The 66,907-nt window shown below is 61.5% G+C and overlaps 2 protein-coding genes across 2 annotated transcripts; both read right to left on the bottom strand.

The window, feature by feature from the left end:
- Window positions 1-12,529: 12,529 nt before the first annotated feature.
- On the bottom strand, window positions 12,530-48,597 carry CAPN5 (calpain 5). Its single transcript, XM_062196754.1, has 12 exons — window positions 48,398-48,597; window positions 40,755-40,886; window positions 24,482-24,690; window positions 21,708-21,900; window positions 20,799-20,992; window positions 20,261-20,338; window positions 19,878-20,073; window positions 19,187-19,309; window positions 17,916-18,112; window positions 16,511-16,626; window positions 15,874-16,010; window positions 12,530-14,543 (listed from the first exon to the last, which is right to left on the bottom strand). Exons 1-12 carry the CDS (start codon window positions 48,560-48,562, stop codon window positions 14,361-14,363), a joined length of 1,923 nt encoding a protein of 640 aa, XP_062052738.1. The 5' UTR covers window positions 48,563-48,597; the 3' UTR covers window positions 12,530-14,360.
- Window positions 34,301-34,792, bottom strand: OMP (olfactory marker protein). Its single transcript, XM_062198268.1, has one exon. The coding sequence runs from the start codon at window positions 34,790-34,792 to the stop codon at window positions 34,301-34,303; it is 492 nt and encodes a 163-aa protein (XP_062054252.1).
- Window positions 48,598-66,907: the final 18,310 nt, after the last annotated feature.

The raw sequence follows: 66,907 nt of genomic DNA, 5'->3' as shown, positions 1-66,907 counted from the left end.
TAACAAAATAAACCTTAAGGAAAAAAGAACCACTGAAAACAAAAGAGGTCTGGGTTCTTGCCCCAGAGCTGTCACTAACGCTGTGTGACTTTAGGTGAGTTATTCAGCCTCTCTGGGTAGCAGTTTTCTCCAGACTTAAAGGAGAGGAGTGCGTGTACAGCCAATAGTCCCTTGCAAATGCCAGCTGTCCTTGCTCTCCGTGTCTGTCTCCCAGCACCAGCCTGGCCCTGCCTGCCTCTTCCCTCCTCTGGGACCTTAGCTCCACTCTGTGCAATGAGAAGGAGCCTGTCTCTGGATGGCGCCCTCATTTCTCTCCATTGTCACCACGGGACACTGGTTTTTATTTTCCCAGGTGGGAAGCGTAAGCCAAATGTCCACCAGACAGGCCTATGTGTGGGGAGCGGTGCACAGGAGCTGGCTGGCCTCTCAGGCCTGCCTGCGCGCCTCTAGGCGCTCCCTGCCGGGGGGGACCCCAGCACCAGACCCTCCCACCTGCGGAGGGGTGGCCAAAGCCGAGGTCGCTCTGCAGGTGGGAGAGCCCATGCAGCATCTTGGGACCTCTTTTGCGCGGGCCCTCCTGTGCGATTCCTGATAGGCAAGGAAACTGAGGCCCCCTGGGGAAGGTCCGGAGAGCACCCTCCCCCATTCGGGCCCGGGCCTCACCGGCAGGACCGCAAAAGTCTTGAAGGCCTGGTTCAGGCTGCGCACGAGCGCCCATTTGCCGGACTGCGGAGCGCGCTCCTCGGCGGGGTCGGGGTCGGCAGGCCCAGCGGGGGACTCCATGGCCCGGAGGGTCCGGCGGAGGCTCAAGGCTCCGGCTCCCTAATTCACCTAATCCGTGCGCGCGGCGCCCGCCGGGGAACCCTAAACCGGGCCATCTGCCGCGGGCCCATGGCAACGGCGGCTTAGGTGACGCCTGGCACGCAGATCGGGGAGGGGGCGCCAGCGGCGGGACCCCAGGCAGCCGCCGGACTCCAGGGCCCAGGGAGAACGTGGCACCTGCACTTGACTCTGCCTGCAGCTTGGAAGAAAACCAGCGCTTTCTATGGAAGGAAACTACACAGCCTGGAAATTTTTAAGACGAAAGAGAAGGTGGGCCAAAGAGCTTTCTGGTTCTGTGGCCGCCGGCGGCTAAAACCTTTCTTCTAGGGGTAAGCCCTGGGTAGCCCGTCCTCCTCACCCAGCCCAAGGTCACCCGTGCAGGGGGTGTCTGGTGGGCAGGAGAGGCCACTGAGGCTTGGCAGGTGTCTCTTGGATCCCCCAGGGCAGCAAGCCTGAGGACTGCTCAGAGCTCACCCTGCAGTGGGCAGTGCCGGGCTCCCGTGGCCTGGCACCTGTGCAGGGCGGGCAACTGGCTCCCGTGCATGCTGGGCTGGGAGCCAGAGGCTACCCAGCAGTCTAGAGGGCCTGGCCGGTGCAGGCCTTGGCACTCTCCTCCCACGGTCTGGTGCTTCCTTCTCCTTGCTTATCTGAGTCCACCTCCCCTCCTTCCTCCTTCCCCCTCTTATCTCCTCAAGGCCCCTGACAGCATTGTCTGGAATCCTGAAAGCCACCCCCTGCCCAAACCCCAGCAAATAAACAGTGTCTGTGGGGTGGGGGATGGGGTGCTGAGGACAGAGACGGCACAGAGCTGCCCAGGCTGCACCAGCCTTAGGGACATCAGGGCGTGACCCCAGCACAGGGCGAGCTGGCTGCAGCGACTCCCGCCCACTTCCTCTACTCTCCTGGGGACTTTGCTGTCAGGAGAGGTCCTTTCCCCGGTCAAGGCCAGAACCACAGCACCTGCTCACTGGAATCCCCTGGACTAGGAACCAGACCCTGGAACCCAGGAGGCACTGGTGGACTTCCGGGCATTCTTCCTCGAAGCCCCCAGCCCAGGGAGGGCAGACCCAGAGGCAGATAAGGGAGGAAGCCCCAGATAGTGGACAGCACGGCATGGCTGCTGGGCGCCTGAACTCTGGAGCCAGATGGCTTAGGTTTGATCCCTGCTCAGCTTCTCACAAGCCGGGTCACCGCCCTGTGCCTTTGTGGCGTCGTCTGTGTGAGTGTGAAACAGCTGGAGGGACTTGGCTACAGGAGCTAAGTACTGGGGAAGACCCAGAGAAGGCAACCCTGGGCAGGGGACAAAGGGTGCAGGCACTGTGGAAGACAGGATGGCAGTTCCCAAAAAATGAAAAATAGCGTCACCACGTGAGCCAGCAATTCCTTCAGGGCAAATGTTCAGAAGGGTCGAAAGCAGGGTTTCGGGGAGACAGCTGCACACCCCTGTTCACGGCGGACATGTGCAAGCAGCCGCAGCGTCCCCAGACACATGAATGGCCGAGGGGCGGAGCATGCCTGGAACAGTGTCCTGCCAGTCACAAAAGCCCAGATTGCAGGTGACTGGGCTTCCAGGAGGTGCGGGCGGGAGGGAGGGCGCCAGGGCCTGGGGCTGCAGGGTTACTGTTTAGTGGATCAGGGTCTGGCTTTCCGAGATGAGAAGAGTTACGGAGATGCGCGATGGCGGCGGTTGTGCGAGTGTAGGAGTGTGCATTATGCCACTGGCCTGTGCACTCAACAGTGGTCCATTCTGTTGTGCGTAGTTTATAACAGAATATTAGAAAAATAAGTGGAAGCTCGAACTACTCAGGGAAGAAGAGCAACACTGACAAAAGTAACTGCGTAGGTGAGTGCACAAGCCAGCGTGCTGAGGTCGTGGCGTTTGCTAACTCGTCTTTCCCTCCCTGTGAGATTTAAAGATGAGCACTTACAATGACAGATCAAGCTAGCTGAGTCACACGCGATGTATAAAGATGTGATTTGTGACAACATAAAGGGAGAGGGATGGGGCAGCCAGCACAATCTTTAAATACTGTTGAAGCTAACTTTGTCTTAAACGACACTGCTGCAAATTTAAGATAATTATAAACTTAAAGAAACCATTAAGGAAAAATATATACAGAAGAGGAAATCAAACCAGAACATCAGAAAAAAAAAAAAAAAAGAAACACCAAAAAAGCCAGCTGTGGAGAAATTGAGGGGGAAATTTATCTACAAGACACCTAGAAAACAAATAGCAAAATAGTATTTTTTCTCTTATCAATGATTACCTTAAAAAGTAAATATATTGAGAGTCCAGTGTTGTGGCACAGGTTAAACCACCACCTGTGACGACAACATCCCAAAAGAGCACTGGTTCAAGCCCTGGCTGCTCCACTTCTGGTCCAGTTCCCTGCTAATACACCTGGGAAAGCAGCCGAATATGGTCCAATTACTCAGGCCCCTGTATCCACAAAGGAGACCCGGAAGAAGCTCCTGGCTTCATCTTGGCCCAGCCCCTGCTGTTGCAGCCATTTGAGGAGTGAACCAGTAAATGGAAGATTTCCTTTCCCTCTCTCTCTCTGTTTTTCACATAAGTAGAATAAATACTTTTTTAAAAAAAATTAAGATCAATAGGGGCCAGCATTGTGGCATAGCAGGTAAAGCTGTCACCCATATGGGTGCCAGTTCAAGTCCTCAAGGCAGCCCCCATTCTGATCCAGGTCACTGTTAATGGCCTGGGAAAAGCAGCAGAAGATGGCCCAAGTGCTTGTGCCCCTGCCACCTGGGAGACCTGGAAGGAGTTCTGGCTACAGCCTGGCTCAGTCCCCGCCATTGTAGCCATCTAGGGAGTGAACCAGTGAGTAGAAGTGTGCTTCTCCCCCCCCCCCCCGCCCCTCTGTGTAACTCTGACTTTCAAATAAATAAATAAATCTTTTTTTAAGGGAAGTAGAGTGGACCTCTAATCAAAAGACAAATTGGCAAAATTGACTTACAAAACAAATTTTTTTAAAAAAACAGCTATATGTTGCCTGCAAGAAATCCATTTTGGATCCAAATGGGGTCAGGGCAGAAGGATTTTATGCAAATGGCATTCCATGCAAACAATACGCAAAGGAGAGCCAGGCTGTCTATACCAGAGTCAGGCAAAGCAGACGTTGAGTCAGAAACTGTTCCAAGAGACAACAAAGGGCATCTATTTTAGTGAAAGTGTCAACCCCAATGTCACCATCACACACAGATTTATCTTCCAACCTCCCCCTGCCCACAAATCAGGGTCAAGTATAGGCAGTCCCCACGCTGGCCCCGCCTCAGAGATGGAAATCAGGTCAGACTGAAAGATGGGGTCATGTCACCAGCAAGCCCTGGGTTCTTGTTCCTACCCTGGCCCTGCTGGCCTCGCATCCCTAGGCAAGGCCGTCTCCCAGAGACCCCACCCCCTTCCAGGCTCCCACCCTCCTGGATGCCCTCTCCCAGGCAGGGCAGAAGCCTGCCCATTCCCAGGCTCCCCCGGGGCCCCCTTGCCGGGTCTCTGGTGGTCTCCGCAGTGGAGTTCCTCCGGGGCAGGAACAGTCCCTTTCCCTCTGCATGCTTTGTGTTCAGCCTGGCAGAGGAGGGGCCCGGGGCCCTTTGCCGGGGGGTGAGAATGTGGCTGGAGGACACACCTGGCATCCCCAGGCACCCCCAGCCCACTCCCAGGACTGTCAGCACGGTGGGTCTGCTCAGACCGCCAAGGGATCCCTAAGAAAGAGCCCATGTTCTGCACTTGCCACCCTGCACTGGCCATCTGACCCTCCTTCCCCAAGCACTGTGCCCTACACAGCAGCCCCCAACTCCTCCTTTTCCTGACAGCCGGCTCCCTTCCCCATCAGGTCAGGGTCAGAGCTGCTTATGGTATCTGGACCTGCCCCAGGCTACATTCCAATTAGCCTCCCTGAGCCACAGTCCCTACCTCATAGCCCTGTGGGATAAAATGAGACCATGCATAGACTGCCTAGCAAACAGGAGGATCACCATGGAGGCTGTGAATAATAAGATTCTTTCTCATGAGTGAAGAGATTTGTGCTCTTAGGCCATCTTTCTGAAGCTATCTGCTGTGTCTGGCATTCTGTGGGGCTTAGAAGGGCTAGGAGGATGGATGGATGGATAGAAGAATTGGTGGGTACATGGGTGGTTGGATAGATTGGTAGATGGATGGATAGATGGATGGATGGATGGTTGATGGGTAGAGGGATCAGTGGGTGCATGGATGCATAATGGATGGATGGATGGATTGGTGGGTGCAAGGGTGGTTGGATAAATGGGTGGATGGACAGATGGGTGGGTGGGTGGCTGGGTAGAAGATGGCTGAATGGATAGACGGATGGGTAGACGGATGATTGATGGTGGATGGACAAAGGACAGAGGAATGAATCTTTGTCACTGATTTGTTCCACATAAGGACCTCTCCCATCTTAGTCTTTGAGCTCTCAAACTTTGTTTTAATCACAACAAAAGTGAAAGACGGTTATGGGTAGGGGAATGCCACATACAGGAACACTGTTGTATCCCTTCTTCACCAGTAGTCATGGCAGCTCACATCTGCTGGGCACTGCATCAAGCAGAAGCTTGCATTTGCTATTTGAATCTCAGACGTTCCTATGGGGCAGGCACCACTGTTAGCCCTTACTTAGCGATAAGGCAAATGGGTAATTTGTTTACAGCCACATAACTAGAAAGTGATGGAGCCGGGGTTCATAACCAGTCCATCAGACCAGATGAGTGAGTGATCCAATGCAGTCATTCAGCTCCAAGCTCCATGTCTGAGGGGCAGGGCCTGCAGCTGAGTAGACAGTGGCACGTGGATGAAGCCTGCCCATCGCTTCCAGAACTGACTGGGAGACCCCAGGGAGGAAGGGAAAGAGGTAGACCGTGTGTGACCCAGATGGTGTGAGCCAATCAGGGAAGGCTCCCTGAACGAAGGGGCTGAACTGAGGCCTGGGTAGACGAGCGAGAAGGGGAGGCTAAGCCTTGCATGGGGCAAGGGAGGGCTGGGGCCGGGGGTGGGGGGAGCAGAAGTACTGTCTCAAGCAGCAGCCCCGGGAGTAGCGGCTCATCCTCCTGTCACAGAGAGAAACTGAGGCTCGGGGGGCGGAGTCACAGGCCCAGAGCCTCCCACTCATCAGTAGCAAGGCCCACGTGGAGCCTGGATGCCTGGGCTCTGCCCTGCGGGACTATAGAGCTGGTTGACACCCACCTCAGAGCTATGACACTTCTGGGGACAAAAGTAACAGAAAAGTACTTTCTGTTGGAGGGCTGGGCAGAGCTGGGCGCACCTGCTAACACCTGCTCCCAGTAGCAGCCGCCCGCACGATGGGGTGGGCCGGCATTCACAGGAGGCAGGAGGGGCAGGGGCTGGAGGTGGTCCAGTGAGCCAGAGACCCTCCTCACAATCCCGAGGGCCAGACCGGGCCCAGGCCCTCCCTCCTGGGGGCTGTCCTCACCCACACAGCAAACTCGGTGCTGGTGCCTTTCTTTGTAACATAGACCCCAGCCATCTGTAACCAGCCCTTGAACGGGTCGCATGCCAAGGGACTCTAGAAGGGGTCCCTCCAGTCCCCAGGACAAGAGGTGGTCCTCATCCTGCCCTGGAGCCTGCCTGCCCCCCAACACAGCCCCCCCCACACACACACACACAGCACGCTGGCCCCTGGTGGCCCAGTGGCTGCAGGACAGGCTGCTACGTTAGTCTCTGGTGGGCCTGGAGGCTGGGCCGCTCCTGAAGGAGCCCTCACGGTGCCTGCCCCCACCAGCTCGCAGGCCCCAGGCCAGGCCCACCTGGCTCAGTGCCCACATTCCGTGCTTGCACTCTGGGACCAGGAGCTCATTAGGATTCAGGCTGATCACGGGGAAGGCCTGAGGGTCAGAGGCTGCTGTAGCCCTGGGCAGGAAGACTCAGCTAGGGGCGGGGGTGGGGGGCCTCTGGTGCTTCCCATGAACCCCTGGGGGGTTGCACTCAGGCCACGGGGACCCCCTCACCATGCCCCCAGGTCCTCAGGGTCAGCTGGGCTCAGGTCTGCAGTAGCCCTGTCACCTACCCTTTCCCCTTCTCCAGGGACTTCCCACATTTGTGTCTTTGCACCTGCTGTCCCACTGCCTTGGATGCCCAGATTCAGAGACGTGGAGAAAGCAGGCATTTCTGCCCAGCAGGGTGGGTTGGCTGGAGAAGGAAGCCGTGCAGACACACAGCAGGTGCGACCAGCCCAGGCCTCGCAGCCGGCTTCTGCGGACCAAGTAGGGGTTTTCCGAGAGAAAGGACTGGGGTGATGTTCACGGTCAAGTGGGCAGATGAGAGGATACGGCCCAGGGACCCGATGAGCCCCTCAGCAACTGGCCCTGGCTCCGAGGGCACAGATGGGGGCGGTGGGAGTAGGAGTGGGCGGCACTCACCCGCTGAAGGATCACCATGGTCCTGCGTCAGATGCCCCGGCTGTCCGGCCGGCCAGGTGCAGTTCTGCAGGGAGAGACCATGTCAAGCCTGGGAGCAGGCAGCTGGCCCTCGCGGCCTTCTGGCTGGGGTCAGCTGGGCTCCTCCCCAAGCCCCAGCCCCTCCCCCCGGAGGGAACCCTCGCTGGCTTTTCTCCCTCTGGCCACAGCCCAGCCCGCGTGACCTGAGCCTCAGCCGCCGTTGCCAGCTCTGCTGCCCAGGGCAGCTGAGCTCTTCTCTCGGCCACTGTCATTCAGAAATTCCCAAAGGGCTCCTAGAAAGTCACAAGTCTAGCCCCACCCCGAACATATGGGCCAGAGGGCCCAGAGAGGGAGCAACACTTGCCCAGTGTCACACAGCACGGCAGGGCAAGTGCAGGTCTAGGACTGGGCATCCAACCTCCTAGCTCAGAGCTGCCCAGGAGTATGGGTGATGGCAGCCTGGCCTGCAGGGAGCCCAGGGCGGAGCGTGACCTGCTCACAGCACTGCTGGACTGCAGCCCCTCCAGACCACCCACTTCCTGCAGGATGGAGGGGCGACACCCCCAGCCTGGCTTTTCCAGCCCAGCAGGAGCGTACGTACCCCTGCTGACGTGCCAGCCTGTTCTCTCCCTGTCCCCATCTTGCTCGGACCATTCTCTGGTCTCACTACTCCAGCTCTTTACCTATGCTGACCCCCATCTGAAATTGTGCCTGGCTAACTCCAGCCACGAGCCGTGGCTCTGTTCAGACAGCATCGGGCCTCTGCTTCCCTCTATTCTGACCCGACAACTACACTGACCACGTGTGTGCTGTTTTCTGGGTCAATGGTCAGTCTTTATAGCCGGGGAGTTGATCCAGGGCAGGGCACGGCCACAGGGAAGGGACTCACCGTCTCCTTGTTTTCAGCCTTGCCTAGCCTGGGGCCAGGCCCAGACATGGCTCAGCAAGGCCTTGTGGGGCTGAGCATGGCTATTGAGTCCCCTCCACCCCGCCCCTGCCAAGCCAACGGGCCTGGCACCAGGCTCCTCGGGCCCCCAACCTGTCCCCAGGGTAAACATCAATTTTTCACAAGGGCCCATTCACAGGCACTGGGGCATTTGATCCTCTGCCTGTGACACTGCCCGACACCCGAGCCTTGACCCTGGCCCTGAAGCCCTGGGACACAGCGGGCTCACGGCGCCCCTGAGACCCGCACCAGCCTGGCTGCCTGGTGGGGAGGTGGACTCTACAAGGCCACCAGGCAGCTGCTTTGGGGTGCTCTGGACGCCCAGCTGCTGGGCTGGCCTCCTACACACCGGCGTGAGCTGCGAGAGCTGGGGACAGAACAGGGATCCACAAAGAATTTGGGATTCGGGGGGTGGAGGAGAGTAGTGAGGGCTTAGGACCTGAGGGCCAAACGTCAGGAGAAACTCAGATACACATTTTTACTCCTAAAAATAAAACCAGGCCATGTGCAAGTTCGTCGCTTTTCCAATTGGCAGCAGGGACTATAGACTCTCGCTAGGTTATTAACCCACGTCCGATTTTCCCTTGCCGCTACTACAACAACCTGGAGTTGAGGCTCCATATGCCCATTTCACAGCTGGGAAATTTGAGGCACAGAAGAAAGAAATAGCGGATCTAAGGAGAGAGACGGAGTCAGATAAAGTATAGAGGAAACCAAGCAACAGGGAAAGAGGTGTCTCTCTGTCGCTGTCTCCCTCCCACCCCACACGACTGCCCCCAGCCCAGGATGTCCGGCCCCAGCCTCAGCTCAGAAACAGCTCCATGAGCTCCATGCCGCGGGCTCTCCCCTCTGCAGGGCACAAGCTTCCGTCTTTCCAGGCTCGGGACAGTTTTGTTCAATGGCTGCCAGGGCTGAGCCCCGACAGGTGCCAGGAAGCCCAGGCCCAGCATCAAGCCATGCCATGGCTCCCCCCAGTGCAACGACCCTCTTCCACGCCCAGGACACCCAGCGGCCCATCCATACCTGGGACACAGCGACCCAGCAGTGGGGGCAGCTGCCTATGCAGAGGGCTCCGGAAGCTGAGGTCACAGGTCCGTGTGTGCAGACCCGCTGCCCGCTGCCCCCCGCCCTCTTCCTGAGTCGTGCCCCGCGGCTCACTCTGGGTGTCTCTCTGTCTTCTCCTGCCCAGGGCGGCTGTCCAGCTGACACTGTCACCCTCCCCTCCCTACTCCAGAGCCTTCTCCCAGGAGGCGGAGCTGCAGGGGGCCTCCAAGGTCTGGTGTGGTGACATCAGCGCGGGGGGCGGGCTGTCAGGGCTGGGACTAATGTCCAGACACAGCCCCGGGCTCTGTGTGCTGCAGCAAGGGCACTGGGTCTCTGGCTGCGCTGCGGATCCGCGTCAGGGCAGAGGCCTGGGCCTCCCGCCCTGCCATCGGCAGTGCTGCTACCTGCTGCCTTGGTACCTGGGCAGGGAAACTGAGCTCGATCCTATAGCCCCAGCACCTGTGCGCCCCCACAGCTGTTGTCTCTTCCCTGGTGGTTGCTGCCGACTGGGAGAGAAGCAGGCGGGTGCAGCAGCCCGTATGCTGGCAGCTCCCCCCTCAGCTGCATCAACTCAGCACTGCCCTCCACAGCTTGTTCTGGGGGTTGGGGGTGTGATTGTTCTAGAATCAGCAGGAAACTTCGCCAAACCGGCTGGCTAGGAGCAGTCCCATAGGTGACAGGCACACACACTCACAGAGGGAAGTGAAATATGCCATTCAAAGGACAGGAGATGGACAAGAAACACCTGGCAAGACGGGACAGCTTCCCCTGGCCTGGGCACCTTCCCACCCTTTGCCTTCAGCGGCACCCACAGCTGTCCCCTTGGTGCACTCTCCAGGGGCAGTGCTAGCCCTGCAGAGGGAGAGGCACTTTGAGATTCCCCAGCTCTGGAACTGGGGTGTGTCTGCAGGAATCCCGCCCAGAAGACAGAGTGAGGGGCCAGGAATGTGGAGGAAGGGAGGGGTGACCAAGGGGGAACCCATGACCCAGCAGCGCCACCTGCTGGCAGCACAGGCTCCACCGCCCACTGCTGGCGTGGCACCAGGGAGGCAGCCTCTGCTGGGTTAGGGCTCCCACAGACAGAGCCCCCCGAATGCTGCAGCACACCTCCACCCCGTGGCCCTGCCTCGAGCTGCTCCGGGAGTGGACATTCGCAGCGGTTACGATGCTGCAGCCCCTCCAGGAGCCCCTGCGTCGGAGTCCTGGCTCTGCTCTCCATTCGGGCTGCCTGTTAATGTGCATCTTGAGAAATAGCTGATGATGGTTGGAGCACTTGGGTGCCTACCACCCACGTGGGAGACCCGGATGGAGTTCCCTGCTCCTGGCTTCAGTCTGGCCCAGCCTCGGCTGTTGCGGGCATTTGGGGCGGGAACCAGCAGAGGGGAGATCTTTCTCTGTGAAATAAATTTTTAATTTGAAGGGCAGGGGGAGAGGGAGATAGGGTAAGGAAAGAAGGAGAGAGGGGGAGAGAGAGAAAAGGGGAGAAGGGGGAAAGGGGAGAGGGAGTGGGGAAAGAGGGGGAGAGAGAATCTTCCACCTGGTTCACTTGCCAAATGGCTGCAACAGCCAGGGCTGGGCCAGGACAAAGGCAGGAGCCTGGAATTCCATCCACATCTCCCACATGATTGGTGGGGGTCCGAGCACTTGGGCCATCTTCTGCTACCTTCCCTGGGGCATTAACAAGGAGCTGGATTGGAAGTAGAGCAGCCAAGACTTGAACCAGCACTCATATGGGATGCTGGCCTCACAAGAAATGGCTTAACCCGCTGTGGCACAATGCCAGTACCCCCAATGTTTTAAAAATATATTTACTTGAAAGTTAGTGTTACACAGAGAGAAAAGGAGAAACAGAGAGAAAGAGAGAGAGAGAGAGACACTTCCATCCGCTGGTTTACTCACCAATTGGCCACAACGGCCAGAGCTGCGCCGATCCAAAGCCAGGAGCCAGGAGCTTCTTCCTGGTCTCCCACATGGGTACAGGGGCCCAAGGACTTGGGCCATCTTCTACTGCTATCCCAGGCCATAGCAGAGAGCTGGATCGGAAGTGGAGCAGCCAAGGCTCAAACCGGCGCCCACATGGGATGCCAGCTCTGCAGGTGGCGGCTTAACCCGCGATACCACAGTGCTGGCCCTGCCCCCGTTTTTTTTTAAAGGGTTTGCTCTGGAACACTGCACTCACACCTGCTGCCAATACTCAGCACCTAATGCTCTACAAACTGCCCCTCCTGGCCTCCCAGGCTGGGCTGGACACGTGGGCTCAGCCCTGCACAGCTGGGCGGGTGAGGCCCAGGTGGGAGCACGAGGGCACCAAGGCCCCCTTGCTGGCAGCTGGGGCAGAACACAGGTGTGAGCTGTTAAGGACTGGGGGTTGCAGGGCCTGCATGTGGAGCCTCCAGGCCTGGCCTGGCCGCGCCATGGCCGCGCTCATGCCCCACAGGGGTGACATGGTCTCCTACGCCACAGTAACCACGACATTCCCCTACACCCACTGCAAACCAGGCGCTTTGCTAAGCAGGTGACATAATGGGTGTCTCGGTGTGATTTGTCTCCCTGTAACAAAACACCTAAGATGGGGTATTTTACAGGAAAAAGACCTATTTTACTCACAGTTCTGGGGGCTGCTCTCTGGGCTTTTATCCCATGACTGCCTGGCTCTCACCAGAGCCCACCTCTTAAAGGGCCACCACCTCTAGCCCTGCCTACTGGGAGAACTTCTAGCACATGAAACTTTAGGGGACAAACATCCAAACCATAGCAGAGTTGGTCTTGGTTAGCCTTGATCTCACACTGCACTTACCCACGCCCCCTCCAAAAGGACCTTTCAAATGCAACCCCCCACCCCCCGCTTCCTTGCTGGGGCTGCCAGCACCTCCCACTTAAACGCCCTGCTCTGGCTGCCCCACACCCTCCCGTGCCCCCCTCCCGAGCTCATCTTTCTCGGGTCCTTCAAGGTATCAGCCTTCTAGAATCTGCCAGGTTAACAAGCCCTAGAGGGGCCCCGCATTTGTCCTGACCAGCATCTGTAACTGGCCATCCCCACCAGCTGGGAGGCTACTCAGGGCGGGGACCAGCCAGCCCGTCGGGCCCACCTCATGCAGGTGTGATGGTCAGCGGCAGGTCCGACAGAGCGACTCCGGGAATCTCGGTTCAGACTCGAGGCATGGCAGCTGGGGCCAGCCTCGGTTGCGACTGCCAAGTCCTTCTGACCAGAGGCCAGATCCTCAGGCTGGGGAGATGGTCTTCCACTGCCCCTCCCCCAGAGAGGCGGGCGGACACAAGCAGGCCTTTCTGAGACTGTGGTACCATTTATTGTTAGATCAGATCAGACCCCTCTCCCCCATCCCATGTGGGCCTTCAGGGCTGAAGCCTGGGCCTGCGTGGCGAAGGCTGCAGGCAACACCCATTTGCACGTGGGGACCCCGAGTGCATGAAGCAATTCTCTCCCCACCCACTCTCGACCCTCACCTTCCGGGTCCCCAGGTCCCTGCACAGCCAGGAGCCAGCCTGGCCCACCTCGAGGGGCCGGAAGTGAGAGCAGGGCTGCAGTACCAGTTCTTTTCTGCTGGGGTGTGAGGCAGCAGCCAGCCCCCGGGCTGAAGCCCATCTGCTACTTGGTCCTGGCATCCCCCCACTGCCTGCACGTACCAGGGGGCGTGGCTGAGCAAGGCAGCACGTGTTGGCTGATCTGGCCCAGGCTGGCCAAGCAGCGTTTACCAGCCCCCGCCTAATTTCAGACATCGGGAAGTGGGGGTTCCACGGGTGTGCAGGGAGCATGGAGGGCGCTGCACTGCTCTTGTCCGGCACTCGGCGACAGCAGGGCTGACAGCGCAGGCGTCGGGGACGCAGGCACGGGAGGTTTCAGTGATTCGCTCCTGGTCACGTGCACAGTCCTGGCCCCAGGCCCAGGTCCTCGGGCCGGGGGGTGGGGGGTCGCAGCTTTGGGAAGGGATCCTCTCGTCCTCCTCCTGTTTCTGTCCCTGGCCTCTGCTGTGGCTGAGGGAGCCAGGGTCCAGGCGGCTGTGGGTGAGGAGGCAGAGTGAACACGCCGTGGAATCTGGAGCTGGAGACTCAGGTGCCCAGAGGAATTCCCGTTCTTGAAGCCGCCACACTCGTTCTGTGGCTACACCTGGCCTGGAGGCCCAAGCAGGGCCCCGCGGAGGCAGGGAGGGCGTCCCGGCACCGAAGCTCAGCCAGAGGCTTCTAGAACACGGTGGGTGCCGGCTACCAGAGCGCCTGCTGCAAACCTCGCCCCCTCGCCAGGGCCACGGCCCCTCTGGGAAGGGCCCACTTCTCCAGCCCTCCCCACATGCAGCCAAAATCGTGCCAGGAGAAGAGCAGAGGGCTCCTGGCTCGCAGCTTGCCTCTGAGAAGCCCTGGGTGAGAGGGAGACTTTCTCCCACAGGAAACAACAGAAAGCTTGAGGACTAAAACACTTTGGCCCGGGCAGCAGGGAGGGCACCGTGCCCTTCTCGGCTGCGTTCTGGGGGAATGTTGGTGCAGGGGTCCCTGGCCAGGTGACGGCTACCCATCTCCTGCCACAGCCAAGGGTGGTCTGACCCCGCATGGCCTGCACCGGCCACCCCAGGCTACCTTCATTTGGCAAATCTCTGTTTGAGTGAACAAGTGGATGATGGCCACGGGGCCAAGGCCAGAGAATCAGCAAAGGCCACCTGCACATCTCCCAGAGCCCCGCCTGAGCAGGAGCCCAGCAGGAGCCGGGAGAGAAGGGGGTGAGGGAGACAGGGTAGGCCCAGGCCCAGCGAGGCGAGGACGGGCTTGGGAATGTGGCAGTTGGTGTGTAAACAAGTGACATCTTGGCGCTCCTCGGCGGACTGCAGGCCCTAGGAAAATGTCTTCAACGGTAAGCGCTGTCCCGTAGCAGTGGTGGCAGGTGGGCTGGGAAGGGCTGATTTAAATCTCGGGCAAGACTCCCATGTGAGAAGGGAGTGCTTTGGGGCCCTTGGGACATGAGGCTCAGAGACAGGCAGAGACGTCCCAAGGGCACACAGCAGGCCAGTGCAACAGTGGGCAAAGGACCCCAGTGTCTGGCTCCCAGGTGGTCTCGGCCTGGCAGGGACATGCAGGTGGTGGTGAGAGCTGCTGGGGCCGGGCAGGTGGGCAGGCATCAGACAGCCGTGAGGGAGGCACTGCTGAGGACGCGCACGGCCACAGTGCCCGGCAGGTCGCTGGGCTGCCGGCTGCTGCGGTCCCGCAGGTGGAGTGTGTGCAGGGCCTGCAGGTCGTTGGGGTCGGCCTTCAGCTGCACTTGGCCCAGGAACTCATCCTTCAGCACTCGGTGGTTCCAGATCTGCGAGGAGACAGGAGTCTGGCAGGGCCTTCCCCAAGACTAGGGATGCGCATGTATGGGGGGGGGGGGTGCTGTCAGGAGCAGCAGGGCCTTGAGCCCACTTGCTGCAGTGCAAAGCCCAGCTGTGGGCTAAGATCCCTGCACCACCTGCTTTGCCACGAACCCTGGGCAAGGCGTCAGGCTCCCCAGGCATCCAAGCTTCCTCCCAGGGGCTGGTGTTGGGGCATAAGGGATAGAGCCACGGCCTGTGATGCCAGCGTCCCATAGTCCCACAATGCAGCAATGGCGTGAGTCCTGGCTGCTCGGCTTCCGACCCCACATCTGCAGCCATCCCAAGCAGCGGCTTAGCCTGCTGAACCACAAGGCCCACCCTGTGGTTTTCCCATCTTCATTATTTTTAAATATACATATATGTATTTATTCAAAAGGGAGAGTGAGAGAGAAGGAGAGCGAGAGACCTTCCATCTACTGGTTCACTCCCGAAATGCCCACAACTCTCTTAAATGCTGGGCCAGGCTGAAGGCAGGAGCCAGGAACTCCATTTGGGTCTCCCAGTGGGTGGCAGGGGCCCAAGTACTTGAGCCTCCCCAGCTGCATTAGCAGGGAGCAGAGTAGCCAGGACTCAATCCGTGCTCTGATATGGGAGGTGGCAACACAAGCGGTGGCGTAACCCACTGCGCCCCAACACCGGCCCCTTCCCCATCTTGAACGTGATGGTTGGATCAACTGCCCCTAGGGGCCTGATACCTATGGGTCTGTGGTTCGACCCAGTGGGGCCCAGGGTTAAGAAAACGTGGAAAATCCACAGTGGCTCCCCAGGGTCCCGGGTGTTTGTTTACAGCAGGTTTCTCTCCCACAGAGACACTGCCCTGGGCCCGGGGGACAGATGGCGTCCTGCTAATGAGCTCAGAATCCTCGTACCCTGGCCACCTTCGCTGAGAGCAGAAGGAAGCGCATGTCCAAGATCACGGCTCGAGACCCCTAAGTCAGCCACCGTGACCCAGACCGTCCCAATCTCTGCCCGGAGGGGAGCTGGAGGGGCAGCTCCGAGGCGCGGGGTGAGGGCCATGGAAACGCTCTCTGCGCGCAGCCAGGAAGCCGAGCCTGCTGGGCCGCGGTCACACCAGCTGACCTACTGGGTCTGCCTAGAGGGCTCGGGTGTGCCAGGGGTGGCACCAAGGCCACACTGAGGGTCGGGGACACACTAAGAACCAGAACCCGACCTAGGACACAGTCAAGGGCGCAGTCAAGGGCGCTTTCCTGTGGGGCCCCGCGCTCTGAGCGAGCTCGCAGCACACGGGCCCAGGGGCCCTGTGCAGGGCAGGCTCACCTGGACAGTGACAGGCTGGCCTGGCTTCTTGCGGTAGAAGACGCCCTTGACGTTGTACTCGGGAGCTGAGGTGCCCCTCTGCACGGCCGAGCGCACTGCTTCCCCCTCGCACTTGATGATCACGTAGGAGTTGGCCCCTGGAGAGAAGGCATGGGACAGGGACTGAGGCCGGGGGCTGTGGGGGGGCCTATGAAGGCAGACTGGAGCCTGGTTCATCTGAGAGCTGCACAGCTCCCAGACAGGCAGACCGGCCTCCAGGCCTTCACCCGTGTGGCTTCCTCTGCCCCGAGCACCCTTCTCTCCTACCCCTTTTCCCAGGCTTTATACCCTAACACCTCCTTGGCCCAGGAAACGGCCACCTCCTCCAGGGAGCCTTCCCGAGCCTCTCCCCAGCTGCTGTTCCTGTGCCTCACTGCCCCAGCACACTGGAAACTCCTGACAGCACGAGGTATACCCCTTCCTCCCTCTGTGCCAGGCACCACCTAGGCACAGCTGGGCCCACAGTAGGCATCAGGGAAGGTTTGCTGCTTTGCTGAGTGACAGCAGGACAGCTCTGGGGGCCGGGGTCTGCACTGGTGGGCAGAAGTCTGGGGGCAATCAGCAGGAGGGCTGGGGGGCTTGCCCTGAGGGAGCTCACCTGTCGGGGAGTCCTTGAGGCCTGCAGCCCCCAGGACATGTACCTGGGTCACCTGCTGAGGGTAGCCACAAAGGGAGCTCCAGCAGGTGTGGGGGGGCTCGTCCAGGCGCAGCTCCCTAAAATGGGGCAGGGGAGAGAGGTAGAATGAGGGGTGGCTCCAGGAAGACAGGAGGAGAAGAGGGGGTGCAGGAAGTGGGAGGGTGGGGTGGGCATTTGGTCCGGTGGTTAAGACACAGCCTGAACACCCACAATCCATGTCAGAGCTCTCGGGTTCGTGTCCCGGCCCCACCCTCCCTTCCAGCTCCTGCTAATGAGCACCCTGGGAGGCACCAGGTGACGGACAACTGCTTGGGCCCCTGCCACCCATGTCGGAGACCCCGATGGGGCTCCTGGTTCCTGGCTCTGGCCTGGTCCAGCCCAGCTATTGCAGGCATTTGGGGAGTGAACCAGCGGATGGGAGAGGTCTGGCTGCCTCTCTGCCTTTCAAAGAAACAAAAATAAAGAAAGAAATCCACCAGTCTCCTCCCTTCAAAAAACTAAAGTGGACGAGAGGGAAGCAGTGCTCTGTTGTTTCATTTGAGTCCTGAGCAAAAGCCCCAGGCATCCTGGACCACCTGGGCTTCCCCTTCCCTCCCCCTATCCCAGGGGGCTGCAGCGCCCCCCAAGGGAAAAGCCATGAACGGAGCACCTACTATGTGCCGGGCCCTCGCTGGGCTATTGCTCATATTACTGCTAATCCTCAAAGACCCTGGGAGCCAGGGGAACATGCTTATGCCCATTCTACAGATCAGGATGGCTTGGCCCACTGGGCGGAAAGGGCCTTGCCCACACAGCACAAAGTGGCAGAGCCTGGGCTGGCAGACCCAGGGCCATCGGTCGCGCCACAAACGGCCTCCCAGGGCTGGGACGTGGAGACACGGAGTCTGGGCTGCACCCCAAGGTGAGCAGGGCAGTGTGGGACCAACAGGACTGTACTTGGCAGGGATGGGGTTGCTTTTCAAAGTCCACTGGGCCCAGAGGCAGCCCCCAGGGGGGCAGGGGATTATGGTGACAAGACCCCAGGACCCTGGGATCAGGCAGGCTGGGAGGCCTTGCCCGATTCCCCACTCACTTGGCCTTGGACACCCCTCTAACCTATGTTCCTCTGTCAGGCCTCCTGCTCAGGGGCGCAGGGAGCTCCAAGGAGACGAGCGAAAGCCTTTGTATGCCAGGAAGCACACTGCATGGGGGGAGCTGTTTCCAGCTGTGACCACGGGAGCCGGGCAAGCGAGAGGACGAGACAGCCCTGGTGGCAGGACCGGGCAGCCGGATGCCTGGGCACCACGCCTTACGCAGAAGCAAGCATGTTGGGCTGCAGACCGCAGTCAACCCAGTATGGACCCCTGGGCCTGAGCCCCCCGCGTACCTGCAGTTGGCAGGTACATCGGTGAAGACTCGGAGCAGGAACTCGCCAGTGTGGCCTGGCTCGAAGGTGGTGGGGATGATGACGTAGCGGCCTTCGGGCTGCTCGGTGCGCAGGAAGACGCTGCGCGAGTTGATGTAGATGGAGCTGGCCGCCTTGTGCTGCAGGCTGTGCATGCGGTACTGGCGGTTCTCCTCCACCTGCGGGCAGGCCAGGGCTGGGCCACGCCTCCGCCACCGGGGGCACGGCCACTCCGCCCCACCCAGCCCTGAGCCACCCACAGCCCCACACGGGGGAAGGGGCATGGAACCCATTTAGATGAAATGCCCAGAGCAGACACTATGGGGGCAGGAGACTGACTGGCGGTTGCCTAGGGCTAAGGGGGCAGGGGGCTGGTGGGGCTGGGGGCTGGGTGCTGATGGCTGGAAGAAAGGAGATGGCGTGTGGTGCAGGGCTAGGGGGTGTGGAGATTAGCTACAATGCACCGTGGTGATGGTTCCGCAACCCTGTGGCCACAGCCGAAGAAACTACATCAGATTCTTTCAAAGCGCGATTGCGCAGTCTGGAGTTTGAGCTCCATAAAAGCTGTCCAGGGTCACAGCCACGTGCTGAAGGGACCCGCCAGCTGCCAGGGTGTACCAGACAATCCTCCAGACAGGTGCCGTGACCTGCTGTCATCTGGTCAGTGGGCTCAGACACCGCAATGTAGCAACAGTGTCCCACCACGTCGGCACACAATGAACGCACCAGCTCGGTGACGGGAACGCCTTGCCAGGGCAGACCCCCAGGGGCCCGTGTGGACCGAGTGCTGGCCTACCCCCGTGCTTTCATCAGGTGCCCGCGGTCTGACAAGCCCGGGGGGCCGCACCGTGCCCAAGGGCACCATTCACGGGGCATCACCCCCTGGGGAAGGGCTCAGGGGGAGAGGCGGGGGTGAGGCTGCCCGGCCTGCCCAGCAAAGCCCTGACACAGAGATCCGGCAGCTGTGGAGGGCGGAGCAGCCGGGGGCCCAGCTGCCCCCAGGCCCGCCCACAGCGAGCCCCAACCACCACCAACCCTCCCCTTGCTCTTCCACCAAACAGCCCCAGGCTGCGGGTCTCAGCAAGGAAGAAACTGGGCTGAGCACTCCCCTCGGAAGCCGGGCCCAGCCACGCCGTCCCCACGGCAGCCTGGTGTCCGAGAGCGCTCGGCCCGGCTCGGCGGCCTCGCCCTCCGAGCTCTCGGCCCGGCTCCGGCTCCGGCCCGGCTCCGGCTCCGGCTCCGGCGGGCCTCACCTTGTAGATGTCGAAGCCGATGGCCAGGTTCTCGCCCTTGCCCTCCCGGCGGGTGGACCGCTTGGGCCGCTGCTGGATGCAGATCAGCACTTCGTCTTCCGGCTTCTTGACATCAAAGAGGTACTGCAGGCGTGGCCGAGGAAACACACACAGACACGGCCGTGGGACCACGCCGAGGCGGGCTCGCCAGCCCCCGCCGGCAGCCACGGGGAGCGCATGCGTGGCGCAGGCACGTGACCCCTCTACGCCTCGGCCCCTCCCCCGCCACACAGGCCTGGAGGCGCTGACCCCGGGCCGTGCAGCAAGGCTGGGAGTGGGAGGAAGATGCTGGCACGCGGCCGGGGCCCAACAAAGGCTCGCCATGAGCCTGAGGTTGGAGTAGCTGCCGCAGGTCATGCCGGGAGCCCCGCCTGGCCAAATTCACCAGGAGCTTGAGTGGGAGTGAGAGGTCTGAGTCCCTTCCCCGAGACTCTGGGCACGACTGTCACTATCAGTCCCTCCGAGCTGCGGTTTTGTCATTTTTACCCTCGCAGGTCAGAGTGAGAGGCTGGGGCTGTAGGACCACCCCCCCCCCAGGACAGGTCCAGCAAGCCCATCTAACCCCCCCTGGACAGACGGGCACCCTGAGGCCCAGGATGCGCCCAAGGGCACGAGGAGTGCCTGGCAGGGCGGGGGTCCGCCGGGGGCCCACCTGCGGGTTCTGGAAGAAGGTGTCCTTGTGGTTGATGCAGCCGCCGCTGCGGTTCTGCCTCGGGTCCTCGTGCCGGGTCCAGGCGCCCCGCAGCCGGGCCTCCTCCCACGTCTTGTGGATGCTCAGATAGGAGGTGTTGAGCACGCGGCACTTGATGATGTCGGTGAAGTACCGGCACACGTCCTCGAAGGTCATCCTGGGCATGGGAGGTGCCACAGTGGGCTGTGGGGACGCAGGGGACGTAGGGGCCCCTTCCTGCCCAGCTCACAGGAGATGAGGAGAGGCTCGGAGAGAGGGCGCGGCTCCTGCGCGCCACAGGGCGAGTAGCTGCCGCTGACTGCCCCCACCCCCACCCCCACCCCCGGCCAGGCCAGCACACTGACCAGAACTCGCCGTCATCCTGCACGGTCACACCCATCTTCTCCCGCTCACTCTTGCTCACTTTCTGCCACTCCTCGGAGCTGGGGTATGAGGGAGGGCGGGGAGAGGGGGCAGAATGAGAGGTGGGGTCTCACTGGAACCAGTGCAACGGGGTGCAGTTCAGTGCCAGTCCTCCCTTGAGCGCATGGCTGGGGCCCCTGAGAGGCCCTGCCGCCCCTCCCACTGCCCCTATGCTAGCCCAGGAGACCCAGAGAACAGCGGCAGGCGGGGCTCAGGGCATGGCCCTGGGTGGGGGCGGCTCCTTCACTAGGGCCATGGGCCACACTGTCATCCCCTCTCCCTCCCTGCTGGGGGCCTCCCCTGGCCACCTGACAGCCTGGTCCCCAAGTCCCAGCAGGCCAGCTCGCCCGCCCGGCCTTTGCCCATGCCGAATCCATCACCCCGCACCATCCTAAGGAAGCCTCCCTTCTTCTGCCTTCCCAGCATCACCCGCCCCAGCCCCTGGAAGGCCCAGCCCTCCTCCCTGTGCCCGGGCCTCACGTGTCGCTCCAGGGCCCGTTCCACTCCCGCTCGCCCCAGGGGTTGCGCAGGCGGATCATGTCCAGCTTCTCTGACTTGAAGAAGGCCAGCAGGCCGTGGCCCAGGCGCACCTTGCGCACATCGGTGACAGCGTATGCGTGGCCCTTCACCAGGCCGCACGCCAGGCGGGCCTCCATGTCTGCAGCTGTCACCGCCTGCAGGAGGACACAGCCACTCGAGAGAGGCAAAAGGCAGGTGGGACTCGGGGGCCGGAGCCAGAGCCAGGAGACTGCAGCACCCCCTACAGGATGGGGCGGGAACTGCAGCCCCCACACGACCTTGGAGGCTGTGATGGGGCTGTACTGTGTCCACAGGTCTGCACAGACCCTCACAGGGACAGCAATGGGGTCAGCTCCAAGGCATGCAGGAGCTGACTCGCACTGGCTCAGCTGATCGTTAAACATTCAGGACTTTTGAGAGTGGGTTTTTGAAAACACCGGCAGCTAGAAACCAACCCCGGTGAGTCTTCACACCACAGACATCAGTGGATGCCGCCGACCAGGGCTTGTTTCTTTTCTACAGCCTGTTTATCAGCAACCTAAAGGTCAGGTAAACCTGGATTCAAATCCTGCCATCCCTGAGCCCCCACTTTTGCAGCCAAATCATGAGCCGCAGGTGAGATCAGATGAGCTTCTTGGAGCACCTGGCCCCAGGCCGGCTCACTGTGGGGCTCCCCCTGTCTCCCACCTGCCCTGAGCTTCTGGAGCCTCCCACGGTGTGTGAGGGAGCCTGAGACGCCCACCACAGTCAGAAGCTGGGGTGTGGCTACAGCGTGCAAGGCTGAGGGTCTGCAGTATGAACCAGCCTGGGACCTGGCACCTTGCGTCCCAGGCAGGGCAGGAGGAGGGGAGGCCCACCTGGCATCCTCACCTTGATGGAGGCGCTGATGAGGCCTCCCCGGGTGTGCACCTTTAACATGCGCTCGAAGAGTTGGTTCCTCTTGGCCTCGTCGTTGGCGAAGTCCCCCTCCATCAGGTCAATGGGCTCCGAAACGCCACCCGTGAAGTCCACCAGTGCGTCCGCCGTGTTGCCCCCATCCAGCGCCTGGTAGCAGCCCGCCAGCCTGGGAAGCAACGTGGAGAGAATGCCCTGATCAAGCTCCCCAGCCAGAGCTCTGAAACCCAGAGAGGTCATGCAAACTGCAGTGGTCGCCCAGCAGGCCACAGCGGAACCCAGGCCACTCCCAGCCCAACACCACCCAGCCACGGCATTCAGTGGCTCAAGTCCCCCTGAGCCTCAGCAGCTCCATCTTTAAAAATCAGCTGTGCAAACATGTAGCCACTCTTTTCCAAGGAGTCAGAAGCTCAGGTATCTTGCTGTGCTAATTCTGGGTAGGCAACAGGGTTTATAGTGGTGGAAAATCAGAGACAACCTAATCAGACAGGAAACTCCTTTGAAAGCTAACGCTGCAGCCACACCATGGAAGGAATTCCTGCCACAGGGACCAGCTAGAGATTCTTGTTACACTGAACAAAGAACACTGTTGCACTCCAATTCCGCTGACCTTGTAAACCAAAAGCCACTTAAGGGGCTGGTGCTGTGGCATAGTGGGTTAAGCTGCTGCCTATAGCGTCAACATCCTGTATCGGCGCTGGTTCAAGTCCCGACTGCTCTACTTCTGATCCAGCTCTCTGTTATGGCCTGGGAAAGCAGTGGAAGGTGGCCCAACTCCTTGGGCCCCTGTACCCACATGAGAGACTGGGAAGAGGCTCCTGGCTCTTGGCTTTGGATTGGCCCAGCTCTGGCTGTTGCAAACATTTGGGGAGTGAACCAGCAGATGGAAGATCACTCTCTCTATCTCTCCCTCTCTCTGTCTGTAACTCTGCCTTTCAAATAAATAAACTCTTTAACTACAGCAAAAATAAATAAATGGGGCTGGCACTTGGCACAGGAGTTAAGACACCGCTTGGGATGCCTGCATCCCACATGGGAGTTCCTGGTTCAAGTCCCAGCTCCTTCACCTTCAGGGCATCTTCCTGTTAATGTGCACCCTGGCAGGCAGCAGGTGGTAGCTCCTGCAGCTGCGTCCCTGCCACACATGGGGGAGGCCCAGATGGACTCTGGGCTCCTGGTTTTGGCTTGGCCCAGCCCTGGCTGTCACGAACATTTGAGGAGTGAACTAGAGGATGGAAGAGTTCTCTCTGTCTAAAGAAAAGAATTAACCACTTTAAAAATTAAATTAATGTAGCAAAACAAGCAAGCACAGAATGGTCCAGCCAGTGTGGAAAACTGGCAGTTTCTCAATTAAACAGGAGGGGGTTTGGTGTAGTGGGGTTTGGTGACCTGCTTGGCAGGCTCACATCCCATGTCGGAGTGCCAGGGTTCGAGACCCTGCCTCGGCTCCCTGCTGACGCCTCCTGGAGCATCAAGTGCTGAGCCATAGGAGACCCAGATGGGGCTCCAGACTCCTGGCTTTGGTCTGGCCCAGCCCTGGCCACTGTGGTCACTTGGGAAGTGAACCAGAGGATGGAAGATCTCTCTCTCTTTCCCTCTCTGCCTGCAACTCTGCCTTTCAAATAAATAAATCTTTAAAAAAAAACGTTAAAAGTTGAACAGAACTGACCCTAGCTTCACTCCTAAGCACTATTCAAAAGAACAGAATGATGTCTACAGACTCCTGTATGTGGCCGCACTCTGACAACCCGTGCCCATCCATGGCCGGGTGGGTAACCACGTGCTCCCACGCACAGCAGCATGAATGGACGTCACGGAGACAGCTCACTGCGGGGCAGAAGCAGACGCTACAGCGCGGGCAAACTCCCAGAGCCCAGGGCGCTTCCCCAGGCCCGGCGGGGTGCAGGGCAGGCACTGCTGGGAATGCTGAAAAGGGTTCAGGCATCGAGGGTAGTGATGTCACACAGCATCGTGACTCAAATGCCACCCAACTGTAGACTCAACACATGGCCGACAGGAGAAACACGTGGCCTGTGTACACAAAGCAAGGCCACGGTCAGAGCTCCTGGGGGGCGCAGGCTCAGTGGCCACCAGGGGGCAGGCTTTGCTGTCTGAGGAGTAAGCACAGAACCTGCCAATGCAGTTTTCCTGTTTGTGATGTTGGGAATATTTGTTTTTCCTCTCTCTCTCTCTCTCTCTCTTTCTCTCTCTCTCTCTCTCTCTCTCATTCTCTCCCCGCCCCCATCCCAACTCCCCACATTTTCCAAGGAGACTGACCAGGGGCCCGGGAGGAGAGCCAGCAGGGCCAGTGGGGCTATCCCGGAACCTCCGTGCCCCGACCTCCACCCTCCCCCTCCTCGGCTGCTCGGCACCTCCCCTTGGGCCCGTCCTGTGCCTGGCTCTGCGCTGCAGGCAGGGACCCAGGCCTGACACTCGGCAGGAGGAGGGCTGGGTGGGCAGACAGAGAGGCCGGGTGCGGGGCAGAGGGCGGGGAAGGCAGGCACTGGCCCACCCTCCACACGCAGCCCCGCCTCAGGGAGGGCCCAGCAGCCTGGGGTCTTTGCCAGGATCCGAGTGCGGGCCCTGCCCTGGCTACCCGCAGGGAACTTGCCTGGCCTCAGCGCCTCCTCTGTGAGACGAGAGACCCTTCCCCACCGCACCGGGGCCAAGCCTCCACCGCAGCAGGACAGGAGGAGCTGGCCCTGCTCCCCACCGTGCTTTCCGGAGCCCCTGTGGCGGCGGGCACCTACTTGGCATAGGCCTTCTCCACCAGCGCGCACCAGAACTCGCGGCGGGAGTTGGAGTGGCAGTAGATGAGTTGGTTGTTGACAGTGGGCAGCCGGTCATCGATGACCACGTCCACCCACTCGCCAAAGCGCCAGAAGTGGAAGTGGAAGATGCCCGCGTAGGCGTCTGGCTTCTCAGGGTCCCATTCCTGCTCCTTCCAGTCCGGGATGACCTGCATGGAGACAGAGCGACCAGGATGGGGCAGGTGCAGAGGGGCAAGTTCACTGTCGTCAACCAGTGTGGGCCTCAGCCGGCTAAACCCTTCCCACCTGGGGGCCCGCAGGGGGTGGAGCTCCCTTAGGCTCCTCCCGTTAATCCCCTCTGGCCTCCCCTCTCCCCCTAGGCCTCTCCTTGTACCCTGCCCCCACTCACCTGTGGCCACCCAGGCTGCCCAAGCTGGCAGCCATGCCGGCTTTCTCCCCCTTTCTCCACCCAGTCAGGCCCATGCCAACCCCAGCACTGCTCTGGGATCCGGCTCCTGCCCTCATTGGCATCACCCTGGCTCAGACACATCTCCTGGGCCAGGGACCCCGTGACAGCCCTTGCAGCTACACCTGCCCTCGCCCCACACAGAGGTGACCCCCCTGATGCTATCAATTCTCTTGAAAGTAAGACCCACCCCTGCTGTGCTCAACCCCACCCCACCCCATGCTCTGCCCACCTCCCCAGCCACACTGCACCCCCCCCGCAGTGGCCCCCACCCTGGCTCTACACCTTCTCTTCCTCCTCCTACTCATACCCAGCTGATATCCATTTGCCCTCTTGTGTCCAACCTCCTCCTCCAGGAAGGCCTCCCTGACTCTTCAGACTAGGCTAGGATCCCTATCCATCCATCCCACAGCCCCAGGTACTTCTTATCTGAGATGCTTACTTTTATTAGCTATAATTAAATAACTGTGGGACACTGTGCTCAAGTCTGAACCTCTCACTGGGACACCAGTTCTCTGAGGCCAGGGCCACAGTGGCCACTGCTACACACCTGGCCCCTGGTCCACAGGTGGGCTCAGTGAGCACACTGGCTGAGTGACTACTCCACACACATCTCTATGATGTACTGAGCCAGGCTCAGAGAGGGAAGGGAATGTGTGCAGGGTCCCACAGCTGGAGAACCCCACGTTCACATGCTCTCTGGCTTGTCCAGGACTCACAGCCAGGGCGGGAGGAGCTGTGTGCAATGGGCACGGAAGAATGGAGGAACCAGACTCTCCCTGGCCGCACGAGGCTCCAGTCTGGCAGGACAGGCAGGCACTGGGGCCAAGCGCTGAGGCCAGCACAGGTGCACATGGGGCTGTGGGGGGAAAGGAGCGGCAGAGGCCCCCCAGCGGCCCTGAGAGCTGGCAGAGGGCAGCCCCCGGCGGATGAGGACACACAGGGACGCTGTGGGCATGCAGGTGCATGGGGGAGTGAAAACCCCTTACTCTGCCAGTCAGGTGAGTGCCCAGGGGCCAGAAGCTGCCCTAGGACACCCACGACGCCTTGCCTTTGGCCAAGTTGCCCCCCGCCCCACCCCGCTCTGCCCTGCAGGCTGGCAAAGGGAGATGCTCCCTGGCAGGACATTTGAGACCCAGGAAATGAAGATGCCCAGAGCAGCAAGAGGTGGCTCTGCCACCAGCAGAGCCTTCTGGGTGCCAGGCATGGGGCCAGGCTGCTCACCATCACCCCTCAGCACAAGTCCCAGGGCATCAGGCGTGGGGCCAGGCTGCTCACTGTCACCCCTCCGCACAAGTCCCAGGGCACCAGGCGTGGGGCCAGGCTGCTCACTGTCACCCCTCCGCACAAGTTCCAGGGCACCAGGCATGGGGCCAGGCTGCTCACTGTCACCCCTCCGCACAAGTCCCAGGGCATCAGGCGTGGGGCCAGGCTGCTCACTGTCACCCCTCCGCACAAGTCCCAGGGCACCAGGCGTGGGGCCAGGCTGCTCACTGTCACCCCTCAGCACAAGTCCCAGGGCATCAGGCGTGGGGCCAGGCTGCTCACCATCACCCCTCAGCACAAGTCCCAGGGCACCAGGCGTGGGGCCAGGCTGCTCACCGTCACCCCTCCGCACAAGTCCCAGGGCACCAGGCGTGGGGCCAGGCTGCTCACCGTCACCCCTCCGCACAAGTCCCAGGGCACCAGGCGTGGGGCCAGGCTGCTCACCGTCACCCCTCCGCACAAGTCCCAGGGCACCAGGCGTGGGGCCAGGCTGCTCACTGTCACCCCTCCGCACAAGTCCCAGGGCACCAGGCGTGGGGCCAGGCTGCTCACTGTCACCCCTCCGCACAAGTCCCAGGGCATCAGGCGTGGGGCCAGGCTGCTCACTGTCACCCCTCCGCACAAGTCCCAGGGCACCAGGCGTGGGGCCAGGCTGCTCACTGTCACCCCTCCGCACAAGTCCCAGGGCACCAGGCGTGGGGCCAGGCTGCTCACTGTCACCCCTCCGCACAAGTCCCAGGGCATCAGGCGTGGGGCCAGGCTGCTCACTGTCACCCCTCCGCACAAGTCCCAGGGCACCAGGCGTGGGGCCAGGCTGCTCACTGTCACCCCTCCGCACAAGTCCCAGGGCACCAGGCGTGGGGCCAGGCTGCTCACTGTCACCCCTCCGCACAAGTCCCAGGGCATCAGGCGTGGGGCCAGGCTGCTCACTGTCACCCCTCAGCACAAGTCCCAGGGCACCAGGCGTGGGGCCAGGCTGCTCACTGTCACCCCTCAGCACAAGTCCCAGGGCACCAGGCGTGGGGCCAGGCTGCTCACTGTCACCCCTCCGCACAAGTCCCAGGGCACCAGGCGTGGGGCCAGGCTGCTCACTGTCACCCCTCCGCACAAGTCCCAGGGCACCAGGCGTGGGGCCAGGCTGCTCACCGTCACCCCTCAGCGCAAGTCCCAGGGCATCAGGCGTGGGGCCAGGCTGCTCACCGTCACCCCTCCGCACAAGTCCCAGGGCATCAGGCGTGGGGCCAGGCTGCTCACCGTCACCCCTCAGCACAAGTCCCAGGGCACCAGGCGTGGGGCCAGGCTGCTCACTGTCACCCCTCCGCACAAGTCCCAGGGCACCAGGCGTGGGGCCAGGCTGCTCACTGTCACCCCTCCGCACAAGTCCCAGGGCACCAGGCGTGGGGCCAGGCTGCTCACTGTCACCCCTCCGCACAAGTCCCAGGGCATCAGGCGTGGGGCCAGGCTGCTCACTGTCACCCCTCAGCACAAGTCCCAGGGCACCAGGCGTGGGGCCAGGCTGCTCACTGTCACCCCTCAGCACAAGTCCCAGGGCACCAGGCGTGGGGCCAGGCTGCTCACTGTCACCCCTCCGCACAAGTCCCAGGGCACCAGGCGTGGGGCCAGGCTGCTCACTGTCACCCCTCCGCACAAGTCCCAGGGCATCAGGCGTGGGGCCAGGCTGCTCACTGTCACCCCTCAGCGCAAGTCCCAGGGCACCAGGCGTGGGGCCAGGCTGCTCACCGTCACCCCTCAGCGCAAGTCCCAGGGCATCAGGCGTGGGGCCAGGCTGCTCACCGTCACCCCTCAGCACAAGTCCCAGGGCATCAGGCGTGGGGCCAGGCTGCTCACCGTCACCCCTCAGCACAAGTCCCAGGGCATCAGGCGTGGGGCCAGGCTGCTCACCGTCACCCCTCAGCACAAGTCCCAGGGCACCAGGCGTGGGGCCAGGCTGCTCACCGTCACCCCTCAGCACAAGTTCCAGGGCGACGCCACAGGAAGTCGCCAGCAGACGGTTGTCTCCAGTACAGGTGAGGGAGGCAGGACTCAAACCCAGGGCTTCTGAGCCTGGCGGGGGCCCAGGCCTGCTCCCTCCTCACCTCCTCACCTCCTCACCTCCTCACCTCCTCCCCTCTCACCTCCCTCAGTCACCTCTATGTCCTTTCTGAGAGACACTCCCAGGCCAGCCCCGCCCTCTCCCCACTGAGCTCTCAGGACAGATAGCTGTTCAGAGAGAAGCAAGGAGTTACCCAAAGGCACAGTGCAACGGGGAGTCCTAAACCAAGAACCCGGGCCTGGCCTGCGGCTTCCACACAGTGTGTGTGTGTGGGGGGGGGGGGGGCCTGCTGGGAGGCACTGCAGGGACCCAAGGGGATCATTAGCCCAACTCGGGGCTTGTCCCAGAGTCTTCTGTGCCTCAAAGAGCAGCTGATGAGGCCCCAGGGCCTGGGGAGCCAGAGCCAGAGCTCCCGGCGGGCCTTCAGTTCCCCTCCGGAATCCCTGCCCTTGGACTTGGCATGTGATGGGCCCTGGGTCAGCCGGTCAGCCCTCTGCCCTCTGCCCCTCGGCAGCCAGCAGGGACTGCGTAGCTGGGAGGACGGAGTCTAAGCAGGCAGCTCACAGGCACGCACCCTGAATGCGAGCCCCCAGCACAGGGGCCGTGCCAGGGATCAGGAGGCCACCAACGTCTCCTGGGACCGGGCTGGGCACGGACAGCGACTGTGCGGGATGAAAGCCCCCCAAAGCGCAGCGCTGGGCTCACATACACGGACCACAGAGACCTCCGGAGGACAAGGGAGAGCCGACTCAATTTTTAGAAACCAGAAAACGAAGGTAAGGACCCACCACTGATCCTGCCAGTGCTGCACACGCCACAGCAAGGGGCAGCCCAGTGCGACCAAGGCCAGGCCCCCTCTGGAAGAGAACTGCAGCCAACGCCGGAGGAGGACCCGGGAGCCGAGCCTGTCACCCCTCCGCAGCCATGGGAGCCAGCGGCGGCGGCCACCGGCTTCCAGCATCAGGAGGAGACCCCAGACAAGGGCTTCAGAGAGTTCATGAAAAATGGAATTAAAAGATAAGCTTAGGGGGCAGTGCTGTGGCATAGCGGGTAAAGCTGCCACCTGCAGTGCCAGCATCCCACACGGGCACTGGTTCGAGTCCCGGCTGCTCCACTTCCGGTCCAGCTCTCTGCTAGGGCATCAGTAGAAGATGGCCAAGTGCTCGGGCCCCTGCACCCATGTGCTTCGGTCTGGCCCAGTTCCAGCTGTTGTGGCCATTTGGGGAGTGAACCAGTGGATGGAAGACCTCTCTCTGTAACTCTATATCTCAAATAAATAAATAAATCTTTTTAAAAAAAAAAGATAAGCTTATTTTAGTCCAAAAAACTCTTGACATCCATGCAGTTTTTTCATAATACAAATTTCCATGAAGTTTTGGAAAAGTCCCTGTAAGTGTGAATTTAAAATACACTGTTTTATTTCTTATTCATTGTTATTTTACTTCCAAAGCAGACTGACAGACAGAAGCAGAGATTTTTCATCCACTGGTTCATTCCCTAAATGCCTGCAACAGCCAAGGCTGGACCAGGCCAAAGCCAGGAGCCAGGAACTCCGTGGGGTCACGCATGTGGGTTCCAGGGACCCTACTGCTTGAGCCATCAGCCGCTGCCTCCCAGGGTTTGCGTTAGCAGGAAGCTGGAGAAGTGGCGCAGGGACTTGCCTGCAGGCACTCTGATCTGGGGCACAGGCAGCCCCAATGGCATCTTAATTACTGCGCTAAATGCCCACACCTCAAAAAAATTTAAGACTTATTTATTTGAAAGAGTTATGAAGGGAGAAAAACAGAAAGAGACAAAGAAAGAGAGATCTTCCATCCACTGGTTCAGTCCCCAAATGGCCGCAACAGCCGGGGTAGGGCTTGGCTAAAGCCAGGAGCCAGGAATCTCATCCAGTCTTCCACAGGGCTCCATGCACTTGGGCCATCTTCCACACTGCTTTTCCCAGGTGCATCAGTAGGGAGCTGGATTGGAAGTGGAGCAGCCAGGGCTCCAACTGCACCCATGTGGGATGCTGGTGCTGCAGGCAGCAGTTTAACCAGCTGCACCACAGCACTGGCCCCAAATAAATAAATCTTTAACAATAAAAGTAAATACACTTCTCTCTCTCTCTCTCTCTTTTTTTTTTGGGGGGGGGCAGCTGCGCGCCAGGAGCATGGGGGCCTGAAGCGGGTATGGGTTTCGAACGCCCGACCCCGAGACCCGAGAGGGGGCTGAGGCGCAGCCCCGGAGCAGAGCCCAACAACCTGAGGATTCTGAGAAGGCAGGCTGGAGCCCTTGGCTAGGACAAGCCACCGCACATCTGTCCAGGCAGCTTGGAGTGCCAGGCCCGGCGGTCGCTGCCCGCGGGCTTCCACACGCAAGCGGCCCCGCATTGCTCTGCGCTGCCGCCCCCCGCTGGCCCACCACACTTCTCTCTTAATTTCATTTTCCATGAATGTTTTTGAAGTACACTCATAGGTGACATCTATGAAACAGTCATGCCAAAAAAAGAACAGTGAAAGGGGAAGTAAGCAATTGAATGCTAGGTTTTTGTTTCGGTCGCATTCAAATAAACAAATTGTACAACATACTTATGTAGAGCACAGACTGGAAACCGGAACTTGTCCTGCGGATTCGGTCATGTCAGAGAAGTACTCTAAAAATACCTCGGTGGGACACTGCTATTGCGGTTTTTATTACTTAAAAGAATTTTTATTTGAGAAGCAAAGAGGCAGAGAGAGCAAGAGCGAGAGTGAGAATGAGAGTGAGAAGAGCAGTCCCACCCACTGACTCCCTCCCCGGCCCAGATGGGAGTTCCGGACTCAATCCTGGTCTCTCCCATGCAAGGCAGGGACCCAGTTACAGACGCCGGCCTCCCAGGGTCTGCTCTGGCAGGAAGTTGGGGCCAGGAAGGGAACCCACCCCGATTTGGGAGCCGGCAACTTGACCACGAGGCCTAACGCCTGCCCTTGGTTGTTAGCCCGTGAAACGAGTCCTCATCTCTCAGAGGGTGCTCGTGGAAACGCTGACACATGAAAAGGATCTGCAGCCTGGGGAAACGGAAGGGTGTGAGTGGACCAGGCCGCGCCGAGGAGAGCGTGGCGATCAGCTGGCCCGGCGTGTGTGTGCAGACCGCAGCAGGCCCGCCCTGCAGGGGCCCTGCTGACCCTCGCAGACTCCTCCTCCTCCCACCGGCCAGCAGAGATCCACCACGAGCGCCAGACACCCAGTAACACAGTAGGGCCCCCTCCTGCACCTGTCCCCTTGCTGGGGCCTCCCTGAAGGCAGGTGCGGGGTGGGGAGGCCGCCCTACCCCCTGCCTCCCCACTCATGGAAAGGAGGTCCATGGGGTGGGGCCAAGTCTGTCTCCTCCCAGTGCCCAGCGCAGGGCCTGGCCCAGCTCCCAAGTGGGGAGAACCCCTGGTACAGGACGGCGCAGACCCCTCCCAGAGAAGAGAAAGGAGAATCTCAATGTGGGCCCCCTCGGCGGCTGCTGAGGCTCCTCTATGGCTGGCCCGGCAGTGGGGCGAGGGCTACAGAGGGTTTAAGGCCTCCCTCACACCCCAGGGACGTGATCCCTCAGTAGCCATCCACCACACAGTAGCGCCCACAGGGCCCCTGGGGGCAGCAGCAGACCCTGCCCGGCTTCATGGCGACAGAGAGGGCTGGGGGGATGGGGGAGGTCAGCAGCCAGGGCCTGGAACCGCTCAGGACCTGGGTGCGAGCGTGTGCCTGTGTGAAGTGTGTGAGACGCTGAGACACGGGAGGGAGGGGTGCTGACTTCTGCTTGGGACCCAGAGGACAGCGCGGCCAGGGCTGCAGCGGGTCTCCTGTTGCCTAGGCTGGGCGAGGTGGGCATGGCGCCTCTTGGGTATTCAACATTCTGCGGGTCCCTGGTGCTGAACGTGAGATTCCTGTTCCCAGTTTCTGATTCCCGCACTGGCAGAGCCCAGGATGGCTGGGGGCCACCCCTTCCTCCTTGGGACAGTGCAGCCAGGCGGGCTCATCACCCAGAGATCCGGGGACAGGATCCTCAGCCTCAGGAAGAGCCCCTGCCCCTGGGCCTCTGTGTCCAAACACAGCGAGCCTGACCACTGTGTTGAGGGCGCAGAGCCCTGAAGGGCCCAGTGGGGCAGGTGTGGCCGCATCAGTGCCAGAGCCCTCTGGAGGAGTCGCGGGTCCAGTGGTCCCAGGGGGCTAGAGGGGATGGGTCCCGGAAGGAGACTGAACATGCGGCAAGTCAGAGGCTGGGAGGGGCAGGGGCTGCCTGAGGACACCCACCCCCTCCCTGCTTTGTGTACCCCTGCCAGCTCCACCCTGCAGGGGAGGGAGACACAGCCAGCCTGTCCGGGGAGGGGGGGCAGAGGCAGAGGCCTCAGAGCAGCTGCCCCCACCCATGTAGCACCGCAGCTGTCCGGCTAGTTGGTGGGAGGGGGCTGGGAGCTGTGGGAGCAGCCCAGCGCAGGTGCTAGGGCTGCGAGGGGCAGGGGGCCCAGTTGTTAAAGGACTGTGCGAGAGACTGTGCACCCCCGAGGCAAGGACACAGGCTTTATTGCGGACACGCAGCGCGCACGGCGGAGGCCCTCAAACCGGTGGGGCAGGGTAGGGGGCAGGCAGCCTGGCCCAAGAGGCCCCAGGGCTGCAGGGAGAGGTCCAGTAACCAGGCAGAGGAGGCAAGCCCATCCTGGAGCAGGCCCCAGGCGTAGAAGCTCTACCCACAGGGCCCTGGGGGTGACAACCCACTCCTGCTCGCCCCGCTCTGACGCCGCTGGGGACAGCTCTAGCCTCCTGCTCCCGGGCCTTGTTCCCGGGCCCCGAGTTCCCCCAACAGCTCTGCTCAGAAGGGGAGGTGTCCAGGGCGAGGCTCTCACTGGCCAGAGAGAGAACACAGGGCTGCGCCCAGGACAGGCCTCTTGCTCCAGGGAGGGCCCTCTGGGAATGGGAACAAGGCCCAGGGCCAGACCGGAACCTGATGATAATCATACCTCAGTTTCCCCATGTGTCTGATGACCAGGCTGTACCCAGTGGCCTTAGGAGCCAGGGTCCCACTGCCCCGCCACTGCTGCTGCCGACCACCAGTCACCATAACACCTTCCCCCTCCTGCCCCAACACCACTACAGCAGCCCCAGAAATGCCAACACAGGTGACGCCAGGAGGGAGCACTGGCCGGCCCTGACCAGCGGGTAGGAGAAGCCCAGCTGCCCAGCAGGGGGACCCTGCGGACACCACACCTTGGACGCCCCCACGCAGCTTCCTGTTTCTGGGTACTGAATCCCGCTCCGTGGGAAGCTCAGACTCCCGGCTCAGGAAGCCCCTCTGAGGGCCACCTGGGGCCAAACCTACGGGGCAGGCACGGACTCCCGCGCTCTGCCCACACGGACGCTGCGTGCTCCCAGTCTGTGCGTGCTTCCATAGACAGGCCAATCTCCACACGGCTTCCCACAGGTCCCCCTGAATCCACGGCTCCACGCTGCTGCCCTTCCCAGGGCAACTTCGCCCCCCTGACCAATCAATCCTCCAGCGATCCTGCCCCACATGCCGAGGGCCCCTAGGGCACTGTAGGGCCACGTCAGGCTGTGGCCAGGAGCAATGCCTTCCCAGGTCCTCAGGCTGGGTCCACCACCGGATGTGGGCTTCGGCAAAGGGCACGGTGCCAGAGGGCAGCGACCACCTGCTTGCTGGAATCCTTAGGGACGCTGCCCCTGTCCTGTTGGGCTGGGGAGTTCTCTGGATCTTGGGTGTCTCTCTCTAGATCTCTGCCAGTCTCTCTCTTCCTGCTGGAGTGGCAGGAAGAAGGGGCCATGACCCCACCTCAACCAACTACAGCGGGTCGGCAGTGGCGGTGGTGGGGGCCAGTCCAGCTTCTATACTACAGAGCCTTCTGTGAGCTGTGCAAGCAGAGGATGGAGGCCGTGGGGCCCAGGGGACCCGGCCCAGCTGAGGACGGGCAGAACTGCTAGAAGAACGCCCCCTAAGACACAGCAGCGAGGAAGGAGACGCGGGCGGAGGCTGGGGCAGGCAGGTGGGAGGAGGGGCAGCGGCAAGCAGCTGCCGTCAGAGCTGGTTAAAGACCACCGAGGCCTTGAGGTTGGCGGGCTCCAGGCCCTCGCCGAAGGTGATGAGGAAGTACATGACCTTGCGGATCCTGGCCAGGTCCGACAGGCGCTCCCCGAACTCCAGGGCGTCCGCCTCATTCCAGTCCATGGCGTCCGAGTCCTCCTTGCGCCAGAAGATGGCGGCGGGGTCCAGCAGCTGGCGCGTCATGAGGTTGGTGAGGTCGGGCGTCCAGTTCTGCGAGGTGCCCGTGATGGTGACCTTGCCCGGCTTGTCCAGCTCCACGTTCCAGCGCTCGAACTGCAGCTTCTGCTGCTGCACGAAGTCCAGGCGGTACACGGACTCGGCCGGCCGCAGCAGCTTCTCGCCGTCCTGCCGCTTCTCCCCGCGCTGCTTCAGGCTCTCCACGCGCAGCCGCATCTGCCTGGTCAGGTCCTTGTCCAGGACCAGCGGCATGTCCAGCTGCGGCCGCTGCGGCGCCTCCTCCGCCATGGTCCGAGCACCACTGCTGCTGCTGCTCCCACCGACGCCCAGGAGCCGAGTGCGCTGGGGCCCGGGGGCCACCGGGAGAAGAGAGGCCGCCCCAGCGGGCCCCGCCTCCCCTTCCACCCGGGTCTCAAAATGGGGAGTGGGCAGAGGGGGAGTCCCTGCCTGCCTCCGCACCACCGCTGGCACAAGTGGAGATGCGGGCACTGCAGGCAGGCAGGCAGCAGGGGGTGACGCTCCTTGGGGACCAGGCCACTGACGTCACTGCTGTGGCAACAGCCCTGACTACCAGGGCGGGCTGGGAGCCGCCGGCTTGTTTGTGCGGAAGCGAGCACTTCTTAAGGACGCAGGGCGGGGGCGGGGTGAGGGGCAAGGAGAGGCAGAAGCCCCCCTTCCTCCAAGGAGGGGGGAGGGGAGGGAAACAGAGACCAGAGAAGGCACGCCTGACGTCAGGTCTGAAGTGACCCCCGCCAAACCCGGGAGCCACCCCTGACGCCCCAACCCCCTCTCCCCCACACCCAGTCACTGAGCCTGTGGGTCAACTCCCAAATACCCTGGAACCTTCCCCAGACGCCCTCGGCTGGGGCTCCGCCGTGCACCGCCGCCTCTCCATGCACAGTTCTCCTGGACATGAGACCACCTGCAGGACCTAAAGCACAGACTCCCCGAGTCCTTACTGAACGGGTCTCTGACGGAACCTGGGAATTCTCATTCCTAACAGCCTCCCTGGAGGCTCCCAGAGTCCCTGCCCCAGATGCCTCTGCCTGCTGGTGCTGCCTCAAGCCCCAGCCCCCAGCCCTGATTGGGCTCTGCTGCGACTGTGACCCCACCACCTGCTCCATCTGGACAGAGCCCCCGTGTTGCCCAAGGGGATGGAGGCCAAGGAAGAATCTAGCAAACAATCCAGCACACAGAGGAACAGGAGTGTGTGTGGCGGGGGAGGCGAGGACCACACAGAGGGAGACGTCCGACTGTACGACCCTCTGAACCGTTCACCCTGTGGCTAGAGGAGCACACAGGCAATGGCTGGCCGGGCTGAGGGTCACGGTGGGAAGTTGTTCCCACCCTCCCCTGCGTTCAAGTTTGCCCTGTGTCTGGCTGCGGGCTTCGTCTTAGTCTGTGACACCCCCGACTCACCCAGAAGTCCTGGGGGGACAGGGACGGTCCTCTCTCCTTCCTTACTTGGCCAGTGCCCAGGACAGGGGCAGCCGCCCAGGAGACCCTCAGCAACACTCCTGGTTAAATGAATGACCGAGGGAGCCATGCTGACAGAACCGTTGATGTCATGGACCACAGGGCCCAAGGCCATGGCCAACAGAAGAAGGTGGGCAGTGGCCAAGGCCAAAATGAGACCTGGGGATGGGTGAGGAGAAGCAAGACCCCGGGGTGGTGGGGTCGGAGAGACTGACCCTTTGAGACCCTCAGAGAAAGCAGCCTTGGACCTGGGCTGCGGCCGGGGCAGCTGCTGACCGTGGCGGCTGCAAGGGAAGGTGACAGAATGAGGGCCAGGCCAGGCACTGGCAGGCCGGGGGAGGGCTGGGTCATTCCCAGGAAGTGGCGCTAGTTGGGGTGGAAAAAGCTGGGACACTGCAGGTACCAGGCCCAGTGCCAGGGGTCAGGCAGGGGACTGCGGGTGCGGCGCCAACCACCTGCAGAGAGCCGGCATCTGCGTAGCAAGGTCAGGGTCTGGAGGCTGCCCCTGGGAGGAAGGAGACCCCCGACTCCCAGATCCTAAGGGGGTAGGGGAGGGGCATGTGGCTTCTCCCCATGGGGACCCAGGGGCACGGGACCGCTGGGCAGGTGCCGTCTCAGCCAGAGCAAAGGCGAACCAGCCTGCAGGAGGCTGGGGCCTCACAGAGAGGAGAGCAGGGAGGGGCAGCAGCAGCCAGGGCAAGAGGGGAGGGGAGCTGGGGGAGGAGCGAGCCCTGCAGCTTGGGGCCAAGGGGCCAGGAGAGAGGCAGGAGGCTGCAGGTGCGGGCTGGGCCCAGTGCTGTCCACAGCCTCTGCTCAGCCATCAGCTACCTGGGCAGGTGCAGGACTGAATCCAGAGGAGACATGCGAGCTCCAAACCCATGTGTGTGGCTGCAGAACTGTGCATGAAATAAAACAGGACCAGCAAACAGCCACCTCTTTAACCCTGAAGGGAAGAGAGAAAGACCAGAAGAACCCACAGGGAACCTTCAGGCTGGCTGCCTCTGGTACTGGAAAGCTGAGGTTGCCATACACCATGGGGGACTTGGTCAAATCCTCTGTCCCCAGTTCCCACCACAGTGCTCGGGGCCCAGTGGCACTTGGTCCGCAAGCAGGGAACGGACCGCCATGGGACCAGAGCACAGTGGGCTCCCACACCAGGCCGGGGCAGCAGAGGGCCAGACACTGTCAGGCAGAAGTGAGATGGCCCAGCCCTGCCTCCCTGTGCCTCTGCCAGGTCCCGCCCCAGCACTACCGGGCACAACACTGGCTCCCCCGATACCAGGTACACGACTGGGCTCCGGTCACTGCCATGCTTTCTTCCAGCCAGGGGCCTGTCCCTGTGCCCAGGGCTGTACCGGGCTCCAGGGCAGGCATGCTCACAGGGGCCCTCAAGTCTGGCTTCAGCCAGGCCAGGCCTGATGGCAAATGCCACGTTCTGATTTCAGGCTCACCAAATCTGATCACCTGAAGTCCACTGCCCTGACTCAGGGAGTGTCCAGCCAAGTCCAGGACCCCCCACCAGGGAGCCCACAGGAGAGGGAGGCCTCTGCCACAGAACAGAGAAAGGCGGCAGAAGTAAGACAGATTAAGCCGCTGTCTGGGAGGCCAGCATCCCGTATGGGAGCCGGTTTGAATCCTGGCTGCTCCAATTCTGATCTGATTAGCTCTCTGCTAATGAGGCTGGGAAAGCAGCAGAAGATGGCTCAAGTGCTTGGGTGCTTGCCACCCACATGGGAGACCCAGAAAAAGCTCCTGGTTTGGCCTGGCCCAGCCTAATCGCGGTCATTGTTGGGAGTGAACCAGAGAATGGAAGATCTCTCTCTGTGTGTCTCTCTTTATGTAACTCTGCTTTTCAAAGAAATAAATCAGTCTTTAAAAAAGAACAAAGAAAGGGGGGAGCTGGGAGGGCTCCGAGGTGTGCAGAGAGCCACTACTGCCCCTGGCATGCCCCTCTTGCCTCCTTAGGTCTTCCCACCACCACATTGTGGGCAGGAAGTTAGGTTCCCATAGAGACCAAGAAGAGGAGTAGGGGATGGCACTGTGGCGAAGATGGTAAAGCTGCCGCCTGCAGTGCCGCCATCCCATATGGATGCCGGTTCTAGTCCCGGCTGCTCCACTTCCCATCCAGCTCTCTGCTATGGCCTGGGAAAGCAGTAGAAGATGGCCCAAGTCCTTGGGCCCCTGTACCCACGTGGGAGACCTGGAAGAAGCCTGGCTTCAGATCGGTGCTGCTCTGGCCATTGCAGTCAATTGGGGAGTGAACCAGCAGATGGAACACCTCTCTCTCTCTCTCTCTCTCTCTCTCTCTCTGCCTCTGCTTCTCTGTAACTCTGCCTTTCAAATAAATAAATCTTTTAAAAAAAAAAAAAAAGAGGAGTGATCTGCCCAATCACATGGCAGGGGACCTAGCCAGGTCTGGCTCGCTTTGAATCCTGTGCCCAAACCCTGGGCCACCTCCAGGACCAGGAGCAAAGAGGTGTCTTCGTGGGCCGGGGTTGCACAATAGGTTTAGCCACTGCCCTTGATGCCTGAGTCCACACTGCAGTACCGGTTTTGAGTCCCAGCTGCTCTGCTTCCGATCCAGCTCCCTGCTGGCAGGACTGGGAAGGCATGTGGGAGACCTGGATGAATTCCTGGCTCCTGGCTTTGGCTGGCCCAGCCCCGACTATAGCAGCCATTTGGGGAATGAACCAGTAGATGGCAGATCTGGCTCTCTTTCTCTCTCTGTCACTTTGCCCTTCAAATAAATAAATATATTTGTTAAAGTGACTTCCGGAAGGTGGAGGCGTGTGTGTCCAGGTGGGGAAGCAGGGCCGCAGGGCGGGCTGAGCGATCCCCGCCCACCCCTGCCCTACCAGGGAGAAACCTGCAGGGCAACAGGCCGGGAACAGGAGGGGCAACAACAAACAGGGTCTCACCAGGGACGGCAGGGGCACGAGGTGCCTTAATGAGCTCCCCAGGGCCTCCCTTCAGTCCCCAGGGCTGTCACCGCAGCAGCACCCGGAGGTGGAGTGCAATTAGCCAAGAGCACCCCGCTCTGCCCTAGCCTCCGGGGGCCGGCCCAGGACAGGGCCCCAGAGCCCCGCAGGAGGAACCTTCAGCCAGAGAGAGCAGCAGCCCCGCTGAAGGTCGCACAGCATCAGCCCCAGGCTCCCTAGGGGTCTGCGGCCTCTTCCTGGCTACGAGGCTCAGCAGGGGACTGCCTGTGGCCAGGGCAGGGTCCCTCTGCTAACACCCAGGCCGCTCCAAGGGGTGGGCCGCACCCCCTGCAGGCCCTGGGAGGGCTGTGGCGCTTCTGCCTGGGAGCTGGCACTGACCGTGTAGGGAGGGCGGCCGTGCCCACAACTCTCCGGAGCCTTCCCCACGCCAGGGCCCTGCTTGGCTCAGCAGGCAGCCGTGAGCTGGGCCGGGCCGGCCTGCGGGGAGCTTACCTCGGAGGGGAGATGGCAGGTAAACAGGTAATTACAGGGCAGGCCAGGCGGTGGGGGCCGGCCCGACAGAATTCCCACGGGTCCCCTCCAGGCCCAGACCGAGCCCCGACCTAGCTCTCAGCTGGGGCCCAGAGAATGGAGCCGGAGGCTGGAAGGAAGCCAGAGAGTAGGGGAAGCCTCACACCAGAGAGCAGCACCAGGCCTTGCGCCCCCCAGTGTAAGGATGCCAGATGACTCTGGTGGAGGAGCCCCAGCTCGGCCGCCCCAGGCCCAGCCGTCTGCAGACTACAGCCGTGGCCTCTGCTGAGGCCCCAGGTCCTTGGGCCTGCAGCTGCCCGACCCACACAGGACCAGCAGGGGCCAGGCCCCAGGGATGCTCCCTGAGGTGGCACTGCCATGCAAAAGACATGAGAACAGGGCACCAACCAGTGTCACCCCAGCCAAGGGCACAGCTCCCCCTGCTGGCGAGGGGTGCCTCAGAGGACAAGGAGAAACTCCCCCTGCCCCTCCCACCGGCCTGCAGGGAGCCCCTGACAAATGATGGCGGATGAGCTAGTGCTGGCCCGGGCAGCCCGGGCGCCAGGTCTTACGCTGGCCAGGCACCCGACAGACCCCATCTTGCCGTGCCCGCGTACCTCCCCGAGAGGCAGATCCGGAGTCTGCAGACTGAGCAACCTGAAGCCAGTAACAGGGCTACCAAGTGGGGAAGCTGGGGCTCGAACCGCAGCCTGTGAGGCTCTCAAGTCCTGCTGCCCGCCCTTCGCAGGGCAGGAAGGGACCAGGGGCACTGGCTGGAGTGTGATCTAGGTGTCCTTGTCAGCCTCCTCGCCTCCCGGGGAGGGCAGCCCTGAGCACTGCATTTAATGGCCCTGCTGCCACGCCAGGGCAGAGGGACAGACCAGAGCCTGCCCTTTCCAGCCCAAGCCTTGGCCCTGGTCTGGAACACCAGCAGGCACTGCTGAACCACCGGGTAGCCTCCAGAGGGAGACAGCGACTGGCCCAAATCCCACAGCAGGCCACTGGTGGGGTCTCCACCCTGAACCCAGGCAGGCAGCTTCCACATTTCACAGGTGTATCTCCTGCCAAGGGGCTCTGGGGCCACTGAACTGTGCAGGGGACATGACGGACCCACCTCGGGAGCCTGGGGCCGCACAGATCCCCGGACCTGCTCCTGGGCACACACAGTTGGTGAGCGAGGGAAGGCGATGCTGCTGGGCCGGTACTAGGGGCCCCAGGGCCACTCCCCAGCCAGCTCTGGCACATCTGCCATGTTCAGGGCCACCTGTCTGGTGCCAGCCAGGCAGCTCCACCCCACCCCGCCCCGACCCCACCCCCGCACTCACCTTCTGCCACAGGGACTCACGGGAGGCGAGGGACGAGCAGGCCGCCACAAACCAGCAGTTGCCCACCTGGCCCTGGTGCAGGTCGTGGGAGCTGATGCCGTCCACGAAGAGGCGCGGGTCCTCGCAGATGTCCTGCAGGGAGGGTGGCCATGAGGCTTCGTGGTCAGTGTGGGGCTTGCCCGCCTCCCCCATGACCTGGGGCCCTTACGTGGACCCCTGCTGCCCAAACCCAGCCTCTCCTGGGCTGGCCTGGACTGTCCTTCCCTGGCCAGAGAAGGTTCTTCTGGCAGTGACCAGAAAGTGTAGCAGGACACCAGGAGGCTGGCCCCGGGGTCCCCACCATCCTCCTACCCTTGCTGGTCCTCCCGACCAGCCAGCCCCCAGCACCTTGGTCAGGGAGAGGCAGGCGGGGTGCAGGCCGCCATTCCATTGTATGCATGGGGAAGGCAGCATTGACTTGACAATGGCACATAACACGCAAATGCCCCAATGCAGCAAAAAAAGGAATTTTAAAATATTTTCAAATGGATTGATTTGAAAGGCAAAGAGACACAGAGATAACACTCATCTGCTGGTTCATTCTCCAAATGCCCACAGTGACTATGACTGGGCCAGCTGAAGCCAGGAGCCTGGAGCTCCATCCGGGTCTCCCACGTGGGTGGCAGGACCCCAAGTGGTTGAGTCACCTTCAGCTGCCTCCCAGTGGAGCCAGGACTTGAACCCAGGCACTAGGATATGGGATGTGGGTGTCCCAAGGGCTGTCATAACCCCTGCAGCAAACACGTGTCGCCAGAAACTCCTTTTGGTTTTCTGTGGGGACTGGCAGGTATGGCCCAAGGCGCTGAGCACAGGACGCGGTGTGGCAGCCAGGGCTGGGCAAGGACTCATGCCCTCCGGGCAGCCCTCAGGCCCAGCCTGTCCTCGCTCCCAGAAGCCCCTTGCTCTGCCTGCCATGCTAGGCTCTGGGGTCAGTTGCTGCCCAAGGTGCTGGGGCCTGGGCTCCCCACCTCTTCATGCGTTAGGGGTTACTTCCTTAAAAGTCCCCGGGAGCAGCACTCCGGAGTGAGCCCAACATGGCTCGGGCTCCAGGCCAGAGGATGAGGCCCAGCGAGCCCTCTGCCAGGCCTCCTCCCCCACAAAGCCGTGTTCCTTCCGCTTTCTGAGCAATCGGTGTTTGTAAAGTGCCCAGCACTCGGCCGTGACCCTGGATGGCTGTTGACACTTTCAGATGCTCGGACGCTATGCCCTCCCCGGGCTGGGTCAGCTCACCTGGCATCCCCACAGCCGTTAACGGCTCACTCTGGGCCCGGGGCTAGCAGCTGTCAGATGCCTGCAGGAGCGGCAGAAGTGCCCAGCTCGGCCCCTTGCCTGGCCCAGAGCCACCTCCAGAGCTCCCTGAGCCCCTGCCAGGACTGCAGGCTGTGGCGGGCTACCGCAAAGTGGGATGCTCCCTCTCCCTGGGCATGCAGGTCTCTGCTTGGGCCTGCAGGGGCCACTCGGCTCCAGCATCTTCCCTCCACCCCCCCTTCCCGTGTGGGGGATTACGGAGACTGACCTTCCGCGTGCCAGGCACCACAATCAATCCAGCCTTGGCCATGGGAGGTGGGCAATATGTCCATCCTACAGGGGAGAGGCTGACATGCTTAGCCATGCAACCCTGGGAGGATATCGCACGCCTCTGCGTGTCTCCTCCTCAGCAGGTGCTCCTGGGCTAGTTCAAGTCCAGGAGTGACTTACGGACTACTGCAGGCGGCCAGCAGAGGGCAGCAGAGTCAGGACGCTGGAATTCAAATTCCTGATCCCCCTTTACTGGCTGTGCAACCCTGGACCTGTGGCTCAACCTCTCTGTGCCTCTGTTGCCCCAGTTGTGCAAAGGAGCTGGACAGCTATCCCTGCGGGGCTGTGGGAGACCTCCACAGATCAGATCAGACCAGGGAGGCGGAGCATGCAGCAGGGAGATGGGACAAAGGGCCCCGAGTGCTCACGCAGGTGCTTGGGGCTCCTCTGCCCAGGGCCAGAGAGAGGACCCCAAGTCCCCTGAGCACATGGGTGGCTCCTGACCCCTCCTGTCCGCTTGGACTGCAGGACAGCTTCCCCAGAGCATGGGTCTGCTGGGTATCGCCAGCAGCATCTGTCCCAAGGCCGAGCCTCAGCAAGCCACGGGCCTCCCTGGGCTCCTTATCTTATCTCCCAGTCCTGGCCACACCCAGCCCAGTCTCAGCCACAGCCAGCCATGACTTGGCATCTGCCTGGGAGGCCAGGAAGGCAGGCAGGGTGGGTGGCAAAGAGGACTCCAGACACTCGTGCCATGGGGAGGGACGCCCCTGCCGGGGTCCCCAGGCCTGCGGGATGTGGGAAAGGGGTCTTCAAAGCACCCTCTGCTTCTGATGCTCTCAGCCAGTGCCCTGGAACACAGAGGCAGCTGCCCCCCTCTACAGAGGAGGGGTCACCAGGGAAGGAAGTAGACACACAGAGGGGCTGGATCCCAGCTCTTCCAGCCTTTGCCTGGGGCACCACAGCCAGGACACACCTGTGTGGCAGACTCGGTGGCCCCAGCTGTGCCCTGTGTGTTTCTCCAGCCTGTGAGAGAGAGACCAGCCAGGGAGTCAGGGCTTGGGGGCTCCATCGCCCCGACTCGCTGTGGCAGGGTAGGCACCGGGGACATCAGGCTTCCCAGGAGGAGACGTGGCCTGGGGTTCCTGCTGCACAGGGGTCCGGGCTCGCCAGCTCCAGCCCAGAGAATCCACTGGAGGCCAGTAGCAGCATCCAAAGGCCTCGTGGGGCAACTCTCAAGGGACAATCACAGAAACAGTCCACAAGAACTGGCCACCCGTGGCGGGCCTGGCTGTACAAAACCATGGTTTGGGGGGGGGAGGGGGAACACCACCAGCATCCTCTGCTCACAGGTGTAAAAGCTGAGGCACAGAGAGCCTAGAACACTCGTCCAGAGCAACCCAGGAAGAGGTGGACTGAGGTACAAGCTCAGGAGTCTCGCTCTGGAGCAGCCAGGTGGGTGACCAAGTGGCCTGTCCGCCACACCTGCCCCCAGCCCAGCCGAGGCTGTGCAAGACGGAGGGTCGGGAGAAGCCCAGGAGCTCACTGCTAACACCAGGGCACCTGACCAGACAGGGCCGGATCCTGACCTCCCACGTGAGCAGAGCGGTGACAGCAGGAGGCCAGGAGGCTGCACGGAGCAGGCCAGCGGGCAGGGGGGCTAAGGAGGGCATGGGCACTCCAGAGGCCACACCCGGAGTCTGATGCTGCCTCTCTCGATCCTCCTGGGCACCTGTGTTCCCATCCATCACCCCCTGCCAGCCTGCGGGCTCCGGGACACAGCATGGGCCAACTCCGCCCTCCTCCAGCTAAGCAGGACTTGGCAGGATCCCCAGGGGGAACGGAAGACAAACTGGCACTCAGGACTGTGCTGGTTGAGGGCCCGCTGGGATCCTGGGGCCAAGCCACACCAAGGCCTAGGAGGCGAGCGCTCCGGTCAGCATACCTCTAGGGCACAGGCTTCTGCACCTGCAGTCACCTCCTGTCCTCTGCCCCGGCCTCCCAGCCCGTTAGACCGGCTCCACCGGCCTGCAGGCCACAGCCTAACCCACTCCTTCTGTGCACAAAGGGAACTTGGTGCCAGCCTGGTGCACAAACAGGAATGCGGCAAGCAGGGAGCCACCGGCGCTGCACCTGCAGAGTTCATCCGCCCTCCCCCACTCCCTCCTGACAATCCACCTTCCCCCACCTGCCCACTGCCACCGCCCTCCTAGAATCTCAGATCACAGAGGGAGGCAATCAGGCAGTTGAGGAAACTGAGGCTGGAGAAGGCAGTGGGACCTCTGCATGGGACAGGAAGGCAAGGGGGTGGTCTCACGCTCGCCCTGCAGCCGCCCTCCCCCACAGCCCCACTGGCTCCTCTCCTCCCTCTGGGCCACCTGTCAGAGGGCTCCCTGATGCCACTGCATGTTGTCCTGGGGGGGACAGGGGCCCAGACAGCTGGGCGCCCCCTGCTGCCAGGATCATAGCATACAACACCCAGGCAAGGAGCAGGGCCTTTGCCAGGAGACGGCTTAGCAAGCTAGAGCCCAGGCAGGGGTGGGGGGGGCGGTGGGGGGCAGCGCTGGCGGCCACCAGGCTGCCTCGGGGGAACTCTGCGAGGCTCTAGGACCCCCAACGGTGTTCCCACAAGGACCGCTGGGCTCATGTCCAGACATGGGGGTACACCTTGCCCCCCCAGGATAACAGGTGACCCCTGGGCCAGAGGGAGGAGGCAGGTGGCTCCTGTCCACGCCCTCAGGATGCCCCAGGGCTCCCAGGCCTCCCTGACTGTGCCTTTTCTTCTCTTACTTCCTTGCTGGGCCTGTGAGGGAGGCTGGGAGATGTTTGCCATCCTGGGACCAACAAAACAATGGGCCTGCAGGGCAATGGGGCGTGGGCTGGGGCAGGTGTCCCGGTGGCACCTGCAGGGCCAGAAAGAGAAGGGACATTCCAGGCAGGACAGGCGCTGGGCAGGAGGGGACTGCAGCTTGTCACCTGCCTCCCTGAGCCAGACGCCACCGCCACCTCCAGTCTGAACCTCCAGAGACTGTCACGGGCAAGGATGACTCTCCCCACACAGATGAACAAGCCAAGGCCCAGGCAGGGAAAAGGTCTCCTTCAAGGTCAGGCCTCCAGTAAGGCAGGGCCAAAGCCGGAGCTGAGTCCACCTGGCTTAAAAACCAGGGCCCCTGGGGGCCGGCACGGCACAGCGAGTAAAGCCTCTGACTGCGATGCCGCTTCCCACGTGGGCACCGGTTCATGTCCTGGCTGCTCCACTTTCCATCCAGCTCCCTGCTAATGCACCTGGGAAAGCAGCAGAGGATGGGCCAAGTGTTTGTATCCCTGCACCTACATGGGGGACCCAGAAGGAGTTCCTGACTCCTGGCTTCCATAAATAAATTTAAAAATAAATAACTACATAAAAGCCAGGCTCCTCTTTCCACTTGGGGAGTAAGGAAGGCAAGGGGCTGGCCCAAGAGATCCTCCAAGAACACAGGGGTCACAACCACCAGAGAGAGCAGCTAGCAGGCGGCGGGAGGAGACTCACTGGTTCCCTGCACTTCGCAGGCAGGTGCCGGAGGCGGGGATCCCTGGAAACCCAGCTGCCTCAGGCCAAAGTCCGCTCTCGCTGGCCAGGGGCAAGCAGCTGGGAGTTAATGGTCGCCCGCGGGTCATCCTTCCCCACCCTTGCCATGACAGACTTGATTTCCTGTCGGCGCCGCCTGGGCAGGGCCTGCCAGCTCCTGCAAGCACTGCCCACGTGAGTTCTCAGCTGTGCGGCAGCCACAGTGTGGAGCACACCACGCGTGCCCTGCTCCACCTGCTCTCCCCTCCTCAGCCACCGAGGGCCAGCCCGCGCCCGGCCTCATGCTGCTCCCCACCAGAAGCTGGTCCCCCTACTGCTGGGCCCCCTCAACTGCCACCCACCCCGCACACCGGCACCTGCCTCCACGTCCCAGGCAGGGCAGCCCTGCTCCTGTGCTGTGGCCCTGCCCACAAAGGGGCCAGCAGGGAAGGCAGCGAAGAGAGCAGGTGTGGTGGGACTCTCGCACCCGCAAGGGAAGAGGCTCAGAGATGGCAGGCGACTCCACCAGGACACACAGCCCGCCTGCATTGCCTCCTGGCATCTGCCACAGCTGGGCCTCACCAGCCGCCTTCCCGAACCAAGACCTAAAACGTCCAGGAGACCGCTGGAAGGCAGGGGCGGCCAGCAGAGGGCCGCAAGGGGTCAGAGCGAGGACAGCAAAGAGCTCCAGTGGCTACGGCTCCTCCCCGCGCCCTCAGCTCCCCACCGCACCCACAGCCTCACAGAGGCCCTTTGAGGCTAGCCTCCTCCCCCACCCACCTCACAAAGGAGGAGGAGGAAGGCATAGGAGTAGGGGCCGGAGAGGCAGGACTTGTGTGGCCAGGCCAGGAGGCTCTAGGGAGTGCTCGAGACCCAGTGCTGGGGTCAGAGATTCTACGCACGGCTCAGGGGCTGAGGGCACAGGCACAGGGGCCCCTGAGCTGGAGGCAGGGGGCAGGCCCAGGAGCTAAGACGCTGGGGTCCTCACCAACCTCTGCCGGCCACCCGGGGGCAGATCCCAGGTGGCCATTTCTTTCTCTAACCCTCAGTCCAAGAAAACCCAAAGGACAACCGAGTTGGAAGGGACTTGCCATCAGTACGCCCCGCCCATTACTCACTGTGGTTCCCCAGCGGCCTGAGTCCCCTCTGCTGGCCAGGGGGAGCTTTGGACCATGTGAACCCAGCCAAGCCACACACGGCTGAGAGCCTGGCCTTCTATGGCTCCTGCTGCTCTTAGAGCAAGGGCCGAGCGCCCCGTGTCCCCACTGCACTGCCACTGCCCGGAGGAACCTGGGGCCCGGCCTGAGGGTCTCCACGCACTGTGCGCCTTCCCGAGGACTGGGCGGTGGGACCCACAGCCTCCCCTCAGCCCTGGGTGTCCTGGTCCAGCACGGCCTTGGCGGCAGAGTCCCTTCTGTGCGACACACTCACAGTGGCACAGGCACCGCTGGGGACCTGGGGAGGGGCTGAGCAGGCCACCTCCAGCAGCCTCCCTGCCAGCCAGGCCCCCAGCCCGGGCAGGGCCCACAGGCCCAGCAGCAGAACCCTCCCCAGCCCGCTCTCACACCCAGGAACGGGGGTTCAAGAGGACAAAATCAGGGTGGGGATTTGGCCTCGTGGTTAAGACACCCTTGATCCATATGCGACAGCCTGGGTTCAACACCTGGCTCCAGCTTCCTGCAGACCCTGGGAGGCAGCAGTGCCGGCTCATGGTAATTGGCTTCCTGAGGGCCAGTGCTGTGGTACAACAGGTTAAGCTATCGTCTGTGCCTCCAGCATCCCATATGGGCGCCAGTTTAAGTTTCAGCTGCTCTGCTTCCAATCCAGCTCCCTGCTAATGGCCTGGGAAAGCAGCAGGAGATGGCCCAAGTGCTTGGGCCCCTGCACCCGCATGGGAGACCTGGAAGAAGCTCCTGGCTCCTGGCTTCAGCCTGGCTCTGCTCCAGCATCTGTGGGCATTTGGGGGTGAATCAGCAGAAGGAAGACCTCTCTGTCTCTGTCTCTACCTCTCAGGGGGGAGAGAGAGAGGATAAAATCACACTGCAGGGCAGCACGTTTCAGCCTGGCACACTCCAGCCTCGGGGCGGGTGCCCGGCTCCGTGCCAAGCCCTCCACACGCTCCCTCTTTTAATCCTCACCACAACCTTACGAGGGGATGCACCATTATTTTTTATTACACACATTATTGACTAATCACCATCATAAACACTCTTCACACAGCAAATGACTATTTCCAAATCATCACAGTAACAGTCAGGAAAGTAACTCCCTTGCACTTGAACTTGACTCTATTTCTTACTGAAAAATAAAGCCACACCCAAGTCACCTCATCATGATCCCACAAGTGACTTGGAGGGAGAGGGTCCCTGCCCCGTCTCCCCTGGGAGGAAGCGGCCTGGCTGGATAGTGCCGGCCAGGGGATGGGGGCCTGGCCCCCTCCCGGCAAACCAAAGCCCGCAGCCAGGGGCTCAGCCATGGCTGCTCTGCTTCCTGGGCGCTCAGAGCCCAGCGGGTGTCCCTGCACCCCAGCCCTGGCACTCACCTTGGGCCGCTTCCACCTGACGGCTGGCCCCGGGGTGGCCTTATAGTAGAGCGAGTCGTCGGTGGCGGGGAAGTGGGGGTCCTCGAAGAGCACCCTCCTGCGCAGGCAGCCCCGCTTCAGGGTCGCGTAGTTCTGCTCCTCATAGGCCTTTACACACGAGAACATGGTGGCCGCTGGCCCGGGCCGGGCGCCGGGAGCACCTGCAGGAGGCGAGGTGAGGGACATCAGGCCCCGTGCTCCCTCCCCACCATCACCCAGGCAAGGAAGGCAGCTGGGAGAGGGGCCCGGCCCGCCCGCAGGCTCACCGCTGTGCATGGCAGAGTGGGGGCGGCACGCACTGGCCTGGCTCTGCAGCCTGCTTCTGTTTCTGAGGCCCTCACCTGCCCCCCTCCCTTGTTTGTCCTCCCCCACTCCCACCCCACCACCAGCTGGCCCCCATCTGAATCAGACAAGGGGCCGGCCCCTGCCGGTCCCTGGCTGGCACCACAGCCACGGGAGAGAGCGGCACGTGGCCACGCCACAGCTCACGGCATGGCCCCGTCATCCTCCCTCGCCGCACCTTTGCAGCCAATGCCTCTGATTCCGAAAGGAGCTGGCTCACAGCCCCTGGGCCTCCCTTTGCTCCCTGGGGAGCCACACGTGCTCACGACCAAAGGCAAAGCCACACAAACCTGGTGACGCAGACAGGGAAGGTCTCTGGTGAGGGAGCGGCACAGGAGCAGTACCGGGGCCTGGCACATCGCGGCACCAGTGGATGTGCACATGGCTGGCCAAGCGAGGGAACCGACGCCCCGTCCATGCCCGGTCCCTGCCACTCCCCGCTCTGCTCACCTGCTGGGTGACCCTGAACGATCACTCGGCCTGAGCCCTCTCTCTGCCCCTGGAAGGACGGCAGGGCTGGGGCAGGCACACAGCTTGGTCCCTGCTGCACCTGCAGCCACTTCATTTCCATCCCCACATCCTCAAAGGCCTGCTCCCTGGCCGCCCTGACGCTGCGTGACCTCAGCCACTGAACCTCTCTGGCTGCCTCTCTGCCCAGGGAGGCCGTGGCCCTGCGCCCCGCCCCCAGCCTCAGAGGCCTGAGGGAAGTGGAGGTGGGGGGAGGCTGGAGAGCCGGTTCCTGGCACCCGGTTACCGTGGAGTCATTAGCAGCACGGGTCCTGGCAGGGTCAGCTCGGGAAGCAATTTAAGCTGCAAGAATTAGATCAGAGAAGCTGAAAGCAGGAGCCAGAAATGAGGGTTTGCGATTCCAGTATTTCGGAGCCTCGAGCGGGTGGAAAACGAGGGTCTGGCTGCTCCCTAGACCATGCCTGGAGGGTCGGATCCAGGGGAGGACTGAGGGAGGTGGGGACTGAGAAGGGAAAGCTCAGCTGTGCCAGACCCCAGGGAGGACTCAGCCAGCCCTCCCGCCCCACCCTCCATCCCTCCAGCCTCACCCCTGCCGCCAGCCAACCCTGAACTTCTTCCTCTTCTTTTTTTTTTTTTTTTTTTTTAAGATTTCTTTATTTATTTGGAAGACAGAGAGGCAGAGGCAAAGAGAGGTCTTCCATGCACTGGATCACTCCCCAGATGGCTGAAACAGCCAGAGCTGGGCCAATCCAAAGCCAGGAGCCAGGAGCATCTTCCAGGTCTCCTGTGTGGGTGCAGGGGCCAAGGACTTGGGCCATCTTCTGCTGCTTTCCCAGGCCATAGCAGAGAGCTGGATCAGAAGTGGAGCAGCCAGGACTTGAACTGGATGGTATGGGATGTTGGCACTGCAGGCAGTGGCTCTACCCACTATGCCACAGTGCTGGCCCGACCCTGAACTTCTTACACCAGGTCCTCCAGCCCCTGAGCCTTGCACACACGGCCCTGCTGCACCCCAAGGATCACCTCTCACTGCACCCTCTGGGCCATGGGGCGGGGAGCCCGGGCTCACAGACCCCACACCTGTCTCTGAGCTCTGCTCCCTCCCAGACAGGACAGGGGGCAGGAAGCCCTGCTTCCCACTGCGGAGCCTCCCCTCTGTGGGCCTGACCTTGGGTGTGGCCCGCTCTGTCTTCTTGGCTTTTTCACCCTGTGTTTTCACCCCGTGTTTCACCTCGCGGTGTCACTAAAACTCTCCCCAGGGCCTTTGCACATGCTCTTCCTCCTACAAAGCACCCTCTGCCTCGGCTGTCCCAGGAACTCCAGGACACAGGTACACGGTGCCCCATCCACACTCTCCTGTCCACCTCCCCGGCCCACTGCACGCCCTCCAGGGCAGCTTGTGTGCACCTCCTCCCTGCATCTCTGGGCTCCGTGCTGGAGGAAGGGGACCCAGCGACCGAGCTGAGCGAACCAACAAGCAGGCGTGCAGGAGGAAGTCCTGCACAGATGGCCAAACAAGCCCCAAGAATGGCAGGGCCTCCCGGGCGGGATCAGCTTTCCAGATCACAGCACCCAGACTGCAGCAGGCAGGGCCGGCCCTTCCCAGCAGGCCTCGCGCTCCCTCCCTCTTCCTGATTCCTGAGTGCCAGCCCATGCCCACACCCCACCGGGCAGGCTGAGGGGCAGCGGCAGCCCTGCTCAGCCCGCAAAGGGACCTCGGCTTTGGCTCCCCAGGGCTCACACAAGCAGTGAGAGCCTGGACGACCCCCTCACTTCTCTGGTCCACTCTGTCCTTGTCCGGAAGGAGGAGCTACCGGGCCGGGCCCCCGTGAGGATCCAATGAAACACCACCCCGCAGAAGGCGTGGCGGCTGCTGGAGGCGCTGGGCCCCAGGACTGTGCCCCCAGGCCAGCAGCATCTGGGGTTCTCTGTGAGCTTCCAGAGCCCGCCAGGCACAGAGGTTCCTGCAGCCAGGGTTGGTTCCTGGCCTCAGGGCCACCGTGGCCTCGTGTGGCCAACACCCAGGGGGCAGAGCGGGCAGTGCTCACTGTGGAGGTTCCACCCGGAGGGGCCTGGAGACAGAAGCCCGCTGACTGCTCTGTAGATGAGAAGACCTTTCCGCGCAAGGGGACGGCTCGAGCAAAGGCCCAGAGGCACCGACGTGCACGGCTGGGGAACATGGTCTGACAGCGGAGGCCCTGCAGTCTGAGAGTGGAGGCAGAGTAGGGTCAGAGTGAAGGGGTTGGGAAAGCGCCCCCAGGGGCTTCTTGGAGACGAGTCAAGCCGGCAGAAGTCTGAGTCCCAGGTGTGCCACTTAGCTGCTGTGCATCCTTGGGCAACTCAGGAACCTCTCTGAGCTGCTGTTCATCAGCAAGGCTCCTCTGAGATGGAAAGAAAGCGACCTCTGCTCCTGGCCTGCCCTAAGGGAGTGCAGTCCATGCCAGCCTTAGAGGGGAGGCTGGGGCCGAGCTGCTACAGGGGGCGGACCAGCCTGGCCGAGCACGGGGCGGAGTAAGCACTCCCGTTCCGGCAGGCCACACCGCACACTGCGCAGGCTACAGAGAAGGCAGCTGACCCCTGTGAGCTTCCCTGGGGGTTACAGCCACAAAAGCCAGGAAAGAAACAGGAGGGAGAGTTTCAGTCCCATTTTACAGATGGGAACATCAAGGCATTGACCCAAAGTCCATGGCTGGTTAGCTGGATCCCAAGCCTCAGACCCTGAGTTCCACCGAAGCTGCGTGAGGCAGGGCCTCGGCTAACACCGCGGCATGAACTCAGTAAGAACGTCACTGCCTGCCTACTCTTTCCCAGGGGGCACGCGGTCGGGTCCAGCATGCCTTCAACTCCCCATGGCCCTTGCTTGCCTCCAACCCAATGAGGAAGAAGCAGGCTTAGGCTGGGCGCTCCCCCAAGCAACAGCATTTTTGTGTGTTATTTTTTTTTTTACTTTTATTTGATGTTTTTCAATCCCTCCCGTTACTTTACATTTACAGAAAGTCAGAGTGGTGTTCCATTTATGGCAGATAGATGACCGTTTATCTTGAGAAGTACTACGTCATCAGTGGAGTGGGCGAGACCCTGGTCCCACAGCAGGCAGGAGCCGAGACCGGGGTCCCTGGCCTCCCTGACCCCTCTAAGTGCTGGTGAAATGGAGCCAGCCCCAGCCTCAGGGGTATCTCAATGACCATGGGACATGGGCAGCAAGAGGGGCTCAAAGCCAGCCCACAAAGGGCCCAGAGCAGTCAAGGTCATCCTCAGAGAACCAGCTGGAAACCACCTGTACCAACGAGCAAGGCCCATCACGGAGGCCCAGTCGCAGGGAGTGTGCGGTGTTGGTGCAGTGGCAGCCAAAGTGCACCGTGGAACAGAACAGAGAGCCCAGGCTGGCGCCACGGCTCAATAGGCTAACCCTCAGCCTGCGGCGCCGGCACCCCAGGTTCTAGTCCCAGTCGGGGTGCCAGATTCTGTCCTGGTTGCCCCTCTTCCAGGCCAGCTCTCTGCTGTGGCCCGGGAAGGCAGTGGAGGATGGCCCAAGTCCTTGGGCCCTGCACCCGCATGGGAGACCAGGAGAAGCACCTGGCTCCTGGCTTTGGATCAGCACGGTGCGCCAGCCACAGCGCGCCGGCCGCAGCGGCCATTGGGGGGTGAATCAACGGAAAAGGAAGACCTTTCTCTCTGTCTCTCTCTCTCTCTCTCACTGTCCACTCTGCCTGTCAGGAAAAAAAAAAAAAAAAAAAGAACAGAGAGCCCAGGGGCAGGCGTGCAGCACAGCAGTTAAGCCCCACTTAGCATGGAATGCCCTTGCCCTGCATCCGTATCACAGTGCCCGGTTCAAGTTCCAGACCCTCTGCTTCCTACCCAACTTCCTGCTAATGCTCACCCTGGAAGCAGCAGGGAATGGCTCAAGCACTTGGGCCTAAACTGAGTTCCAGGCTCCTGGTGTCAACCTGGCCCAGCCCTGGCTGCTGTGGGCATCTGGGGAATGAATCAGCAGACGGGAGATCTCTGTTGGTCCCCATGTTGTTCCATCTCCAAATAAAAAAATGAAAATAAATACATTTTGAAAATTAAAAGCAGAAAGTCCAAAAATAATACCGAAGTCTTGAGCAAGCACTGAGGAGGGGACCGAGCAACAGTGCTGGGCTCTCGGGCTCTGCACTGGGATGCGCTCGTCTTGATCCCTACCTCACACTGCACACAAAGACCGAGTCCAGACCGCGCCAAATCCAACTGAGAGGGAAAACAAGAACGCTTTTAGAAGAAAACAAGGACCAGAGCACCTCCAAATGAACAACAAATGCAAGACGAAGCGCTTGACTTCACTAGCCATCAGGAAATGCAAATTCAAACCACAGCTAGATGCCGCTGTTCCCCACCAGAATGGCTAAGGCAAAAAATACCACAAAGGCACCCCAAACAATCCCAAGCAGGGCTCCTCAACATGGGTGCTGAGAACATAAACTGTTACAATCACTTCACAGACTTCTTTGACTATAACTATGAAAGCTGAACACACGTATACTCTCTGTCCAGCGAGCTCTCTCCTCAGGCTGTGTTTAACAGAAATGGATGCACATAGTCACCACAATCATGGACAAGAAAGGGTACCGCAGGAGTATTTGTTACAGGCGAAAACTGGAAGCAACCCCCACGTCCATCAACGTAAGAAAGCACAGGTATGTTGCTGTGTGTGCATATGATGGGATGCCAAACAATAATGAAAATGAACCCATCACTGCTTCATGTGACCCCATGGATGAAGCTCGCGAGAATCACAAGCAAGAAGCAACAATACGGTCCCATTTATCTAAAATTGAAAAGCATAGCCAGCATCATCCTGATACCAAAGCTAAAGACATTGACAAGAAAACCATGGGCACCATGGAGAAAGGACAGTCTCATTGGTAGTGTTGGGAAAACTTGATATCCACAGGCAGAAGAGTGCTATCAGGCCCTTATCTCAGAGGATATACAAAAATGGACAGAAAACAGACTAACTAATTAAAGGTAAGACCCAAAATTTGGGAGTGGGTGCTGGGGGCAGCAGGTTAAGCAGCCACTTGAGATGCCTGCATCCCATTCACAGCGCCTGGGATCGAGTCCTGTCTCGGCTTCCAATCCAGCTTCCTGCTACCGTACCTGGGAGGCAAAGGTGATAGTCCAAGTACTTGTGCCCCTGCTACCCACATGGGAAAACAGGGTGGAGTCACTGGCTCCTGGCTTTGGCCTGGCTCAGCCCTGTCTATTGCAGTGTGTGTGTGTGTGACTCCATCCTTCAAATAATGGTTTAAAAAAAGTCAGAGTCAAAAAAAGGAAAGAGAGAGACCCAAATCTATGAAACTATCAGAAGGAGACACGGGAGAAAGCTCCATGACGTTGCTCTGGGCAAGGACGGTTCATGCTAAGCCCAACCGAGGCAAACACAGACAAATAGGATTACGTCAAGCTAGGAAGCTTCTGCCCAGCCAAAGAAACAACTAATGGAACGAAGAGACAAACCACAGACGAGAAGAGAATATCTGCAAACCAGACATCCGATAAGGGGTCAATGTTCAAAATATACAAGCAACTCAACAACTCACAGCAACGAAACAGCCCAAATAAGAAATGGGCAAAGGGGGCCTGGCTTTGCAGCACGGCGGGTTAAGTCAATGCCTATAACATCAGCATCCCATGTGGACACCAATTCGAGTCCCAGCTGCTCCACTTCCGATCCAGCTCTCTGCTGTGGCCTGGGAAAGCAGTGGAAGATGGTCCAAGTGCTTGGGCCCCTGCACCCATGTGAGAGACCTGGAAGAAACTCCTGGCTCCTGGCTTTGGTCTGGCCCAGCCCCAGCCATTGTGGCCATCTGGGGAGTGAACCAGCAGATGAAAGATCTTTCTCTTTCTATTTCTCTCTCTCTCTCTATCTATCTCTATCTCTTTCTCTTTCTCTTTCTCTCTCTCTTTCTCTTTCTCTTTCTCTCTCTCTCTCTCTGTAACTCTACCTTTCAAAAAAGATAAATAAATCTTTCTTTTAAAAAAAAAGGGGGGTGGGGAGAGGGACTGAGAGACATTTCTCAAAAGACATGCAAGTGGCCAAGAGGGACATGAAAAACACTTGACATCAGTAACAACCAGGGAAACACTAACGAAAACCATGGCGACACACGACCTCACACCTGTTAGGCCGTTATCGAATAGACAAAGGCTAAGTGTTGGCACGGATGTGGAGAGACGGGAACCCGTGCTCACCGCTGGTGGGAATGTAAATTAGTGCAGCCTTCACAGAAAACAGCATGGAGGACGCACAAGAAAATGACGAACAGAGCCGCAGCCCCACTGCTGGGGAGACGTCAAAGAGACGAACTCAGCATGTTGAAGAAACACGGTGTTCGCTGTCCCAACAGCCAAGATGCACAGTCACCCCAAGAGCCCACAGGTGCACGGATCAAGGAAGCGTGGTGCACGTACCGCAGAGCACCACCCAGCCTCCGAGAAACGAACTCCTGTCCACGCGACACTATGCTAAGTGCGATAAGCCAGGCACAGAAAGACAAACGCCGCGCAACTACACAGGTGGCACCCAAGAGAGCCCAACTTGAGAAGCAGAAGGGGGCCGCTGGGGAGACGCTGGCCGCGGACAGGAGGCGTGAGCTCAGGGCCTGCTGTACGTGGTGACAGAACGACGGAGCGTGCTCTCGAGGACCGCACACGCTGACTGTGTGTTCTCGCCACAGGAAGTGGTGAGCACGCGAGGGAACGCACGGGAAGTAGCTCCACGTAGCCGTTCACGATGTGCACACGTTTCAAAACACCCGGCTAGACAAACACATCCCATCTCTATTTGTCGATTACAAAGAGTTTTCAAAGAGAAGAAGGGATAAGTCATCCATGGTGAACAGAGGGCAAGGTGGGAGCTACTTTGGGAGGGGGCACGAGGGGGCTGGTTCACCTCCCAAATGTCTGCAATGGCCAGGAGCCTGGAGCTTCATCTGGGTCTCCCACGTGGGTGGCAGGGACCAAAGCACTTGAGCCACCTTCTGCTGCTTTCCCAGACGCGTCGGTGGGAAGCTGGCTAGGAAGTGGAGCAGCCGGGACCCAACCCTGTGCTCAGATGTGGAGTGTGGTGTTGCAGGCAGAGGCCTGGCCGCCCCGGGAAGTGTTTCTCGGTCCAGGCGTGGCCGCCATGAAAACCCCCTGAACCGCACACCGAGGTCTGACGTTCTCTTCTGAGGACCAGCTTTGCTTCCGTAAGAACTTCACCACCAAAAGCCAGCACAGAGCTCTAGGTAGGAGGCTCCGGAGGCTCCTGAGGCTCCGGACCCAGCCCCAGGCCTGTCAGGATGGCGGGGTGTGGGGCGGGAAAGGGCTCCAGGCCCTCAGCTCCCCACCTCTCAGGACACCCTAGGCGCTTAAGTCCAGAGATGTCCCACATGTGGCGCCCATGCTCCAACCAAGCACCCCCTCGAGGTTTCTCTGCACCTGGGAAGGGGCTGCCAAGCGCGAGGGCCCCTCCCCAGGAGCCACACTCGGGGAGGGGCACGCAGCTGACCCAGAGCAGAGCAGGGATAGGGGGAGAGACCACGGGGGCAACTGTCCAGGATGCAGAGACCCTGGGACACACGGCGCGGGGACGGGGCTATACCCTGGGCTGCAAGAGCTGAGGAAGGCGCTACACAGGGTGGGCGAGGGAGCTGCGTCATGGCTGTCTCAGGAAGACCCCTCCGGCCGCCGCACCAGGGAGAAGGGACTAGAAAAGGACAAGGCTGGGGCAAGGCAGCGGAAGGAAGGCCACAGCACTTGAAGTTGCGGTCTGTGCTGGCCAGGAGACGGGTGGGCTCTGCTGCGGCGTGGGAGGGAGGCTCGGTGCTGCACTGGGGGGAGGCAGAAGGGAAAACGCATTTCCCCACCCCCCCACTGCAGGGTCCAGCACGGCCCAGGCTGGCAGGGTGGGCATCACCCAGCGCCAGCCACAGGGGCCCATGATGCCCACACTCACACCCCAGCGATCAGAGCCCCCTCGCTCCCCACCCCGACGGCCACCGCCATTTCACCCTTTGCCATAGGGAGGGGAGGGGCTGAACAGCCATGTCTTCCTCATCCAGGGCCCCGCCCCCAACCTGCAGGTCCACACTGAAGCCACGGCGGGCTGGCCCTGAGCCGGCTGACAAGGCGGGCGCCAGACCCTCCAGGCGGTCCCTGTGAAGAGGGGCATGGGGGACAGGCACAGGGAGAATGGTGTGGCTCTTCAGGATCAGGAGTCAGTGAGGGAGGGAAAAATAAGGAGGCCATGGCGGGGGGAGGGGGTCCCCCAGGAAGAGCTGCAGCAGGGGCAGGGCCCTGGCAGCTCAAAGGACAGCTCTCAGGGGTGCGGCTGCCAGCTGTCCGCTCCCTCGGGAGCACAGGGGTCAGACGCTGAGCAGGAGCCAGACCGATGGGGGAGGGGGAGCCTCTGAGCCACCGGGTTGGGTTGTTTCGGGGGTGTTGTCTTGTTTGTGTTTTAATCTTCCTAATCCCGTACTCCACAGCCACCTGCACCTGCACCAGGACCCATCACTCCCACATTCTTATATGCGGCTCCTGGTGCCACTGTGGGTGAATTCTGACCTCCGGCAGGAGGAAGGGAGGGAGACGCCGTGTGTGCAGAGAGAGCTGGGCTCCAGGCCGCCGGGACTCCTGGGCTCCGACTCCAGAGCAGAGGCGGCCAAGCCCGGTGAGTCACTCTAGCCCACGCCGGGCAGGCCGGCACCAGGCCCGGGAAATCCTGTCTTTCCTCCCTACTCCCTCCCTTATCATTTCTGTGTCCAGTCCGCTCTCCACCCAGCCAGAGAGAGACATCTCTCTAACATGTAAATCCAACCGGGTGACTGCCCTGTGTGCGCGCGCAGGGGTGGGGGGCACGGCAGGGCCAGGTGCATGGGCACAGGGTCTTCTGCCAGTCTGCAGGGATGGTTGTCGGGGAGCTCTGGGGTCCCCCAAAGTGAGCAGAAAGAGGCAGCCTCAGGCTTGGCTCTGGGGGACCCGAGTGAGTCAGGCGGCCTGACCCACAGCTGTTCCTCATTTGAGAGTTGGGTCGAGCCCAGGAGTCTGCAGAAGGGGGGCTCCACCGTGCAATCTGGCCGGGGGGTGCTGAGGGCCTTGGGCAGGGACAGGAGGACACCAAGAACCCGGCCACACTCCTGGAGCAGGCGGCTTCCCTGCCTGGGCTTGGCCTCAGGTGACACGCACCCTGGTTTTGGCACTACGAGACACACACCCCAAGAAATGCCTCAGTCCTGGGCAACCCAGGGGCTCCCCCAACAAACAGCAGCACACCCCAGGGAGGGGCCTTCTCCCTCCAACCTGGGTGGGACCCAGGTGCTGCCCCCTCCCCCTCAGGGAGACAAGCTGACACTGAGACTCGATCAGCTCACCGAAGCCACCGGGCTGTGTGGCCCCGGCAGGCCCCTGCTCCCTCTCGCCTGCGTGCCCCTCCAGTCCGGAACCAGTCTGCACCCCTGGCACCTCCTGCCTGCTTCCGAGACTCAGGGTTGAAAGCTGGCGAGATGGTTCCTGTCTCCCAGGGGGGTAACCTGAGGCACACCCATTCTGTACAGTGACAGGGGCTCGGGCAGGAGGAAGCGCAGTCCGGATAGAGGCCCGAGCCTGTCCATGTGAGATGGGGCTCTGCCCCAGAGCTCAGCCTGGTGGAGGAGACACAGAGAAACCCAACACTAGGCAGAGATCTGCCCTCAGAGGGAGTGAGGGATTCATTCAGACAAAGCAAGGAAGGCTGCACGGAGGAGGTGGCATGGAAGCAGGGTCTCAAAGTGTGGTCCAAGATTTCAAGACTGAGGTACAAGGTTTGAGGGTGGAAAAGACACTGAGGGAGAGTGAGCCACTCAGGCAAGGCTGGCGGTCAGGGCACGGGGACGTGAAGAAGGAAGTAGGGGCTGGCTCAGAAATAGCACCATGGCCAGGTGTGGCGGCTAAGAACCCAGGGTGCAGTGAGACGTGACGATTCTGGAGGTCACAGGGAAGAGAGCCCGGGACACAGGCGGGGAGGCCAGGCCGCAGACACAGCCCGGGAGAGCAGCAGGCCCCAGCGCAGAGACGAACGGAGACCCAGCACGCTGGGGTTTCCTGGGTTCTGCCTCCTGGGGTGGCAGGGCTCCTCCCCGGGCGAGTGGCCCGCTGGCAACACCCAGGCCCCGTGCACTGCTCTGCACCCTGCCCTGTCCCTGCCACAGCAGTGTGGAATGCCAGCGCCTCCCCCTGCGCTCAGCAGGGGGTCCATCAGAGCCTCCGAATGGCAGGCAGCCCCAGAGGCACCCACTCACCTGCCCAGCCTCAGACGTGGGGGCTGAGGCCCGGGGAGGGGCAGGCACTTAGCCTGTTTGTGTCTCCAATTTCGCATCTATAAAATGGAGGTCTTTCCCACTGGCCCAACCTGTGCCTCGCCCCACACCCCCTGCCCCAGCGGCCCCCAGCCCCAGCCCCGCCCCCTCACACAGCTTTAGAGTGAGCGTCTGCAGTGGGTGGGCCCACTCTGCAGGCCTAGCACACTGTCACACACAGGGCGGGCCCAGTCACTGGGTGCCCAGGGGACCGGCCAGCACACTCCCCCCTTTCAAACCTCCCGAGGTCCAGCTACCAGGGGCACAGGCTGGGGGTGACAGACACTGAGAGGGACCTCACGGGGAAGCCAGCAGCTGCAGGCACCCTGGGGAGGGGCCGGGGCCGGGCCTGGTGCCTGCACTGCCCTACAATGGGCTCCTGTGGCACGCCGAACAATGGCCCCCACAGACGTCCGCGTGCAAGACCCCACAAGCTGCCAAGGTCACCCTACACGACACGGGGCCTGGAGGCTAGCGAGGAGCCCCAGTTGTCTGACGGGCCCTCAAGGCAATCCCAGGAGTCCTTGTAAAAGGGAGGCGGGGGTGGGGGCTTCAGAGGAGGGAAGGGGGTGACCAACCACAGGAGCTGGAGGAGACAAGGCTCTGATTGTGCCTGGCGGCCTGTGGAAGGGTGCAGCCCCCCGGACTCACGCTGCCCCCCGACCTCCAGCACCGCGAGGGGAGGAACCAGACCGCTCAGTGTGTGGCGATTTGCTTCTGAGGCGACAGGAAGCGACTACTGCCCTTGAAGCCGAGTGGACGGCAGAAGGTGGGTGACAGGGCCCACCCCTCTCGCGCTCAGGGAAGCCATGAACTGCTCCGCTGGGCGACAGTCACCCACACCTCGATGTCGCAGTCGCCATCATTAGGAACCATGGCCAGGTGCAGAGCACACAGATCCGGCCAGCGGGCTCCCGGCCTTCTGTCCACTGTCCCCGGCTGGGCAGCAGTGTGTGGGGCTGCCCTGACCACAGGCCCCAGGGTGGCAGCAAACCCCAGCCACACAGGCCCGCTGAGCCGCAGCCCGGGGAGTGCCGGCTGGGCACGGAGCCGCGCCGGCCATGACAGGCGAGCAGAGGTGGCTTCTGCGTCTGAGCCCGAGGGCTGCCCCGTAAGACAGCCAGGAGCAGAAGCCCAAAGGGACCTGGCCCACTTTGCGGGGAAAGACAAGGCCTGAGGCCAGAGGGAAGTCAGCAGCCCGGCCTGCGCGGCAGTGGCCTGCGCGGCAGTCAGGCAACCCCTGGGCGGCACCAGCAGCCCGGAGAAGAGGCTGCGGCGCCGGGGGCCTCGAAGGCCAAGCCCAGAGGCCCCACGAGCCAAGCAGCGTTCTGAGCGAGGAGGCCGAAGAGGCCTCTGGGAAGTCAGGGGCAGCTAGGAGAGGCTGCAGAGGGGCTCACGCACTTGGGCAGCTGGGGGAGGAGACAACACAGGGGCTAGGGAGATGCCAGGGCACGGGGTGGGTTCAGCACGAGGACAGGGTACAGACCTTGCCCTCGGCGGCTGCGGGAGCACAGAGCCTGCTGCTGAGCCTCAGAAAGACCTGCGCTGAGGTGCTCCGGGCCGCCTAGGCCCTGCCTCTGCCCGAGGGGCAGGAGCCCTTGGGGAAGCCAGGCAGGCTGGAGGATCCCTGTGCCAGGGTACTGCAGGGGTCAGCGGTTCCCTTGCCCACCAAAGCCAACAGGGGCTTCCGGGTCAACGGGAGAGAGCCCCCCTTCCATTCGCCCTTCCCCCTAAGTGAGCCCCTCCTGCCTCGGCGAGTGATGCCCAAGGCTCATCACTACTGCTATAATAATTACTGCTAATGACGGCGGCCACCAAGCTCCCTGTACTTGCAGGAACACTTCTACTGACAAGACCCAAACTCGGTCATCAGACCTAACCTGATCACACTAGCCCCCACATCCCAGAGACTCAGCCCCACCCCACACAGCAGGAAACAGACAACACGGATCGGAAGTTCGCTGCCTCAGGGTCGGGCATGTGGGGAGGGACTGAGACGGTCTTAAGGAAAAAGAGTTAGATCCTACAGGTAGGAGGGGGTGCTGGAGAGAGGTCACTCTGAGTCCCAGGGCTCCCGGAGGCCTCCTCAGGGCTGTCCTGAGAGCCTGCAGGGCAAGTAGGGGCAGAGAAAGTCAGAGACAGCCCCCGCTCAGAGCAGGGTTCCAGATGCCCCCCACCCAAAGCCCGCAGGCCTCTCACAATGGTGCCCACCCTCACCTTCCAGCTTCCCCAAGACCTGCTCCATCCCCAGCAGCACCCCCATCTACCCTCCCCAGGGACTGGGGATCTGCACGGTCCCCCGCACCTGCCACCCGTCCCACCCTTGCTCCGAGCACTCCCCATCAGGTCCCCACCTCCCCTGCTAAGCCCTAGCCTTAGCCAGGGTTCTGGGGAGGGGAGGAGAGGCCAGGGGGGTCTCTCCCTAGCAGAGCCTCCTCCTCAGTGGCCGGGACGGCAACTCCCCCATTTACAGCAGCCAACGCGCTCCTCCTCGGAGCCCCTCCTCGGAGCCGCAGCTGGTCTACGCAACCCCCTGGCACGGGACCAGCATTCAAGTTCACAGCTCCAAGCCTCGGCCCCAGCTGTTTTCTGGCTTCCAGTGCCCAGCCCTTGCTCTTCTGCTTGGTGAACTTCTTCCAGATCCTGCTCTGATGAGGCGGCGAGTGACCCAGTGCCCCCAGCCCCCAGGGGCTTATCTGTTCATACATCTGCCTAGGTGGTGAGAAGTGGCGCTCACTCCTCAGGCAACAGACCCTGCCTGAGCGGCCCTTGGTGCGGGGCACTCAGTCCTGGCCTGGCAGGCAGTTGGGCCCACCCGGCTCCACCCAGCACTCAGTAGCCGGCACTCAAACTACACCCCAGGACTCACCCGGGCATCTTGGCCCTTGCAGAGCACAGGGGGCCCCGCCCCCATCCCAGGCCCCACACCTCTGAGCACTGAGCGGCCCCAGGCAGGGCTCCTCCAGCAGTCTGTGCACAAAGGACATTCTGGCTTGAGACAGGTGGACGTGAATGCAAATTCTACCTCCCTAGTCCTGAGAGGGCAGCCGCTCCACTCCTCTGAGCCCCTCCCCTGGCTGCCAGGGGTCTGCCCCCGAATCCCACCGCAGGAGAGGAAGCCAAGAGAGAACCTGGCACCTGTTAATGATCGTCGCCCCTAGACGGGTGCCCTCAGCCCCCCGACCCTGGGGCGCGGGAGAAGGACCAGGGACAGGAACAGCGGGGATCCATCCTCTCCCGCTCGAGGCCACACACCCGGGCGCGCACCCGGCAGGCAGGAGGAAAGGCCCCCAGGCAACCCGTGGAGAATGCCAGCCAGGGAAAGCCGCTCGGACAGCATGGGCCCGGGGCGCCCGGAGGACCACCAGACCAGACGGGGCTGGGGAACTGAACGGGTGCTGGGAGTCAGAGGGGGAAACGGGCAGGGGGACTTGCAGGGAGGAGGGGAGAAGCAGGCGAGCCCCAGGTGTCCAGTACGCCCGGCGTCTACACTCAGAAAACGACTCCGGAACCCCCAGAAGGACTTAGGGAAAGGACCCTCGCCTCTGGGGCGGGGTGAGGACGAGAGGACCCCGCCCCCCACCCCACCCGCGGGCCCCAGGCCGGCGCTCACCTCCCTGGCCCCGGGCCCGCGGGGCGTGCAGCCCCCTCCCGGCTCCGCGCTCCGCGTGGCCGCGCGCCCGCACACACCCCTGAAACGCGCACAGCACGCGCGCCCGCACACGCCTTCCTCCGCGCCGCGCCTCCTACCTGCCGCGCCGCGGCGGGCGAGCTGGACCCGGGTGCCGTGCACGGCGCGCGCTGGCGCGGAGGCTGCACCGACCCGAGATGTAGCCGGGGCCGGTCTGGGGCGGCGGCTCGAGCTCAGACTCCCGGGGTTCCGCCGCCTGGACCCCGCCCCGTCCCGCGGCCTCCGCCCCTTTGGGGCCAGGGGCGTGGCCTCGGTGGAGCGGACGGGCCCGGGCGGTGCGCATGCGGGCTGGCGCGGCACCGGGGACCGGGCAAGGCACCCGGCGGCGGCGGTCGGGTGCGAGCAGCCAGGGCTTCCCCAGGACGCTCGCGGCTACGGGGGCCGCCCTCCCGCCAGTCTGCGCGTCCATCCCCGGGGTGCGGGATGCAGGAGGGGGGCCTAGGCCCCGTGAGACACAGAGGGCCCCTGTCAGCTGGGGAGGGCTGGCTCGGCGCCCGAACAGCACGCAGCACTCACCCCGGGTGACCCTGGGCTGTGACGGCCTGCATCCGGGGCTCCTGATCGGCTGTGGACTGACTCCCGGAACGTCCTGCAAAGGCCCTGAGCCTCGCTGCTCAGTCCGTGCAGTGGGGGGCTGTCCTCCCTACCCGCAGTTCGGAGCTCCAGGGATGCCCAAGCCTGGCGCACAGTAGGGCCTCAGGCATCAGGCAGCCCGGCAGACGCCCCCTCCGTCATCCAGGGATCCGGTCAGCCCACTCTGCACATGGGGAAACTGCGGCCCACTCCTCCTGCGCTTCCAGGCTCTCAGTCTCGGTTCGTGATCTCACCTCTCACCGGCCTCTCAGTCACCCAGACCTCTGCCTCTCCCCGAGGCCTCCTAAGCGTTCACCAAGTGTAGCTGCAGTGGCTCCACGCCCTGAGCAGCATTGCAGTCTGCACCCCAGGACCCCTACCCCAGCCACCGCCCACTGCTGCTCCACGCTCAGTTCAGGAGCTGCACCGCCAGCCCCCACCCAGGGTCCTGCTGATCTGCGGCCGTCTAGAAGGCTCTTCCATCCCTCTGGCTTGCCGTAGTGCTGAGAAGGGCACCTGTCCCCAGCACAGAACCAGGCTGCCGAGAGGCCTGGGCCTCCTAGAACGTTGGGGCTGCGAGGGCCCGCCTGTGGCAGTTCCGCTTCTTCCATGCAGGGCAAGGAAGCCTGGAGGGACAGGGACCTGTCTGGAGCACCCAGCCTAGCGGGGGAGGGGAGGAGGGGTTCAGACAGCCAAGAAGAGCTGGGCCTGCCCAACAAGTTTGCCCAACGGGTGGGGCCCTGATGGTGCTGTGGCCCCAGGACCTTGCTGCCTGGTTTTTATAAGCTGAGTCATCTAATGGAGCCAGGAGGGGGCTGGCAGTGGAGCTGCCTGGTGGTAGCCCCATTTCGCAGATGACAGCACTGAGCCATGGGCACATGCCCCGGGGGATACAATTCGTGGAGGGCAGGACTGGGATCCAAGCTGACTGTATGTTCTGCGCTCCCACAGGGGCCCAGGAGGGACACCCAGCCTCGGCTCGGCTCCCCCAGAACTGAACTGGATGCCCTTCCTCCTCTACTTGGGGGAGCCTTGTCTCCCACAGCTGCCCCACCCCCTCTTCCTCCTCCTCCCAGAGCCCGGAGGCAAAATCTCTGCTCCCAGCTAGAAAACCCCCATTGGCCCCTGCTCCTGGGGCCAACAGGATTTCCCAGGTGAAACTCACAATAATCCTATCTGTTGGAAGATCCCAGCAGAGCTAACTGGCAAGCTATTGTTCGAGAACCTCCCAGAAAGCTGCTGCTTGGCTCGGGGAGTGACCCCTCTTGGTGGCTCCCAGGCCTGGGTCTAGAGGCCCAGCAACTGTGCCCACCAGGTCCTACCGCACCCCCTCTCTGCAGGGAATGGTTGCTGAGAGAGCCGCCCCAGTGGCTGGGCGATGGGAAGGTCCAGCTGGACACCAGGCAGGTGCCATGGAAACAAAATGACCTTGGAGTTGCTCTCAGTCCCATCCTCCTCTGCAAACACTGCTTGCATTTGCTATGATCCTGCATGCTACTGACAACCAGCAAGAACCGGTGGGGTTTCTCCCAGGAGTGCAAGCTTGGTGTACTACCAGGAACCCAGTAATAGAACATTAATACCAGTTCCCACGCTGCCGTAACAAAGGCCCCACAGACAGAGACTCCTGTCTCGCAGGTGTCAGCAGGACTAGCCCCTTGTGAAGACAGTGACGAGAAACCATTTCATGCTGGCCTCCGAGCTTCAGGTGGCCACTGGTTCTTTGCCATCCACTGGGTGGCCGAGGTGTCACCCAGTCTCCGCCTCCGACTTCACGGGGCACTCTCCTAGCATCTCTGCTCCGAGTTCCCCCACACTGATGACCGCTTCTGCATTTAGTCCCCTCTGTGATGACCCTGTCTTCACAGGCAGTTACAACCTGAGGTACTGGGGAGACACGAGGACGCAATTCCACCCCTAATCCGCTTATTCCACGTTAACGAACCTAAGGGCGGAACGGCCCGAGGTTCTCTATACACGCTGAGAAAGCTGTAACAAGCCTTATTAGACAACATCTTGTTCCCTTAACTAAAACACCCGGGGCAGGGGGGTGCCACTTGGGAAGAAAGTTTGTTTCAGATTGTAGTTTGGAGGTTCACACCCCAAGACCTCGAGTTCAGGCACCCAGCGAGGGCGGAGCACGGCGAGACCAGAAGCTGGCAGGAAGTGTTCTCTGTCTTCGTAGCCAGGTCTACCCAGAGCCCGCCCGCCAGGCTTCCGTCTCAGCTCCGTAATCAGATGGAGACTCACCTTACTCCGTTCACCTGTTAACCATTAAGTTACGACCTGGAGTTGTAGACGCCTGGGGAGCCAAATCCAGTTCAAACCATGTGAATACTTACGATCAGAGCACTCAGCGAGAAAGGACCCGAGGGAAACTCTCGAGGGGATGAAGCGCCGCCCTATAGCCCGTCTTGTTTAATCAAGCTGCACCGTGGGCGTTTCCACGAAGGTTAAGAACAAGGCAGCTCGCCACCGCCACCTCCCACTGCTGTCCCCATTGTTCCACATTCTACCAGAGGACTTAGCCGGTGCCATCACACAAGAGAATTCAATCGGAGGCCCAAGACTCAGCAGTCAGATGCTGCCTGGCATGCCCGTATCCTATAGGGTTTGAGTCCTGGCTCTGCTTCCACTTCAGCTTCCTGCTAATGTGCCCCCTAGGCACCCACGAGGGAGGCCCAGACGGAGTCCTAGCTCAGCATGGCTGGGTCCTGGCAGTTAGAGCAGGCACTTAGGGAGTGGACCAGCAGATAGAAGATCTCTCTTTCTTTCGAATAAACAAACATTAAAAGAATGGGTACAGAAGATATAAAACTGTCTCTATTTTCAGATGATATAATATTGTAGTTGAAAAACCCCAGAACTAATTCAAACTGTAAAAGAGTTCAACGACATAGCAGGATAAAATTCAATAGGCTTGCCAGTGCTGCGGCTCACTAGGCTAATCCTCTGCCTTGCAGCGCCGGCACACCAGGTTCTAGTTCCAGTCGGGGCACCGGATTCTGTCCCGGTTGCCCCTCTTCCAGGCCAGCTCTC

This window comes from Lepus europaeus, chromosome 7 (genome assembly GCF_033115175.1).
Source record: "Lepus europaeus isolate LE1 chromosome 7, mLepTim1.pri, whole genome shotgun sequence".
Lineage (NCBI taxonomy): Eukaryota > Metazoa > Chordata > Mammalia > Lagomorpha > Leporidae > Lepus > Lepus europaeus.
The sequence above is the reverse complement of the archived record's forward strand: the minus strand, read 5'-3'. Positions and strand labels throughout refer to the sequence as shown.

Coding starts and splice junctions, on each gene's coding strand:
- OMP (XM_062198268.1), bottom strand. CDS start 34,792: ATGGCGGAGGAGGCGCCGCAGCGGCCGCAGCTGGACATGCCGCTGGTC.
- CAPN5 (XM_062196754.1), bottom strand. CDS start 48,562: ATGTTCTCGTGTGTAAAGGCCTATGAGGAGCAGAACTACGCGACCCTG. Junction 20,074..20,260: donor CAGGATGACGGCGAGTTCTG/GTCAGTGTGCTG, acceptor TCCCATGCCCAG/GATGACCTTCGAGGACGTGT. Junction 16,627..17,915: donor GATGTACCTGCCAACTGCAG/GTACGCGGGGGG, acceptor GCCCCATTTTAG/GGAGCTGCGCCTGGACGAGC.